This window comes from Zea mays, chromosome 6, assembly GCF_902167145.1.
Source record: "Zea mays cultivar B73 chromosome 6, Zm-B73-REFERENCE-NAM-5.0, whole genome shotgun sequence".
Classification (NCBI taxonomy): Eukaryota; Viridiplantae; Streptophyta; class Magnoliopsida; order Poales; family Poaceae; genus Zea; species Zea mays.
The window spans coordinates 143840877-143912965 of NC_050101.1; the positions used below are offsets into that span (position 1 = coordinate 143840877).

The 72089-nt window shown below is 46.2% G+C and overlaps 1 protein-coding gene and 1 pseudogene across 1 annotated transcript; one reads left to right on the forward strand and one right to left on the reverse strand.

The window, feature by feature from the left end:
- Positions 1-23066: 23066 nt before the first annotated feature.
- On the forward strand, positions 23067-52586 carry LOC100381974 (uncharacterized). The gene is made up of 12 exons (NM_001361565.1): positions 23067-23224; positions 25619-25746; positions 25844-25906; positions 31979-32100; positions 32213-32328; positions 32403-33207; positions 33862-34593; positions 34690-34911; positions 35167-35262; positions 35341-35535; positions 48758-48871; positions 51954-52586. Exons 1-12 carry the CDS (start codon positions 23109-23111, stop codon positions 52209-52211), a joined length of 2967 nt encoding a protein of 988 aa, NP_001348494.1. The 5' UTR covers positions 23067-23108; the 3' UTR covers positions 52212-52586.
- On the reverse strand, positions 29502-30800 carry LOC109940213 (uncharacterized; annotated as a pseudogene).
- Positions 52587-72089: the final 19503 nt, after the last annotated feature.

Here is a 72089-nt window from a genome sequence, read left to right on the forward strand (position 1 = left end):
GCAGAGTTTTCCTATAACAACAGTTATCAGGCCAGTTTGAAGATGTCACCGTTTCAAGCGCTGTATGGAAGGAGTTGCAGAACTCCGTTGCAATGGGATCAGCCTGGAGAGAAGCAGGTGTTTGGGCCAGATATTTTGCTTGAAGCCGAAGAGAACATCAAGATGGTCCGAGAGAATCTGAAGATAGCGCAATCAAGGCAGCGAAGCTATGCAGACACAAGAAGAAGAGAGCTGAGTTTCGAAGTCGGAGACTTTGTTTATCTGAAAGTGTCACCGATCAGAGGAGTCAGAAGGTTCGGAGTGAAAGGCAAGCTAGCACCCCGCTACATTGGTCCGTATCAGATTCTTGCAAGACGAGGAGAAGTGGCTTATCAGCTCAGTTTGCCAGAGAATTTGTCTGCTGTGCATAATGTCTTTCATGTGTCTCAGTTGAAGAAGTGCTTGCGTGTGCCGGAAGAGCAGTTGCCAGTGGAAGGTCTGGAAGTCCAGGAGGACTTGACCTATGTTGAGAAGCCAGCTCAGATCCTTGAGGTTGCAGATAGAGTCACCCGAAGGAAGACCGTCAGAATGTGCAAAGTCAGATGGAGTCACCACTCTGAGGAAGAAGCAACCTGGGAGCGTGAAGATGATCTGATGGCCAAGTACCCGGAGCTCTTTGCTAGCCAGCCCTGAATCTCGAGGGCGAGATTCTTTTAAGGGGGATAGGTTTGTAACGCCCCGAATTTTGCAGTTGAATTTTTTCTTTTCTTTACTCGCCAAAATTCGGGCGTTACCTTTTCTTTTTCTTTTTCCCTTCGCTAAACCTTGACCTTTTCCAAAGTTCTAAGCGGGATTTGGTTTGGAATTCCCGTGTAAGGAAAAACCCTAAATACTTTATGTTGTTTGATGCACCATGCCGAACGTTGCATTTCTTTTGATTGCTTTGAAAGCGCAATTGCATTCATGTAGAAAGATCGGATTTCGAAAATGTGGAGAAGATCTTTTCTTTCTTTTTTCTCCCTCTCTTTTTCTCTCCTCTTTTTCTCTCTCTCCCGCGCCGTGGGCCGACCCCGGCCGGCCCAGGCCCCTGCGCGCCCCCCCTCTTGGGCCTGGAAGGCCCAGCCGCCCCCCCCTCTTTCCCTTATTCCCTAACCCTCTCCCTCTCCCCCCTCATTTTCTCCCTCCCCACCTAAGCCGCCGCCCCTACCCCCTACCCGCCCCCTGCCCTAGGTCGCCGCGCCGCCCCCTGCCGCCGGCCGCCCCTCGCCGTCGATCCCCGACACCGGTGAGCCCCCCCCTCCTCTCTCTCTCCCTCCTCCCTCTCTCCCCTCCCCTCCCCCCTCCCTGCCCGGCCAAGGCCCGGCCGCCCCCTGTCCGCGCCGGCCGTCCCCCGCCCCGCCGTGGCCGCTGGCCGGCCCTCGGCCGCGCCCAGCCGGCTCCCGGCCGCCCCCCAGCCCGCGCGCCTGGCCCCCCGGCCAGCCTGTGGCCGCCCGCTCGGCCGCCCAGCCCGACCCCCCCCCCCCCCCCCGCGCCCGCCTGGCCGCCGGTTCAACCGGCCGGCTCAGCGGCTCAGCCGCCCGGCCAGCCCCGGCCGCGCCCGCGCCCGCGCCCCGCCTAGGGCCGGTTCAACCGCCCTAGGGCCGGTTCAACCGCCCCCCCCCCCCCTTCTGTTTTTTTTATTTTTTTTATTTTATTTTATTTACTTTCTGTGATCATAATTACTGTATTTTAAGTAGGCTAATCACTGTTCATGCTATGGGAAAATAGGAAGTTTAATTTAAAATTCCGTTATGTTATTGATTCACGTAGTTAATTGTTTACCCTGTGCAATGTTGATCAACTAAAAGTGATTAGGTTTCCATCAGTATATATAAATATATATAACAGAATTATTTTGTTAAAAACCAATTGTGTCATTAGTGCATAAGATTTAACCCCCTGCGAGACCTTTCCCCGTTTCTTTCTAACCATAACAAACGCGTTATCGAATGTCATACTTGATGCATATTCGCTTTATTTGTTATCTTGTATGGTGTACTGTTCTTTTGTATTAAATATGTGGATGTATGTATGTATGTTTGCGCTCGCATAGAGAACGATCCGGTCGAAGAGCCCGAGGAATTCGCAGGAGAAGCCCCTGAGCAGCAGTCGGTTGGTGGAGGCAAGTGTCCTTTGACCTATCTATGTCCTATTCATTCTTTAATTCACCTCCCGCATTACACGTTTATACCTAAGGATTGACTAGCTTTTGTTATCCATGTCCTTGTTTACCTATTTGGGTCGGATTATTACTACTTAGTCTGATGCTATTGCTCAACTCTAATCAATGAACATGATGTGATTATCTATGATACGCTGTTTTCCCTTCTCTTATTATGATGTTGTACTTGTGGTATTCAAGGGGGCTCGAGCGGTTTCTCGAGTGCCTCTCCGTAAGGACCTGTTCTATGGATGACCGCCCGGGAAAACAGTGCAACCATGAGGGTGGAATGGGGTGCCCTTAGCTGAATAATTAGAGGATCCGGGGTGTAGTTCACTTAGCCGTCGTGCCGTCAATGGGGCTCGGTGTATGCGGCTCGCTCTGCCAAGTTTGGGTTCGCCCCTTGGGGAGGAGTGCGGTGCATTTAGGAAACCTAACGGGTGGCTACAGCCCCGGGGAATCTTTGTAAAGGCTACGTAGTGAAACCCTGCCTATTCACCTTGGTAGTGTTTAAGGGTTTGATCGGCCCGAGGCAAGAGGGAATCACGGCTTGTGGGTAAAGTGCACAACCTCTGCAGAGTGTTATGAAACTGATATATCAGCCGTGCTCGCGGTTATGAGCGGCCAAGGGAGCTCCAGTGATTAGTGGTACTTGATCAGAGACACTGTGGTACAGGTGGTTATGAGATTGATGGTTCTGGTTATGATTATGGTGCTGGTAAGTGGTATTCTTTCCGTTTGGAAAGGGTACATCGGGTTAATAACTTGGGTTAATGCTAAAACTTGGCTTTCTACTAGTAAATAATAATCTGACCAACTAAAAGCAACTGCTTGACTTATCCCCACATAAAGCTAGTCCACTACAGCCAAACGGGATGCTTGCTGAGTATGTTGATGTGTACTCACCCTTGCTCTACACACCAAACCCCCCCCCAGGTTGTCAGCATTGCAACCACTGCTCAGGAGAAGATGAAGCTGTGGAAGGAGACTTCCAGGAGTTCCAAGACTACGACGAGTTCTAGGTGTGGGTTAGCGGCAACCCCCAGTCGGCTGCCTGTGAAGGCCGTGTTATCTACGTTTCTTTTCCGCACTTTGATTTATTGTAAGAACCATATGGACGTCTCAGACGTATGATGTAATCGACTATTTTCCCTTATTAATACTATTTTGAGCACTGTGTGATGATGTCCATATTATGTAACTGCTGTGTACGTGAATAACTGATCCTGGCACGTACATGGTTCGCATTCGGTTTGCCTTCTAAAACCGGGTGTGACACAATGTACTAAGTCTAGAATCATACCTTTGTATTGATTTTCACTTTGTCCACCATTTGGCATAGTTTAACACATAACCATTTGTGTTGGACACTTAATCACCAAAATACTTAGAAATGGCCCAAGGGCACATTTCCCTTTCAAAGTCACCGGCTTTTCAACCAATAGGGTGATCATTCAATAGAGCTCTAATTCATATAGGTCGTTTCAGATTGCATCTTTCTCGGCCATGACCATGGATCAAATGGTATAGAATGGAGGTGCCCCCAGCCTGAATAGACAAAGGGACTATGCATGTACCATGGGTTCATCGTTGTACCATTCCACATTTGGACAGGACAATATATCGACGATGAGTAGGTGGGTGGAAAGCATCCTGGCATGACAGGACGAATAGGCGATGCTTGTTGCGTCGTCTTTCGGGCCATTTTACTTGGCCGTTTTGTTTTAGTGGGTGACCGAGGTTTCTTTATTGTTCGATCGCGTAGAACGACCTTCTTGCCAGCATATTTGGCTAGCAATTGATCGGAAGTAGGCCCAACTTTTACCAGCCGACCATGTGTGTCATGTTGGCTTTGCCCTTGTGTCTCTTTCCATGCTTTGTGTGGAGGCTGACGCTTATGGCCATGGGCGGACTGCCTGGATGAGTCAGTCAGACAGTCCGCATGAGCACCGGATCGTCCGCACCCAGGTGCCGGACAGTCTACGATGCTCGAGTCAAGGAATTTTGCTTGGCTGCTTGGTTGAGCCTGCCCCTGATGCCTCTGGACTTGTTAGTCTCTCTGTCTAGAGCTTTTCGAGCAATCTCTTCTTGTGATATATTTGACGTGCGAAGATCGCCAATGATGGTGTTTTCGTCTTTGCCTTTATTGGCCTCTTCGGGCTGAACTAAGATCCTTTTGCATGTGGGTTCTATTGTATTGACAGGAAATGGTTGTGTGTCCACTTGCATCTCCTGAAAAGCCAACCGGTCCTCATTTATGGTCGATTGTATCTGTTGACGAAAAACGTTACAATCATTGGTGGCATGAGAAAAAGAATTATGCCACTTACAATAAGCACGTCATTTTAATTCCTCCATAGGAGGAATAGTATGAGTTAATTTAATGTTACCATTTGTAAGTGACTCATCAAATATTTTATCGCATTTGGCAACATTAAAAGTAAACTTAACTTCTTCTTGCTGATTCTTTCGAATCGAATGTAAAGCAGAACATGCAGACGATTTAGCCTGTGCTGGCCAAACAAGTTTGGTGGCATATACATATGTGGATTCATCATCTGAATTATCACACCCCACTAGATGCAGCTTATGGCTAGCCGATTTTGATGCTTCTTCATTCGGCTTTCACAGGCCAAAGCCCGCTAGTGCAAGTGTACTAACGAAAAGAATTGGGTGCCATCTAATTTCTCTTTTAAGTAAGGTCGCAACCCATTGAAGGCCAGCCCTGTTAGTTGTTTTTTCGCGACATGGATCTGAAAGCATCGGTTTCTAGTGTTCCAGAACCTCCGGATATAGTCATTAACCGATTCTTCAGGCTCCTGTCGGATTGAAGCTAAATCAGCTAACTCTAACTCATGATCTCCTGAGAAGAAGTGTTCATGAAATTTCTGCTCTAATTCTTCCCAAGAGTTAATAGAGTTAGGTGGTAGAGCTGCGTACCACGCGAATGCGGTATCGGTAAGGGACAACGAGAATAAACGAACACGGTAGGCTTCCCCATCAACCAATTCTCCCAAGTGTGCTATGAATTGGCTTATATGTTCGTGCGCGCTTTTCCCACCTTCACTGGAAAATTTATAGAAGTCTGGTATCCTAGTCCCCTGTGGATACGACACGGTATCGAATCCGTGGCTATAAGGCTTCCGATACGATTGCCCTGTACCTGACACACTAACACCGAGTTTGTCCCTAAACATCCCGGCTACCTCGTCTCTAATCATCTCTGCCATGTCTGACGACCATCCATTAAGTTTATGGGTGGAAATCTCAGGTTGCCTGACATCACTTTGTCGGCTTTCCTCCCAGGGACGTCTGAGGTGTGTGTTAGGTGTCCTATTAATGTCACCAACTCCTGCCCTATACCTCTCAGTCTCTCTAGCGGACGAACAGTATTCAGCCCTGTGCCCATGAGGTGGTATGACATAGTTATAATGTGTTGCTGGTGGGACACCATAATGTTGTTGCGATGAGTGTGGGGATGGGGACTATGTATTGTGTAGCTCTTGATTCTGCATACGCATACCCGGACGGTCCGACGTAAGGGGTCGGACGGTCTGTGACCGGGTCGAACAGTCCGAAGGTATATCCGGACTGTCCAGCCGTATATGGTGCTGCCTGGGAAGTCTCGTACCCGGATCGTCTGTCGTAAAGGGCTGGACGGTCCACGATCGGGCTGAATGGTCCACGGCTATACCCATACAGTTCAGTCATATATGACACGACTTGGGCGATCTGCGCGTGGACTCGTGTAGAGTCGAACGGTCCGATGTAATACGCCGGCGGTTCATGCCATATCCGGACGGTCAGGTGTATGGTATCGAACGGTCCGCGACATATCCGGACGGTCCGATATAAGGTACCGGACGGTCCGCGACATATCCAGATGGTCCGACATAAGGTACCGGACGGTCCGCGACATATCCGGACGGTCCGGCGTAATGTACCATACGGTCTGTGACAGGGCCGAATTGCCCGAGGTTGTACCCTGATGATCCGGCCATGCATGGTGCGACCTGAGCAATCTGTGTGCGGGCTTGTGTCGGGTCGGACGGTCCGGCAAAATACGCAGGACGGTCCGTGATGTAGCTAGACTGTCTAAGATGATGCTCAGACGATCCGGCCGCGTCCAGAACCTGCCACGTGCCTGGTGGCGGTAGCTGTGATGGTGACACGAACACGTGCATCGGCATACCATATGATGGCTGGGCTAGGGGTGACCATTTGTAGCCGATGTGCTTGGTGCGGGTGGCTCTGTATTAGACTCACGCGAAGGAAAACTAGGAGCAGTTGATTTCTCATATGAACGTATATGCATTTTAATAGATTCATCTACATATTACTTTAACTGATCTCCTCGTTGATCCATGAAAGTCGTAAGAGATAGATCCGGAGCACTTATAGCAGGACCCTGAAGCGGAGGTAGGAGAGATTCCATATCGATCCCCTTGACGGATGATCTTATGGCGGTGATCCACCGTGAAGTGTGACAAGTACTTTTTCGCCGCCTCTTTGCTTCGTTCGGAGAGTTTATGCAACAGTTCTGCCTCCTCCTTGTCGCGTTGTTCGTTCCATGGTCGGCTTGATGATGTTGGTGGTGAGATCTTGGTGTGATCCTTAGAATCGGCCATCTATGGGCCGATTTTTAGCATATCTAGACAGCTAGTCCCCAGCGGAGTCGCCAAAAAGTGTGTTGGCACCGATCCGGGCGCTAAACACGGGAACAAACCGCCTGGCGGGGCTCTCTGTGGAGGCGCGGACGGTCCGCGGCACAGGGCCGGACGATCCGCGACCTGGCGCAGGAGCGGCTCCTCCTCTGCACACTTCTGGACGGTCCGCGCCTGGGGCCGGACGGTCCGCGATAGCGCATAGGGTCTTCTTCTCCGCGAAGAACCCTAGGACTCGCCCCGGGACAGATCTCGTCGAGGGGGAGAGTTCCAAGGGGTTGCTCCAGGTCGGCAGGCCGCCCGGTGCTCCTCTAATTGGTGTAGAACCGAGTAGAGATTGTTGTGGAAGACTAAAGTAAATCTAATCTTAAGGCTAAATTACTCCTACTCCTAGGAATTGAAAGTACGAAAAGGTAAAACTGATAAATAGATTTGATTTGATCGATTGTGGGCGGTTCAATCGGTCGTAGCCCTTCATCTATATAAATAGGAGGCCTGGACCCGTTACAAATCAATCTCCCGAGTTAATTCCGCGAGTTTAGCTAACAATCGTAGCAAGAAACTCGGAACCCTAACTAACTCTGTGCACGCGCGGACTATCCGCGCTACTGTCACGGACCGTTCGGCCTCACGTCTGGACCGTCCGCCCTGCCTACTTTGATGCTTAACAGTTGTCGCTGTGGTTGCGGGGCGTGCGAAAAACAGTCATAATCCGAGCAAAACATTCACGGAGCCGTAGGGAAAATAGTCATATACATGGAGTGAAGTATCGAAGCTAACTTTAACATCATTGCCATCGTACCTCGAGACTCCGACCAGAAATACCCCAACCTCCTGCCAAAAAAAAAAAATCGTAGGCTACACGCAAACAAGGGAATAATACAAAGCCACGAATAATCAAGTGCATGCACATGACAACTTTTGAACATTCCCAATTAACAGATTGTAGGTCTGTATCATCACGATGTAACAACGCCACTGATCACTCTATAATCGCCACTGTCTTTTTCAATGAGTCATACCAAGAAAGTTGGTATATATGCACGTGTTGTCAATTTATTAAATGTATCGCGAATGTCATTATTACAAATTCAGAATTAAACATATAATCACAGGCCTTTAAAATTAAGAACAAGCATAATATAAGATAATGTAAACAGGTTAAATGATTTAGGACATCAGATTTTTGTTAAGTTAGAGGAGAGAAAAAAAGAAAAAAGTGACTGCTAATTTCAGCTTGCTAATAAGAGCTGTCTATAGCATAGATTTCAAAAATATGTGGTGAGAAAATAAGAGTATCTAGATAGACGTAGTAATAATTGGTCAACATTCTCTCGGACAATAAAATATCTAACCTATTATATAGGAATAATAACTATAGAATTAATTAACGGTAAAAACATGTCAATGGCTTAGACAACCCAGCCGCTGGCTAAATCATTAGCCTTGCTCTAAGATATATATTTAGTAGAGATGTGTTGATTTTTTTTTTTTGTCAAAACCCGATTTTCTGACATTTAGCTTGTAGATTGTTTTTTATAATAGTTTTGTATTGAATTCTAAGCTTCTCAACGTACCAAAAGCTAGAAAAAGCTCATCAAAGTTTTCAGTTTTTAGTTCATTTTCTCATACGCCAAAAAAAAATTAGCTTTACAAAAGCCATCTCTACAGTCAGGCTGCTTTTAGCCCCGATCTTTCGGCTGGCAAAAGTCAGATTAAAAAACTGAAACAAACAGAACCTTTAAACTCTTGAGTTTTACACGCTTTAATCTGATCGTGTCTTTTATAGTATTTTGTCTTTATGAATTACGGCAGCTGCAGCTATAACCGAACAAATTCAAAGCTACTCGGGCACGATAAAACTTTGCAAAAAACATGAGTCCATATGCATATTAATCTGTTTAGTTATATAATACTAGTCGGTTGTCCGTGCTTTGCGACGGCTTACAACAATACTCACGTAAACTATCCATCAAAAAAATTTCAAGATTTTTTATTGATTGTCTCCGCTCTCTATATAATATATTTTTTGATTTGGCTAACTGATGTTATTGTTTACTCCATGCAAATATGTCTTGGGACAACACGACCAATGAAGTGAGCAATTAGAAGAGAGTTCACAACGATTGATTGAATGAACAGAGATTATAAAATGACATAATTCCATCATACAAATACCAAATAAGAGAAAGTTTGTGAGATCAAGTTTCTAAAATAAGTCTCATGAAGTCAAACTTATAAAAAAGATAGATCAAAATATGGAGTAATTGCTAAAGTCAGGCATCAATAAAAACTGAATGCGCTCCATATAAATTATGCTACTTCGTAGCAATTACTAACGTTTAAAACCAACAAATAACCTTTCATTTTGCTATTACTGTGACAAATCATTGCTGCTCCATCCAATTCAGCAACCTCAAACACCATGTAGTCCATTGCGCCAATGTGATCTCAGAAACGACCTAATGCTTGCAAGAGCCAAGAACGTCGTGTCGTGCTTCGGCTGTAGCCTCGGCCCGTAGTGCTGGCTCGGCCCGACACGATTATTTTTTTATTTTACAAAAAAACGTATATACTTATGTACAATTTATATTCAATATTAAAAACATCTTAGCGTGATGTTTTACTGGTTAGACAGTTTCACCCAGTACTCTCCCGTCCTTCTTCCATCAGGGCATGGGTTTAAACCCCACCTCCTACAGCGTTTTTTAACATTTTACGCTAATTTAATTAAATGGATCGACGGGCTAACGGGCTGGTCCGACATAGTTAGCAGGCCGGCATGACGTGCCTGTGCCATAGTTGTGGCCCGCGTGCATCTAGCCCATGCCGGGCGTCGTTACACTGATTTAATTAAATGGATCGACGGGCTAACGGGCTGGCCAGACATAGTTAGCAGGCCGACATGACGTGCTTGTGCCATAGTTGTGGCCCGCGTGCATTTAACCCGTGTTGGGCGTCGTTTGGCATCTATAGACGTGCAACCGATTAATTTGAAATAGCTGTAAGGGGTTATTTGTAAAAAAATGACGCATGACGACCGTTGAAACTAGTGCTTTAAGTATAGTATAGAAGTATAGAATTAATATAAGAATCTAATCAGGACTCGATACTTTGGATAACGATGAGGACGACATGAGGATGACGACGACGACTGATTTGAGGCCGGGCGCGTGATTAATGCAGGGTTGAGCTTACGCGTAATGATTTTACTTACCGGTGAAGTCAGAAGAGACACGGATCTGATGTGAAAGCAAGTGCAGGTACATGAACGAAGCAACATCTAGCTATCTGGTGTGTTTTTTCTTGTGTGTGTGTGTATGTGTAGGACGAGGGTAACGATGGATCTATAGATTGTACTTTAGGCGAAAGCCGCTTTGGCTGAAAGGACGCTCCTCGGCCGGCCCTGCTTTTTGCTCCTCGCGGCTTTTGAGATCTTGGCTTACATGAACCACACACTTGTGGCGAGAATCCATGCATAAGAACGCTGCTCATTAATTTTATTAGAACAACATTACTTATAGAGTGTTTAGTTTGAGGAATCAAACCATCCAAATTGAAGTGGTGCATCATGAGTTCATTCCTCAAATTTGGTAGAATGACTTCATTCCTCATATTAGTACTAACTAACTAACTATAAAGAATGAAGTGGTGATTGATCAACTCATTCTATTCCACAAACCAAACAAAAATAGTGAGGAGTGAGAAGATGAGAGACTAGTTCATTACTCAAACCAAACACCCCATTAACTTTTTTTACCAGATCTTCGATTTCGCTTTGTTTCTCATGCATTTGCTTCTGTAAGTAAATTAAGTTATCTCTGTATATAGAGAGAGACGTGTTGGAGTTTGCTGGGTGTGTTATATTTAATTTAAGTCTAGAATAACTTTTAATGGTCCACTCATAAATGCTGAAAGTGTAAGTGGCGAATTTAGTCCCATATGAAAAATAGTAGGAGGACGAAGCCAATTTAAATAGCTTGTCTTTTTTCATTTCTTAAAAGGAAACATGAGAAGAAGAGAGCTAAAGCCACATATTCCATAGGTATATATGCGCGCGTGTTTCATGTTTTTTCATATGATTATTCGTGTGACTTATGACTTAAATATATTGAGTATCCTAAGGGACTTGACAGAATAATGATTCTAACTAAATCTTTTACGACAATGTGATAACTATTGTCGGACGTGCAAATTGACCATATTGATGAGGTCAACCGTGGAGCCCATATTGATGAGATCAACCATGGAGGCCAAGCTTACTACATTAGTTATAACTAAATTCATTCTAGTGATCCTTATGAATTGCAATAACAAATCAGTTGTCACGAAAGTACTCTAGAGTGCCCACTATTTGATTATGTAAACCCAAACAAAAATCTAGCACATTTTATGGAAGGTCTATCTTGAAACGTGATAGATGAGACCAACTTAAGTTATAGACAGTGGCAACATAACCCTTTATGATCAGATATCCTGTGAATTAGGACTTGGGAAAACAAGCTATGAGTATAACTAGGAGAGAATATAATATGTTACCCACTCTAAGATGTAGTACTTTCTACTTCTCTAGTCTATAAGGCATGCCTTTTGTGTTAATGTATTCAGAGTCTTAATAGAGAGATATTATCCTATAGGGTATTCTTGTACACGCACACCTATATGAGATGATTGTTGATTGCAATGTATGAGTTTCAGAAATTCTCTAAGAACCACATGAAAGAGACACATGTGTATGACTTATAAGGTCCACCCTATGGGGTAGTCTAAAGGACGCAAAGTATTAGTTAGAATCTATAGTGGAACTAGTTTCCACCAAAGTGTTAATTCAAGGAAAAGTCCATTGAGTAGTCGTTTGCTAGTATAACTCTTGAGTCTAGGTGGATGTTCAACTTAATTATTGTCTCCACCATAAAACTGATATATAAGCATCGTTCGAGGACATCTCGAGAGTCAATTATGTTGTGCCTTCAAGATTTGGTTTAGGATTCTTGGAGTTTATTTGGCTTGGTCCTATACTTAATAGTAAAATACAAAATAAATCTTAAAGGCTCACTCATGCATAGTGGGAGTGTAAACTATGAATTTTAGTCACACAAGAAGTGGAAGGGGATGAACCAAGTTAAATGGGTTGTCTCTTGTCATTCTTTGAAAGGAAGCATGAGTCAAATGACGATAAAGTCACATGCACATGCATAAGCACGTGTGTTTCACGTTTTTTATGTGATCATTCGTGTTAATTGTGACTTGTGATGTGGCAACTATACTTTGCTTTGCCCGGCATGTTTAGAATTGAATGCATTAGATCATGTAGGTTGTAACCAAGTCAGTTTCTTTTTTGTATGGTTATCTTGAGCATAATCATCTATATAATAGAGATGGCATTCTTTCTGAAAGGCATAAGAAATAACCAATCTACTATGGGTTACAGTTCTAGACAAGGGACTCCTTATTGTTGCATGATCATAAGCTTCTTCATCCCACATACCGGCATAACAACGACATCAGGATAGTAGTGTCACCGAAACTACACTTTACTTAAAAACCTACATGGGTTGGGGCGGATAAGGGTTTTGTGTAGCGAACACGTGACTACACATCGAGTTGATCTACACGACAACATCTACTAACACTGATAACATGAAATCATCTGCGACTAGGCTAGAGCAATCCTTGTTATGAGTAATAATGAATTCCTCGCTCATGTTTCTATTAGATGTGTTCAAGGTAGATTTAATATGCTACATGGATATGCTTTTATTTCTATGTGTGGTTTATCCATTGTCCATTTAGTGATTGCTTTATGAGTTAATTTAATCTTAAAGGTACAATCTTCTAACGACCTAAAAACCTAATAGGTATTTTAAGTTGGGTAATAGCTTTGCTGATGTGATGAAACCAGAGAAGTTCATTGGACTAAACTTTAAGAGATAGTCCATGAAACTTGATTTAGTAGAAAACAAGAAGAGTTTGAAAAGGATAATATGATAACAATAGGTTATATATTGAGTGTGCTCTCTAAAAATCTCTATCATATGTACATGAACATAAAGAGTGCAAGAGAGTTCATAAAGACTTTTAAACATAAGTATTGTGCCTCAGATGTTGGACGTGAGTTATTGGTTGTATGTCATTGAGCACTATCATAACTATAAGATGGTTGGTAATCGCTCTCTGATTGAGTAATCTCATAAGATACAACTAAATGTTGGTGAGCTCTAGCAACTAGGATGTATCTTTCCTGTTGCATTTGTGGTAGGGCATCATTGTCAAATATTTGCCTCTCTATAGGTTGAAGAAAAGGCCTAGACAAAGGATGGTGCATCCAAGGCATGGGAGGCATAATCTAATACTAATGTCATGCAACATTAGGCTAGAAAAATAAAGGGAAGTCAAAGATCACTCATACCACCAACTTCAAGAAAAAAGAAGATAAACATGAGGAGATTAAATAGTGGAGCACTTTGCTAAGAAATGCCACAACAAGAAGGGCAAGAAAATTCATCAATAGCAGAATAAGTCTATAAACATGGTTGTGAGTGAGTGTTGTTCTAGCTTATACCTAGTCTTGTTCCACCTTACGGACCATTGACAATATGCTAACTCACAACATCTATTGTTTGGGACACATTGGAGTTATCACATACAAAATGGTTGGAAGAAATTTGACAAATGACAAGCATCAGACCTCAATTGATAGAGGTGTCAGACTACAATAGTGTTAATCGAACGACAAACCCTAGTGTGCAAACAGAGAGATCATTGGACTGTGCACTATGGTTTGACGGTCGGCGTTGTACCAGTTCATTGGTTGTAGTTGCTCTCTAGTTCACCTCTAGAATGCGTTGAACCATTGTTTTATGGTCAGATCATTGAGAAAATAAAAGTGTTAAACTAGACAGGTGCACTATTCACTAAGGGCGTCCCATTATCAAGCAATTTGTGTGACTATGAAAAAGGGTGTCAGACTATGTGCCTTTTGTCTCATGGTGGTCATCGGACCAGTTCGAGGGGTAGTGATTGTTCTCGAGTTTTTTTAGGAATGTCAGGCATCTGAATATGTTAGCAGATAGTCATTAGATCAAAACAGTAAACATTTAAATGCTAGTACATGTGGCAACATCTAAGAGCATTAGATCGAGGCTACATGTTCCATAGTTTAATTCAAAACCACTATGAACAAACTTAGATGTGCTCTTCCTATGCTAAGATGATCATGGCATCAATTGTACCTTTAAGAAAGTTTATACAACATATCACCATCATACCTTCTCCCATGTTTTTCATATTCCATCCTTACCACCATATTGCCACCATTTATGGAAATTTATGGCAAAGGGGGTGAACTATGTTTACAAATATAAAGGGGAGAATCATTAACTTGAGGAAGACCATGGTTAAAAGAAGAAACAATAGAATAATCATGAAAATAGGGGTAGTAATATAATAAATAGTCTTGTTTTCATTGACATGTTATATTGTTGATTTAATCAAGGTTTCAAGTCCTTCATGATGCTAAAGGAATTCCTTAATGGGCATCAAATAAAACATGCTTCAAAGGTATATTCTTTACACTTTAGCATCATATTGTGGTTATGCTTTCTTCACAATTTATGAATTCAATATTTTTCAAACATATTATTCATATACCTAACACACATGTAGGGTGGGCTAATACTACCTAAATAGATTTCTAAAACTTGACCATACTTACAAATGGTTAAAATTGCTTCGACATGCAACACAAATCTAAACCAAGTTACTAAGTCATACTCATGTGAGACACTAACATGGAAACCAAAAAAGAAAAGACTATCTTTATGTGGTTGTCATAAATTATCAAAAAAGGGGGAGAATGAATGCTCCATATATGGTTTTATAATGAATACATCTACTGGATTAATGTTATCTATAAGTGTTTTTATGCGATACATTCAAGTCCACATCCAAAGGTTGATCAAGGTAGGCTACAATAAAAAAGATGATGATGATGATGACCAAAAGGTGAACAAGTGCTCAACATGGATGGATACAAATGGCAAGGGATCAACAAAAATGTATAAGTTAAGACATGTTTGGATTACCTATAAAAGATGCAATAGAGTGTGTCATCATATTTATGATAAGTAGCCATACTATAAAGAGATGGACTCAAGGTTTGAGATGATTACTATGTGACACTAGGTGAGATGATTGATCATGCAAAGGCAAAGGGACACATGGATGCCTATTTTGGTATGACGCATATGATGTCAAAGAGAGATAAACAAATGCATTTGCATTATACCTAATTTTGTTCCACTTTAGACGCCATTGGTAATATGCTAACTAATTGATTCTAGTTTTGGGACACGTTGGGGTTAGCACATGTGAAAAGTTGAAATAAATAGGACAAATAGCAGGCGTCAGACCCTAACTAACAGAGGCGTTAGTACACAATGGTATTAGTCTAGTGACTGACCCTAGTGCACTGTTAGAGAGATTGTCAGACCCTACACTATGGTCCAATAGAGGGCATTAGACCAATACGACGATCCTAGTTGCTCTCTAGACTAGATGAATGGGCGCACTATTCAACAGGGGGTCCCACTGTTAGACAACATGTATGACTAGGAACATTAGCATCAGACTGTGTGCTTTGGTCCAATAGTGGTCGTTGAACTAGTCTGACAGGTAGTGGCTATTGTTAGGTTTGTTTACAAAGGTCATCATACCTTGAGTTATTTGGTACGATGATCATCAGACTTAGGGCATCAGACCATACTGTTATAGGTGGTAGAATCTAAGTGCATCAGACCTGAGCTCTATGTTCCAACGCTAGGGCATCAGATGGTCCAACGACCCATAGACTACACCGACTTAGTTCCGATCTCTAGTTGACCCTTGGACATTAAATGAATCCGTAAGATCATGGATATCATAACCGAGTCCATTTCCTTCATTTTTGTGTGCCAAATTCTCTAAATAATAGAAAGAGAGTGTGTGTTCTCCCTGAAAGGCATGAGAAACAACCAATCTACTATGGGTTAGAGTTTTAGACTCGTATGGTGAGACATTTGGCTCCTCCATCCCTGACACCCACATGATGATGATGGTCGAAGTCTAGTATTTCTGAAAGCTTGATGTGCTGCATGGGTTAGGGTGAATCGGTTTTTGGATAGCGATCACATGACTGCTTATCGAGTTGGTCTGCATTGTGAGATCTACTGACTTCAACAACACCGCAAACTTATCTTTTACCATGATGCTAGAGTGATTCTCATTGTGACTAATAATGAGTTCCTTGCTCATGCTTATGTTAGATGTGTTCAAGATAGATTCAATCCGCTACGTAGATATACTTTTTATTTTCATACGTGTGGTTTATCTATTATTTATGTAACTATTGCTTTATGAATTAATTTAATGTTAAAAGTTTGCTATCTTCTGACAATAGAATGCAAGCGTTTTCTAGTAGATAGTTAATCTTTTTGTTACCTTGTAGTTTTATAAACTCTCTAGCAGGTGGTACACAGCTTGCCCGAGAGGAACTTCGTCTATGTACTAATCATTCAACGCACATTAACACATAAGTAGCTAGGTACCTAGATAATGCTAAATCTTTGTATTTATTTATATAATCATAGTGGCTCTCTGAGACTGTTAAGATATTAAGTGGCCAGAGACGTGGAGTACTCGGAACTTACATCAATAACCTTTTGGTCAGAGCATTTCTATGGGGGAATATGCATGCGTCTCTTTGTCGACTAACATAAATTATACTCCTCCTCGATCTTAAGTATTCTCCGCTTTAAACAAATTAAATCACCATTTTGTGGAAGGCAACATCTCCGGAGCGTCGGCTCTCGATCGAGGGCCAGCACGATTTCGCTCAAACTAACCATGTATTGCCAGATAAAGTGGAAACGAGCAGCAAACAAGCTCGACCATCCTTCCGGGATCTTGTTGTTGTGCTTCCAAACATTCTTGCATGCATCGATCTGTGTAGTAAGCAAAAGAAAAGCAAACAGGTTTTGATAGATGTATAGTAGTCTGCCTAGAACGTAGAGCCGTTGATGTGACGCCCGTAATTGGGCTGCTTCGGATGAGTTAACCTTTTTAGAAAAAAAATAGCTCTGTATATAAAATTTGATAAGCTTATTAAAAAATGCTATCAAACAAGCTCTCAGTGGCGGTGCCGGCCCATCATTTGTTCATATCATATATATGGGCTTACTGTAAAGCATGCATATATATACCGTACAAAACATGGTTGGTCACTAGGCGTATCATAATAGTAGATAAGTATATTTGGGACGCCGAGTGCGCCGTACGCTGGTGCCTGCGAAATCTTTGTCGGGATGAGGGGCCTTTTCCAATGAAAGTTGGACCGTACCGGGCCAATCCGGCTCGGCACAATTATATTTTAGCCTAACTTTTATTGAACTAGCACGACACCAAGTACTACATATCGATGATCGTGTCCTACCGGATCAAGCACGACACGAACAAAAAAACTTATATATATATCTAAAAGAATATATCCTTAAAATATTTATAACTTTGTTATAGACTAAAAAATCATGAGAAAGAGAAACAGATGTTTTCTATAACTTTTGTGAGGAGATAAAAAATATTGAAGCATGAAATCTCTACACTATACTTAAAACACTAGTTTCAACGGTCGTCCTGCGTCACCTTTTTACAAAAAAAAGTCCCTACATTTCTTCCAAATCAACTCAGTGTTAGATGTTTAAAACGGTGACAAAAAAGTTCCTACATTTTTCCAAATCAACTCGGTGTAAAATATTAAAAAACAGTGCAAGAGGTGAGGTTTGAACCCACACCCTGATAGAAGAAGGGTGAGAGATACTAGGTGAAGCTATCTAACCAGTAGAACATTATACTCATGTGTTTATAATATTGAATATAAATTGTACATATGTATATATGATTTTTTGTAAAATGAAAAAATAATCGTGTTGGGCCGGGCCAGCACTACGGACCGAGGCTATGGGCCAAGCACCGCACGACGCTCGTGATGGGTTGGCCCAGGCACTATTAAATGGGTCGTGCCTCGAACCGACTCGCCAGACACGACCCATTTGGTTATCTATATCTCTGCACGATAATGATGGTTCTCGACTCAGTTGCCACCAACTCGTTCACCATTCTACTTCTTTTCTCTCTCCTGCTTGAAACTGTAGTGGGTGCTCTCATGTTAGTGGAACTTTGGAAAGACCTCGTAGTGAGCCCTTGCCTACTCATCTTGGTAGTGTTTAAGGGTCTGCGCAACCTGAAGCAAATAAGGGATCACGACTTGTGGGTAAAGATGTGCAACTTGTACAGAGTGTAAAACTAGTATATTAGTCGTGCTCACGGTCATGAGCGGCTCGGACCCTCGCATGAGTAACTTATGGAATTAAACTTAATCTGTCGTTTGAATTGCATCGTGAGATTTATTATTAATTGTGATCTATTATTTAATTGGGATGGTATATACTTATACTTAGTGATTGCTAATAAAATTTTGACCAACTATTTAAAAGCAATGCTCAGTCTTAACTAATCTCTTTGGTAAGCCTTACACTTCACATGAGCCCCACCATAAGTGAAATCATGCAAATTATTCTCCACACTTGTTGAGCGATGAACGTATGTGGCTCACTCTTGCTATAATCACATTAGGTCAATAACAGGTACCACAAGATGAGGATTATTTGTGGATCATGAAGGATGCTACGATGATTTTGGAGAGGTCTAGTTCATCGTCTCATAGTCAACTATGGTTGCGGAGGATCGTGCCATCATATGATATATTTATTTAGCTATTTTGTACAGAATCCATATTATATAATAAAGATGTTACATTGATTTCTATACCATGAGTCATCATATGTGTGAGACTTGATCCTAGCGCACATTTGAGACGCACTTGGATTTGCCCTTAAATCCGGGTGTGACATCTTAGGGTTATGCAAATGCAGTTAAGTTTACATGCTGATAATAGCACACATCTATGCTGTGTTTGCGTGTGACATCCATACAATAATATCAAATATTGCTTTCATATCGACCAAACAAACATTTTCATAGCTTCCACGTGTACACAATAAATTCATCACTAGTCACTACCAGCTCAAAGACTTAGGACAACTTATTCGGCATCACTCAATCCCACATCCAAGAATAAACAGTGCATAAAGTTCACTACAAATGTGCACAATTTATAAGATTGCAATTGTATAACTCATAGCAGACTTGTGGAACAAACACAAGATGTTTCATGCTTCTAACACTGTAATAGTCCAAAAACTTCCTACGACAGCACGTTGGTTCCAATATCTAAATCTTCACCGTCACTCAAAGGTTCACCAATCGAATCATCGTCGCCGTCAACAACCACATGTGTGACCAAAAGATACTTACTATCTTCCCATCTTTATCAAGCTGGAAGCCACAAAGAATTGTGGATTTGTTTCTTGCATGTTGTAAAGAATGATAGGAGTTTAGCTACGTCATCAGCGCAGTTCTCTCGTCTCCTTGCTGCCCGCCTGCATAATTTTCATAACCAAAAATATATTAAACTCAACAAAACCAATTCTGAAATATTAATATATTTGTTACTATAAACAAACAAAACAAAAATCCTTACATGTTCTTCAGATCTTGCGCCATAGATGGAATGTTTTCAAGCCCATCATGCATGTCTAAAATAAAACCACAATGCAATATTGTGGCACTCGGCTATCATGCATTGCACCAACAAAATCCATGAACTCTGGATCATGATTCTTGTTACAATGTAGGTGTTGTTTCTCTACTTCTTCCGTAATGAATTCATGATTATGCTCCAAATTCACCAAAACAATATTTGCAGCTACCACATTATTTTATCATCATCATATATTTTCTTGGTTTTATTCCAGCCTTTCGCTGAGTTTGTCCAGTTAGCTTATTCCTCATCCAAGGTGTGTCATTGGGCTGAGGTCCACATTTTCCTTCACGCGAACAATTTAGCCACTTATCGTATGTCATCTCTCTGTATTTCTTCAATGGGAACCAACTTCATATGCATATCTTTTATAAAATTTATATGCACCATCAATATTTTTGAACATCATCCCTGTTGTAGGAACTATAATCGGATCAATGGACGCTGGCTGCAATTTCTCAACAAACATTCAACAATTATGTACATAAATTACTAATGAGATACCTACAATATCCACAATAGGGTATCACATTATTATATGCAGGGCTGGAAATAGATGCATGGAACACGTCGAAGCTTTGATCACTTACATGAGACCGAGCAATTGGGGTGTATCCATCTCCCGGGAACTAATACTTGTCATGGGAGGTCGAATCTGATTTTGCCCTCCTTCCCCATCCCTAACCTCGTCGCATCTAGGACCTCTCAGAACCAACGGAGGTATATCCATTAAGGATGCAATAGACCTAGGCACGATCTCTTGAAGCATTAGACCGCCTTCACCACCGCCCACTAGTGATGTACCGGACCCAACCATGACTCCGACCAATGACGACGACTGCAGGGTTCCCTCTGGTGTGGGGATGCCAGCAATGGCGACAAGTCTAGGGAAATGTGTAACCGACCGACCACTTTTTTGTGTCTACACTTTTTTGGCCGCTGTTCTATATGGGTTGCAGTTAACCAATAAGCATATCTAGCACACGCCCCACATACACGCATGGAAGATACAGTACCAGTCACATTCAAATCCATTATCCTACTTTTATTTTTATTCTTTTTCAACATAAAGATTAAGTATTAAATTGTTATAAATCATTATCCTATGCTATATTGTTCTTATGCAATGTTTACCCTATACACCATCAACATTATATTATTACACCTCTTGCTTCTATGTTTTATGCCATTATTACATAATATTTTTACAACAATATGTAACATTTATATATTATGCCATTCACATAAAAGCTTTTATGCCATCATGTGCTCAAAAATGACCCGTTCATGTCCCAATCCCATTCCATAATCTACGTGCCCAATCCCATTTTTACGTGCATGCCTTCATTATTACACACTGTTTTGATGAGGAAACTAATCCTTATAATCACGACCACCTCCTTTTTATGCCCCTGTTGTTTTGACCCAGTTGGTTATGCCTTCCACCATGTCGTGGGCCCGTGTACGCGCGTCACGGCGTCATCCAGGCCGCATGTGGTCTCGCGCCTGATCGCTCAATCATCCGGTCGGCTATAACGGGGGGCGGGGGAATACCGACTCAGGCTTCCTATACCATCCAAAGCCCAGGGCTTCCAATATAGGACGGGGGAATACCGACCCGGGCTTCCTATATCATCCAAAGCCCAGGGTTTCTAATATACCAACCACACACACACACACACACATATATATATATATATATATATATATATATATATATATATATATATATATATATATATATATATATATATATATATATATATATATATATATAGGGTTACTATGCCTCATATACGTTAATTAACACATTTTTATCCTAATTAAACCCCATGACATGATAATAATATGTATTGTGGTACTACAATGATTTTTTAAAATTTCTAAAATGGTAAATACGTGTTAATTAACTTATGCTGTCTCCGATAATTCCCTCTATACATCTTTCCTTATATGTACTTTTAATATATTTTACTATCTTCCACTAAAAATTCTTCTCCATATACAATTTATCTTATATAATTTCTCCTACACACTATAACTCAGTTAATTAACACATATTTATCATTTTTAAAATTTTTAGAAAATCATACAATGTATGTAGTGTTATAATACATATTATTATCATGCCACTAGGCTTAATTAAGGTTAAAAACATGTTAATTAACGTATAATAGGAGCACGATGCTTCTTTATACACATGAAGAACTATAAATTGTTAAAGATGAAATCGTGAGCTTTTCATTGAGAGCTTGCTCGGTTAGGAGTGTATTAAAAAGAATTAGAGATGATTAAATCTTTTGCTAGTAAAAAAAAATAAAAGGAGATTTCATTTTTCTAGTCTCCTTTGATCTATATGCAATCGAAATAAAAGTTTTACGGGTAGGGTCTAAGTTAATGGTCGTGCAAAATACTGTTTTGCATTATATATTGAACTGTTTGCAGAGTGAAGTTTGAAATAGTAAGATAAAGAGTGGGATAAGTAGTCATCTTAGGCTCTGTTTGGGAGGGCTTCGACTCCTTCAAAAGAGTACCTCTTCCACAGGAGCTGGTGCCTTTGACAGATTGTTTCACAAAACACGTATTTTTTGATTCGGTGTTGTGGCAAAAAAATACGATGAAATCTGAACACTGTCAACTTCAGGCAAAGCATCAAACGCAAAACAAGATATTAACATGTGAAACATCTAGCATTGTCATTACAATGTTTAGCAAAACTGCTATCTACTATCTGAAATTTGCTACTTGATACAAGAAGCTAATTGGTAATTGAAACTTCCTTACCAGATCACTAGCAAACGAAGTTGCTTTCTTATGAATGCTTTCTTATGACAACTTAACACAAACTTCCTTATCAGATCACTTGTCAAACTGCTTCAGCTCGACACAAACTGCTTCCTTATCAGATCAGCATCATAAGATATAAGTAACATGATTTTTTGAACTTCCTTATGACTGTCAGTATATGAGCATCTGGCGGCGCGGCGTTGCGACACGGCGATGGCTCGGGAAGAGATACTGCTCGAGGAGAGATTGCGCTGCGGCGATGGGGAGAGAGGCAGCGTGGATCTACGCATACGTGGAGCCGTGCAGAGCTAAAATTTAAGCTCCGGCTCTCAGCCTAGGACATGACGTTTGGGAGGGAACCGGCAAAGAGCCAGAGCCGGAGCCCGGAGCCCTTCCAAATAGCCTCTTAGGCTATCTCCCGCAGACGGTGTAAACGGTCGTGTAAAGTACTATTTGTATTGTAGATTATTCGTGGAATAAAGTTTGAACTATGGAGCGAGTACGGTGATATCTGTTGAGAGAGCAATCCAAACACGCCCTTCGTGTCAAGACAGCTGACACACGATTGGTGCGTATCGAAAGTACTCGTTAATATCTCCGGCATCGTCACGGCGGCAGCCGGGATCCCCCCCGGTACGAGTTGGTCGAGCCGTCACGTGGGGCCGCTCTGGCACTGCCCCATGGCCCCCATCAAACACTCGCCCCAACCTCAAACAGTGAACGGCGCCACCTCTCCGCCGCCGTCAGATCGGAGCTCGACTCCGAACCCCGCTTTTCAGCCGCCATGGCGGCGCCACCGCGCCGCTCGCTCCTTGTCCTCCTCGCGGGGATCCTAGTTTTCGGCTCCCTCACCACCCTCGCCACAGCCATCTACGAGGACCAAGTCGGTCTCGCGGACTGGTACGTGGACTCGCTCCCCTAGATCCGATCCTCCTTTAGCTTAGGCCGGCGCGACGTAATGGAACTTCGAGCTCCTAGTTCAGATCACGACTAGGATTGTGTTGTGAGCAGCTGTGCGCGGTGTCAGTACAGGTTTGCTAGGTTTCGGCGAATCAGGGTGTGGATTACGAGCTTCCAACTGAATTCTGTAGTAGTAGCGGTGAATGTTGCGGATTAGTCCTGTCGGGTTAGTAGAGAAGTTTCTTTAGCTATATAGCGATTATACAGTGATTGCATCCTAGCGGAGCTAGAATTAATTGGAAGCCTGGGCAACTTAAAAAGACTACATAATATAAAAAATCATAAATATACTGCAAAGTACTTAAAAATTTGCTTGCATGTATATAATATGCTAATCTCATATAACATGAGGTAGACTCATTTTCCAGTCTTTATGCTATGACGTTGTGTCATCATATAATTATCAAATGCTTTAAATAATTTCCACTTAATGTAACACTAACACACCACCAAGTGATTGAACCATTTATCTGAAATTCTGTTGCGTGGTTTGCCCTTAATTATTTTCATTGTGTAGAATAAAATTTGTACGACTCGAAATACCTGACACCGTGATCTTGGATATGAAGCAGAAAAAAATTAATGATTCAAGCTAATTATCGCTTGGGTCGGCATCGACAGCATTGCTGTTATCGTGGAGATGAGCCAAATGAGATGACTGTTGACATTATCATTGCTTTTATCTGGTGCAAACAAAAGATGTGCATGAGTGTGGGTGGAGTCTGCTCTCGTACAACCCATATGAAAAGAAAATGAAGTTAGGCCATACAACCTTTGGTGATGTAGAATCTGTTTGTAGGCATGGCATCCAGCAAGCAGCGGCAGCGGATACACATGACCATGCGACCAGATGAGAAATTATGGGCGGCTGCCTGGAAAAAAATGAAAAAAATTACCTAGATATAATAGGCTTTTGCTGGAGATTAAGCCCGAGCAAGAGCCCACCCTGCCCGGGCCTTAGCTCCGCCCATGTCCTAGCCTGAAATTCTCTGTTTTTAGCTATTTAACGAGTATACAGAGAATCTTGTTCTTGGGCTAGATTCATGGATGGGCATGGGCTTCATCATTTGAATAAAGTGCAGTCTGCATGAGCCTGAGTTGGTTTGCGTTTTGTGGATGAGGTTTGCGTTTTTTTAGATGCTTGATGTTCCCTGGTGCACTTTGCATGGTTTACATGGAAGGTTCAGTTTTGTACCATGGATATTGGCTGAGTATCGCAACATGGTTGACCTATGTATGCATGCAGCGCAGCCAGTCAATTCTTGGTTACCGCATTGCCTTGCTTATGATAATTAATGCTACCTTTGTTCTCGAATATTTGTCGCCCGCTAGTTCATTTTTGAGCTAAACCGCGATAAATAAAAAAGAACGGAGAGAGTATTAAATTAGGACTTAAGCTTAACCTTTAGTTATTGTATTACCTCTGTATATTTTCTTCTAAATATATTTGGTGTATCGGATTTAAGTTTCTTCCTATAGAGGTAAAGTTTCTTAATAGTTATCACGATGGAAGAATGAATTTGTCTTTCTCCCTAAATGTTACTATTCCTCTCAATTCATGGTCTCCCTCATCCTTCCTCGAGTCCTCAAACTCCTTAAAGCCTCTAGTATTTAGCCTGTGCCATCCTGTTCCTCGCCATACAGTAGTTATCCTTTTATATCCACCTGATGTCTGAGTATACATCACAATACATCATTATCAGATTGTAAGCACTGCTTGATCTAGTGCTATGGATCCTGAAGGGGTTTACCCGGTAGAGGGGATTAGTGGAGGATTATGGGCCTCATTAATGGGCCGGTATTCATTTGTAATAGTATAAATACTACCTCTTGTACTGGAACAATCATCTATGAAAATAACAGAATACCAAAATCCCCAACTCTTACCTGTTTTCCCTTACCTGGGATACGACACTCGAGGAAGAACTCACCGGAGTTCTTCTGGTTGCTGCTCACGACGCGGAGGCGGGCGCCCTTCGTCCAAGGGCAGTGACGCAGATTTGCTGAATTGCTTCAGTATCCATGATTTCTCCTCTCTCTTAATCAGGTTTATGGGGGACTTGACATCTACTTCTCTTGAATTGCTCACAGGCTGTGCTAACCCATTGAGAAGTCTATGTTTCATGATGTGCCCTGTGGTGCTGTGTTAGTTCTATATATGATAAAATAATTCTGTGGTAAAACTGCTGTAGAGTTCACTATTTGATGTGGAATCATGTAATCAGTTATTGCTAGTTGCTTCACCTGTTAACATCATTTAATTTGTAGCTACCTACATGCAGTCTTTTGGAGTAATACAACAACACCATTTTAATATGTTGATGTCCTTCACAGGCACCAGAAGTACATTGGCAAAGTAAAGCAAGCAGTTTACCACAGCCAAAAGAGTGGAAGGAGGCGTGTTGTAGTCTTGACAGAGGAAAATGTGATCTCATCTCTTGATCTACGTTCTGGAGATATATGTGAGCCTTCATGTTCACAGATTAGCAAATCTAAAGTGCAGTCTCATATTTTGCTCACACATTTGTCCTTAATATCTGTGTGTTTTATGTGGTGCAGTCTGGCGACATGTCATTGACAAGAACGACCCCTTGGATCAGCTTAGTCTTTCACTTGGAAAATGTTAGTCTAATATTTTATTCCCTTATTAGATGCCCTTGAGAAAATTGCTCTATTGCTGCTCTCTGTTTATTTCATTCTATTATGTTTCTTCCACTTCTGATGGGATTTCTTATTGCTTGGCATCCAGTCTTGCTAACTTTATCCTCCAAACAACTTGTTTTTTATGCATTCGAAACTATATTTTTTTGTACCCATTTCTTACCTGTAAGGCCAATGATTCAAGACACCCCCTCGATTTTGTTCGAACAAAGTTTGTGGCAGCCTTTGACTCTTTCTGGACTGAAGGGGGTGGGTGGGGTGTTCATCAACCCCCGCCTTCAGTGGTCTAACCCATGAGGGATTAGCTAGGACTTGTACTACCTAGACTGCTAAACATTTCAACATTAATAAATAACTAGCATTGTAGAACATGCAATGTTCTTCTGGGTAACATCCTGAAAATCCGTTTCATGAGCCACATGTTAGCGTGCTTTCAAAACTCAAATCTAAAAAAAATTACTTGCTGTGCAACGATAGAAAAAATGTATTTCTTAAGGTAAGGCACTAAGGCTTAGTGGATTAAGATCTCACTAGGCTGATTGATTACTGACAGTTTCTCCTGAAATTAATTTGAAACCTTGGTATTACAATCTATAGACTAAAACGAGATACCACTAGCATAAGTATGCAACAATAATAGTTGCATAGTGAATTAGTGACAGGAAACATGAATTGTCAATTGTGGTCTTGGTATCAATTACCACAAGATATATGAGAGATACTTGCAAGTTTGATATGTACAGGATGTCACTCTATTATCCATGCTTTTAGTAGCTTACGAAGCAATAGCTACGATTTAGGCCTTAGTGGTTCAAGGTTATTCTATTCCTTTCTTTTTTTGTTATGTGAGAATAACCTTTATTTAGCGAAAGGACCTCTAGCCGAGTTGGTTAGGTGGTTTAAGTAGCACTCCTTAGGTCCTGAGTTCGAATCCCAGTGGGAGCGAATTTCAGGCCGAGGTTAAAAAAGGTCACTCGCTGGTTCCCCTGGTCGTGTGCACACGAGATGGAGTGACCTATAGGGGGTGGATCCTCGTGTAGGGGCTGGTAGGGCTTAAAGCACGAGTAAAGATCTGACCTATAGGGGGCGGACCCTCATGTTGCATGGGGGACCAGCTTTTGTGACCTTTCTCGGTTGGGGCTCCGATTGAACTTCTTCTTAATATAATACCGTGGGGCGGTCTTTCCCTTACCGACCGATAATAACCTTTATTTATGGTACATACATATTATAAACATGATTGATATGGAGTAATGAGAACTAAAACTCTATTCATCCACTGTTGGGTACTGGCTGATTACTTAATTATTTGTATGAACAACCAATATATTATCATATACACATGATTCTTTTACTAACAACACTAATTATGAAAGGGGTTATGACTTTTAAGATTTTTTATGGGAGATAATTCATCCAACCTATTGGGAACTGGATGTTGGCCATATAATCAAAGCATGGTGGATGATGTGGCGTCAAGCATCTAGCGTTCTATGTGACAAAAGGGTACCATAGAAGCTAGAAGACGAGTCTTATAGGATGGCGATTAGACCTGCTATCTTGTATGTTGCAGAACGTTGGCCTACAAAAAAATGACTTGTTCAGAAGATAAGTGTTGCGAAAATGCGTACGTTGCATTGGATTTGTGGCCATATAAGAAGGGATCAAGTCCCAAATGATGATATACGTGATAGGCTAGGGTTAACACCAACTGAAGAAAAGCTTGTCCAATACCAGGTGAGATGGTTTTGATATTTCTAATAGAGACCTCCAGAGGCACCAACATGTAGTAGAATTCTAAGACGCGTTAGTAATGGGAAGAGAGGCAGGGGAAGGCCGAAGTTGACATGAGAAGAGACAGTATTAGGAGATTTGAAAGGATGGAATATACCCAAAGATTTAGCCTTAAATAGGAGTGCATGGGAAAACAACTAACCACATGCCTGAATTTTTTTCTCTCTCTCGAACACGCAGGAGAACTGTGTATCATTATATTAAGAAGAAAGAAAGGTCTAATATAGACCGATTACAATGCGCCTCAAAAAGCAGCCACACATAACCATACTTCCTCATGAATGTTCCAGAAATACCCATAAGATAGCATCCTCATGAATGTTCTGCAAAAGAGCGATGATGTTAGGGGAGGCTGCATCAAACACACAAGCATTCCTATGTTTCCAAATCCTCCAGGCTACCAGAATGACAATGGAATTAAACCCTTCTGTGGTCTCTGCACCCTACATTCAGCATCAGTCCACCAGTCTTGTAACACCATACCATCAATTCTAGGCGCCAGGTGCTGCAAACCTATTCTGCTCAGAACCCGAAACCAGATGTCCCTCGCAAAAAACAACTGATTAGAATGTGTTGAACAGTTTCCTGTTCCTGGTCACATAGCAGACAACGCACTGGATGATCCATTCCTCGTCGCGCTAGACGATCAGCAGTCCATTTATTGAGAGAGGCCAGCCAAATGAAAAATTTGCAACGAGATGGTGCCTAGCTTTTCCAAATCCTAGCAGCAGGCTCAAAAGTTGTTGAACCAACAAGGAAACGCTCATAAGCGGATTGCAGAGTAATCTTTAGAGGATGTTGGCATCCAACAGTGGTGATCAGGGACCCCTGGCTGGATTTGAATCTCCTGTAATAAATCCCAGACCAAAAGTAATTCAAGAATAACCTGAGTTGGATGACTACCAGAGATGTCTTCCACCCATCTATTGTCTACCAATGCCTGCTGGACGGTTCTCCTATTTCTACTTCAAATATGGCTTGTCAGGGTGTCAAGGGCCTTAGTGTCTAGGGTAGGTGGCCCTCGGCTACGGAGATCGTAGCCACGGTCCGTCGTCTTCTCCGGCGAGGTTATGCCCCTCTGCCGTTGGCTTAGTTGAGAGAGAGAGAGAGATTAGGATAATGATCTTTCTTAATTCCAACTCAGGTCTGGTTACAGGAATATATATAGGCCCCTAGGCCTAACTGCATGGAGGTAACTGCTCCCTAATTCTAGGCATGCAAACAAACCCTTAATGCTAGGCATGCAAACAAACTTATCTAGTTTCTATCCTTAATTCTAGGCATGCAAACAAACTTATCTACTTTCTATCCTATCCACTAGAGCCGGCGGCTGTTGCCTCTTGGGTGCGCTCACGCGCACAACACAACCCGGGCGCCGTACATGACACAGGGCTAAAGCTATTTGTCGCAGGGACATCCGCTGGAGCCAATGATCAGTCTAAAACAAAGTAGTAGCCCCATCACCAACAATAGAACAAATTGAGGTTGCAAATAAGGCTGCAACACTACTACACTAGGGTGTGTCTTTGTTATGGGCTGCGATGGGATCGGGGAATTGGAGAGGGAGTTGTAGTTGCAGGATTGTCGGTCGGGGGCCTCTGTCCACGGCCAGACAAGAAGAAGGCTTGCTTCTAATTCTTGCTTACCATTAAATGATACAATCATGACTCTTTTATAGAGACGACTGACTTATCTCTATCCAACTAACCGAATCTGATCTAATCCTTATCTCTTCCCTAACTAATCTGATCCAAACCAAATCTGATCTAATCTCGGTACTGTTCACGTGCTGCAACCTAACGATGACTCCACTAGACACAAACCTAACACCTAAAAATAAGCCTTTTACATCTCGGCTTATTTTATTATTTCGAATCTGAATTAGACTGTGACTCTTTATTTTTTTGAGCCCTTAAGATAAGGCAAACACCCTCCGCGCATTGGACCTGCACGTGTGCAGCCACTTGGGACGCTATCTGGACGAAAGGGGAGTACGTGGATGACCACCTGGAATGGGTCGCAACAATGACCAGCGGAGGTGCCCTCAAGGCGGTAGGTAGTGGAATGTGGTGGTGCTAGGCAGTGCGCCCTCGCCGATGACAAGGAGGGGACCACCTTTCCTACTGCCTCTGCCGTAGAGTTGGAGTTCGTGGCCCGCGGGACACGCACCATGCTCACGCTTGGAGACACGGGCCAGCTCGGTTGCTGATGGCCATCCGACAGGGCGAGGTCGCATCCCCATGTGCCAAAGTCGACCGCCACCAAGGTTGCTTCGAGCATCTACCGGCGCACTAGGAGGCCACGCGCCGCAGCCTGCAGCCGCCCCGCCGCAGACACATTGCAGGCACTCGCCCGCGCAATCGCCTTCCTCTCCGCGAACTGTTGCAAGGTTGCTGGGAGGACTGGGCGCTGCCGCTTGAAGATGGGGCGTTGTCCTTGCCGGCGCGCTAGGAGGCAGCGTGCCACCGCCTGTAGCTGCGTCGTCGATGCCCAGATGCCATCCACGCCCCCGTAGAAGACGTCATCGCAGTGCTGCTATGGTGGCACAGGCATGGGGGCGGTGAACGACGGGGCCGGTGAAGGAGACGGGGCCATCGTGAATTCTGGTGTCGTCGTTGATGAGAGGGCGTATGATGAAATTGGTGATGGTGATGGTGACATGGAGATGAGGTAAAGGGGCAGCCCCGTTGGTGCGAGGGCACTGGCACCGATTGGGCGATGTGACGACGCCAGTGGTGGCAGGGGTGGTACCGCGGTCGCTGGTGGGTGCTTTATCGCCGACGACTGTGGCGCCGGCGGGTGTTGGGAGGGAAACACCATGCGCGCCATGAAGGCTTCAATGGTTGCCACAGAGCGCGCGAGGGTGGCAAAGTTGTTGGTGATGGCGATAAGACTGGCGTCGAGCTTGGCGTTGAAGCCCTCGAGGGTCATCGACATCGGATCGCCTGATATATCCGATACCAGATTGTTATGGACTGTGATGGGATTGGGGAATTGGAGAGGGAGTTGTAGTTGCAGGAATGCCGGCCGGGGGCCTCTGCCCACGGCCGGGCAAGAAGAAGGCTTGCTTCTAATTATTGCTTACCCTTAACTGATACAATGTTGTCTCTTTTATAGAGACGACTGACTTATCTCTATCCAACTAACCAAATCTGATATAATCTTTATCTCTTCCTTAACTAATCTAATCCTTATCTCTTCCCTAACTAATCTGATCCAAACCAAACCAAATCTGATCTAATCTCGGCACTGTTTGGTTGAGTCTATTTGGTGCCTCCCTGACATCCTTAATATCAAAACTTGCCCATGGTCTATTTGGTTTAGTCTTCATAAGCCAAAGCCACCTCATATTCAATGCCTAGCCCATTATTTCCAGATTATGAAAGCCCACTCCACCTTGAGAAAGTGGTCTGCAGACCCTAGCCCATCCAGCAGAGCAATGTCCACCTTTGATATCCGTTCTTCCTTTCCATAAGAATCCTCTCCTAATTTTATCAATTGACTTGACAACCCATTTAGGACATGCCTGAATCTTGACTTGTGACTTCTATTGGATTTTAACTCTAGCCTACGCGGCTACGCCTACCCCAACTTGCTTGGGACTAAAATACTTTGTTGTTGTTGTTATTGGGTACTGGATGATTCAAGCTTATTAAAACGATAAAAAGTTGGAACGCTCATGGGTGAAATTTTGACTTTTAAACGTTTAAACTTTGTTTAAACGTAGTTTTAAACAACATAGTTAAAATACCAATATATCATAATTTCAGACAATAATATGAAATTAAATACCAAAACAGAGAGGTTAGTGGCTTACCAAAACTTCACCCATGAGCTGGATTGAACCCCAAAAGTAACTAATAGACCGGGCCTAAAAATAGCTAATGGTCCAAAATGCATAAAACACTGCGTTTTACAGTTTAGAACGCCAAAACGCTAAAACATGATTTCAATCTCTAATTAGAGTTTTGACGTTTAAACGTAGTTTAAACATCGTTTAAACGTAGTTTTAATAACACTGGGATGATTACTTAACTGTCGGTATGAACAACGATTACGTCGTTAACATATATGCTTGATTTTGTTACTAACTAACAACACTGATTATGAAAGTAGTTATGATTTTAAGGTTTGCTTGTATGGGAGATAGTGAGTTAGTGACACCTTTTTGTTGTTTTTTCTTTTTTATTTTTGTGCTTATGTTTATGACAATCTAATTTTTAGCTTGTTTTCTCTCAGATGTTCTAACCCTTTCTTTGGGAGGAACTATATTAAGGGCATGGAATCTTCCAGATGGACATATGATCTGGGAAACTAACCTTCGGATCTCTACAGCATCAAATCCACAGTTGCATGTTATGGTCTGTGCGCACAATGCATTTTCTATTTTCTGAGAAATCATAAGTTGATAAATAATGCAATTGATGTTTCCTATAGCACTTCTCCTGAGTGACGTGCCTTTATTCTTTGCAGTCAAACAATAAAGTGGCCAATGACAACTTGGTTTTAGTTTCAGCTGGGCGATGGATTTATGCTGTATCAAGCACTGATGGGGCAATTTTATGGGAAAAGGAGTTTTCTCTTGATGGGTATGTATTATTCTGCTCTGTTGTGTTGTTCAGGGCATTGGGAATATGAAACCCTAACTCTAACAACCTTGCAGCTTAGAAATTAAGCGGATTCTCCAATCACCTGAAAATGGTATTGTATATGCTTTAGGACTTGCTGGTTCCTCAAAGCTAGCTTTGTATCACTTGAGTGCTAAAACTGGAGAGATACTAAAAGATATCCAAGAGTCACTCCCTGGTGGATTATTGGGTGAAACAGTACTTGTTTCTGATAATGTGTTGGTAGCATTAGATAAGGCCAGATCAAGTCTGTTAGTTATTGAATTCAAGGGTGAGAGAATTAGCTACAACAAGGTGCATGTTTCAGATCTTGTTCAAGACTTATCAGGATCACTTGAGCTTCAATCTTTGTCCAATGGTGTCATATCTTTGCAAACATCATCTTCTATTTCCCTCCTAAAGCTCAAAGGTACTGATGGATTGGAAGTACTTCAGAGATTTGACCAGCCAGCTGCTGTCAGTGATTCCCTGACAATCACAGAAAAAGAAGCAGCTTTTGCTGTCGTGCAACATTTGGGTTCTGAAATTGAGTTTATCGTAAAATCTACAAGTGATCTAAGCAGTGAAATTATTAAAGAAAAGCTTGTTATAGACCAAAATAGGGGCAATGTTGAGAAGGTCTTCTTGAATAGTTATATTCGAACCGACAGATCTCATGGTTTTCGAGCTTTGGTTGTAATGGAGGATCATTCACTCTTGTTAATTCAACAAGGTGAGGTTGTTTGGAGCAGAGAGGATGGGCTGGCTTCAATTGTTGATGTAACAACATCAGAATTGCCTGTTGAGAAGGATGGTGTATCAGTTGCCGATGTGGAACACAATCTCTTTGAGTGGCTTAAGGTAACCCACATAAACTGCTATTTATTTAGTTATTCACTATTGGGAAATGCTTTAGATAAATGTTAAATCTATTATGCTGTTTGGATGTTGATATTGGAGAGGATGGAATTGAATTGGGTTGAATACCAAATCAAGCATTGTATTGAAATGTGATGTAATTCCAATTCTATTGTTTGGATGCCACTGGATTGGAGTTTGGAATTATGCGGTCTAATTCCATGCAATACCAAGGGGTGAGACTTTGTATTGGGAGAGGGGGTTTCTAGTTATAGTCCAATTTCAGAGAATTGGGCCTCTGATTCCAAATCTCAATTCCATGTGCAACCAAACAACAGAATTTAAGAAAGCTGATTCCAATTCCCAATTCTGAGCTCCAATATCTACATCCAAACGGGATATATTAGATAATTTGAAGGCTCCAACATTATGGTGAATTTATTATCTTTCTTAAATTCTTTTCAATCTAATGGCTTGCTTATATGTTTGGTGCACAAGTTACTTGTAGCTAATGTGTTAGAATGTGCTAAGAAATTGATCAATGTTGATCTATGATTTTTTTATTGTTACCATAAGGTGATACAAAGTTATTCATTCATAAAACCGGTGACAACATTAGCATATGATCCCCACTTGTGGAGTTTGGTTCTTACATAGGGACACATGCTGAAACTCAAAGGAAGTCTAATGCTTGCTAATGCTGATGAAGTTGCTGCAATCCAAGCAATGAGACTAAAAAGCTCTGAGAAAAATAAGATGACAAGAGACCATAATGGATTTCGCAAACTCCTTGTTGTATTGACAAAAGCGGGCAAAGTGATGGCTCTGCACACTGGAGATGGACGTGTTATCTGGTCGAAATTGGTGCCATCTCTTCGTGCCTCCAGATGTGGTGGAGTCCCTTCTGCATTAAGGATATACCAATGGCAGGTCCCGCATCACAGTGTCATGCGTGAAAATCCATCTGTACTTGTTGTTGGCAAATTTGGAGCAGAACCTTCAATTCCTGGTGTATTCTCTATTCTTGATTCATATTCTGGAGAAGAACTGAACTCTATGAAACTTGACCATTCTGTTGTCCAAATTATTCCCTTGACACTGAAGGATTCATCAGAGCAACAACTTCATCTGTTTGTTGATTCCGATTCCAATGCACATTTATATCCGAAATCTCCAGATGCTCTCAATGTATTTCTTCATGAAATGTCAAACCTGTATTTCTACTCTGTAGATATTCAGGCAAATGTTATTAAAGGGTATTCATTACAGAAGTCATGTAATCTCAATGTGGGTGATGAGTACTGCTTTAGTACGAAGGAGTTATGGTTCATCATCTTTCCTTCTGATTCTGAAAGGATTACTATCTCTGAAACACGAAAGATGAATGAGGTCTGTTCATTATCTACTGCTTTATTCATGGAATATATTGTAACTTGAAACTAATTACAAAATAATATTTTCTTGATCTCCTTTTCTTATTTGAAGGTTGTTCATACCCAAGCTAAGATAAGCGGTGACCATGATGTGATGTACAAGTACTTGTCAAAGAATTTAGTTTTTGTTGCTACTTTGTCTCCTAAAGCTGCTGTTGATATTGGATCTGCACTACCTGAAGAAGCTTCACTTGTTGCATATCTTATTGATGCAGTCACTGGACGCATACTCCATCGTGTGACTCATCATGGTGCACAAGGCCCTGTACATGCAGTAAGTATACCTGTATCTTCTAGTCTTTTGCCACTTGCAGTTCCTGTCCCTGTTTCCTGTGATGGCCCATTTGGTCCTTAATATATGCATACAAACTTGCTTGCATGACATACTGGAGTTTTGAAACATGCATGATCATATGCTGTTAATATGTTGGTTCAGAATAAATTTATCTCAACAAAGCTATGAATCCAAAATGGTCTTGTGCATTTCATCAGTTCCGATTGTAAAAGGTTCTATGCTTAATGCTTCTAGGTTTTGAGCGAGAACTGGGTTGTCTATCATTATTTTAATCTTCGAGCTCACAGATTTGAAATGGCGGTGATCGAGATATATGATCAATCTAGGGCGGTATGGCTTATGCTGTCTTAATTATGCACACTTGTTTTTTGTTATGATGGTGGTAGTAATATTAAGTGCACTATGTAGGGCAATAAAGATGTCACGAAGCTCATACTAGGGAAGCATAATCTTTTGGCACCAATTACATCTTATGCCCGCCCTGAGGTGGCAGTAAAATCCCAGTCATACTTTTTCACCCATTCAGTAAAAGCAATGGCAGTTACACAAACGGCTAAGGGGATCACTTCCAAGCAGCTTCTGTTGGGTACTATTGGTGACCAGGTCTGTTGTATTTATTTCTTACTTTTCCAGTGTACAATAGAGCAGTATAATGTATTAATGTGTGCTACTATTTCTACTTTTATTTGCTTATTAGTCACTATTCAGTGTCTCCTTCCTTTTTTATAAAAAATGTGTAAGGTAAACTGATAGCATTTTTAGGATAGACTAAAGGCATTCAAGTTACCAATGCAAGCAGGTTTAATTTTGTTTGGTATTTTTATTAGTATCTAAGTCAACAAAACTCACGTTTTGTTATACTCCCTCCGTCCCAAAATAGTAGTCATTTTAGGGAATTAGTAGGTCCATACAATTCTTGATGCATGTGTTTTTCATATATCTAGATTCATCATCATCCATTTGAATGTAGACATAAAAATAAAGAGCTAAAACGATTACTATTTTTGGACGGGGGAGTATTACTGTAGGCTTGAAATTCTTAGGAATTTCCTAGTCTACTGTTCCATGACAATACAATCAGCATTTTAACATGTCTATACAGCTCGACCTTAAGTTCTCATTCAGTGGCACTAGAATATAATTTATTCTCCCCAGTTCTGTAAGGTTGAACCTTTTTCCAAACTGCTGCTGCTTAGCTGGATTTAGAATTTTAGATCAACATATCTGAATGCTAACACAAATGCATTAGTGAAATGGATATTTTGCTGTTGACAACTTGCGTGGTGATTATGTACTGAGTACCATTCGTACAACCTGGAGGTAGCACTGACATGGGAATCAGGATTGGTTCCAACATAGCTCCACTTCTTTGGTCAATCTTATTATCAGTTGACCATAGATTTAAAATGTAAGGGGACCTGTCACCTGTGCATCATAGGTCAAGCCATTTAAAACCAGTGGGGCCTGTTTGTGTGGTCTAACATTGTAACAGAAACGCCCAATTTATAAGGGCTCTAGTATGATGGCTACCGCTAAGGATGTTGGCATGCTCATACAAACCTATGTGAACATGGTAGTCTGTCGAGTGTCACGAAGGACCTCGATAAAGCCACGTTACAACCAAGATCATACTTGATTAAGCAAATACATATCACGTACAGGAGTTCATAGTGGAAATAATGTTACAAACTGAGTTAAAAAAATTAAAGTATCAAGATTCAAATCTTGATAAACTAAAACAAAGTAGATCTGAAATGATTACAATATCATAAGTTTGAAATACACTGCTAGCTGAAATGACATCCTGCAACAAAATCACAGAAGAGAAACATATACAGATCAGCCAAGCCCACCGGCACCTAAATTATCACCCACAATAGGACCGAGACAACAAGCACAACACCAAGATACATCGTTCCTGCAACAAGTTGGGAATAGAACCCTGAATGCTTGAATGTACTCGGCTAGATTTACCCGGAGGTCTTTGGTGATCTTAGGAGCTTGGAGTGTTTGGCGCCACCGGAATGAGTGTGTGTTCAATGGGTCGCAGCCTAGTATCTCTAAGACATTGGCCTTAGCCGGGGATGAGTATAGTCTAGGGCTATGGTGTATTGCTGGGGCTAAAGGGCTTTCGATGTTGTCAGGTTTTGTCCATGACCCAGGTTGAGGCTGTTAGACTACCCGTCTAGGGTTTGGGGTGTTCCCCTTGTAATTACCGTCTCACCCTCACTGTAATGGGCCTGGCCCATTTACTAAGTCTATTAATACTACTCCCAACCCTGTTTAGGGTCATGGGTTCACATTCCAACATAAGGTCGGCGGTGGATGCCGTGAGCACAATGTCGTCGACGTAGAGCAGGAGGTAGACGGTGTCGTCGCCGCGCCGGTAGATGAACAGGGACGTGTTCGACTTGACCTCGACGCCGACCTCATCGCCGCTCTCCATGCTCAAGCCGCCGGACTGCACAACATCCGGGCCCTCGTGTCCGTGGTGCTGGATCCGGCGTCTTCCCACTACCCCCGTTGGCGAGGACAGGTCCTTCTCACGCTGCGGCGGTTCGTCCTCGTCGACCACGACGCTCCGCCACCTCGCTCCTGGTGCCTCATGGACAGCGTTGTCCTCTCGTGGCTCCACGACACCATCACCGTTGAGCTACAGGACATCATCCGCGACCAGGCGGACACTGCGCGCCAGGCGTGGCTCGCTCTCGAGGACCAGTTCCTCGGGAATCGGGATGCTCGGGCGGTCCACCTCGACGCCCAGTTCCACCTGTTCTCTCAGGGGGACCTCTCCGTGGGAGAATACCGCCGCCAGATGAAGGGCCTGGCTGACTCTCTCCGCGACCTCGGCGAGCTAGTCGCCGATCGTACCTTGGTGCTGAACCTCCTGCGTGGCCTCAGCCCCCGCTACGGCCACCTGAAGGCTCTCATCAAGAGGAGCGTGCCCTTCCCCACCTTCCACGCCGCGCGGAACGAGCTTCTCCTCGAGGAGCTCACCATGGCGAATGAGGCGCCCACTCCTGCCTCGGCTCTCTACAGCGCTCCTACCAGCGGTCAGCCGCATTCGGGGGGCTCGGCCACCTGCCCTCCGTCGACCGGGGCTCCTAACCGCCCTCCACCCGCCGTCCCGGCGGCCACTCGTCCGGCTTCCTCGACCGACGGAGGTCGACGCTCCCGCAAGGGCGACCGTGGGGGTGGCGGACCCTCTCGTGGTGGTCCTTCCGGCCGGGGTGGCGGCCACGCGTGGCCGTCCTTCTACAACCCCTGGACCGGGACCATCGCCATGTGGCCGGGCCAGGCACCGAGTGCCTCCCGTCCCTCAGCGCCGGCCCTCCTGACTGCACCTCACTACGGCATGCCCCCGACGCCTCCTTACGGCGTGCCCGTCGTGCCCCAGGCTCTGCCCGCGCTCCTGCCCCCGGGGACCCCCACCTCGACGACTTGGTCCCCGCTGGCTGGCGGTTGGGACAACGCCTCTCTCGCCGCTGCTTTCAGCACCATGGCGATGACCCCTCCCTCCTCCGACTGGGTGATCGACTCCGGTGCCTCATACCACACCACTCCCACTGCAGGCACGCTCTCTCGCTCTCATCCTCCCCTTCCCTCTCACCCATCCTCGATCATCGTTGGCAACCGTTCCACTCTGCCAGTCACCTCAGTAGGTGCCTCGGTTCTCCCTGGGCCGTTTTACCTCAACGATGTTCTCGTAGCTCCCCACATCACTCACAATCTTCTTTCTGTCCGTCGATTCACCACTGACAACTCTTGTTCCATTGAGTTTGACCCCTCTGGTTTTTCTGTGAAGGATCTGGCCACCAGGACCCCTCTCGCCCGCTGTGACAGCTCGGGGCCGCTCTACACGCTCCAGCCCTCCACCGCCGGCGTGTCTCCACCTCCTGTCCTAGTCTCCACCACCTCCTCCACCACTTGGCATCGTCGTCTCGGCCATCCAGGACCCGACGTCATGACCAAGATTACCAGTAGTCTAGATCCTTCATGTAGTAGGGGACATTTTGAGGGTCTCTGTCATGCTTGTCAGTTAGGCCGACATACTCGTCTCCCATTTACTACTTCCTCTCGGGCTGAGCAGGCTTTTGACCTGGTTCACTGTGATCTTTGGACCTCCCCTGTACTCAGTCTTTCTGGTTATAAATACTATTTGGTGATGATTTTTCCCATTTTCTCTGGACTTTCCCACTTCGGTTGAAGTCCGACACATTCCCCACCCTCACACATTTCTTCGCTTGGGTATCCACTCAGTTTCGTCGCCCGGTCCATGCTCTGCAGTGTGACAATGGTCGCGAGTTCAACAACAACGCCCCCCGTTCTTTCTTCCTCACTCATGGCGTCCAGTTGCGTCTCTCGTGCCCCTACACCTCTGCACAGAACGGCCGAGCCGAACGCATGATCCGCACCACCACCAATATGCTCCGCTGCCTTCTCTTCCAGGCGTCTCTCCCTGCCAGCTACTGGGCAGAGGCCCTGCACACTGCCACCCATCTCCTCAACCGCCTTCCCTCGAAGGCGGTGCACCACCCTACCCCCCACTTCGCCCTATACGACACAACCCCTTCCTATGACCACCTTCGCGTGTTCGGCTGTGCCTGCTACCCTAACACTTCCGCTACCGCCCCTCATAAGCTTTCTCCTCGCTCCACCCACTGCCTATTCCTTGGCTACTCTCCTGACCATAAGGGGTACCGGTGTCTGGACCTCACCTCCCACCGCATCATCATCTCTCGTCACGTCGTCTTCGACGAAGATGTGTTTCCCCTTGCTGGCTCCACCCCACCCACCGATCTTGACTCCCTCCTCGAGTCCGATCCGATTCCCCTCCCACCCCCGGCGCCTCGTCTTGCGCCGTTACCTGCTCCTCGTGTGGCCACGACGCCACCGCGCACGACCTCTTCCGCGCCACGCGCGGCCCCGTCGACCCTGCCTGCGCCTCGCGCGGCCACGTCGATCATGCCTACGCCACGCGCGGCCTCGTCGATCCTGCCTGCGCCACGCGCGGCCCCGTCGACCCCGCCTGCGCCACGCGCGGCCCCGTTGACCCCGGCTCGCTTCGCCAACCCCGCACTCGTCTACCATCGCCGCGGCCATGCCACTGCCTCGGCGCCCCCCGACTCGGGCCCGTCGACGAGCGCGGCCCGCTTCGTCGACCCCGCCGTCGTCTATCACCGCCGCGAGCCGGCCATACCCGCCGCTCTCGACGTCCCGGCGGTTCGCTCCGAGTCATCCGTATACCACCCGGTCGCCATCCACCGCGACCCCGGGCACGTCCACCCGATGGTGACTCGGCGCGCCGCTGGCGTTCTCCGCCCCGTCGACCGGCTGATCCTGGCAGCTGCTACGTCCAGCACTCCACCCGACGCTTCCCCGGTGCCCTCCTCCGTTCGCACTGCCCTCGCCGACCCATATTGGCGTCGTGCTATGGTGGAGGAGTACGCGGCCCTCTTGGCCAACCACACCTGGGACCTGGTGCCGCGTCCACAAGGCACCAACGTGGTCACCGACAAGTGGCTATTTCGCCACAAGCTAACCTCGGACGGCTCCCTCAACCGCTACAAGGCCCGTTGGGTCCTTCGGGGCTTCACCCAGCGCCCCGGAGTGGACTACAACGAGACCTTCAGCCCCGTCGTCAAGTTCGCCACTGTTCGCGCCGTCCTCTCCCTCGCCCTCTCCCGCGACTAGGCGATCCATCAGCTCGACGTCAAGAATGCCTTCCTCCATGGCACTCTGACGGAGACTGTCTACTGCAGCTAGCCCACCGGCTTCGTCGACGCTGACCGTCCAGATCTGGTTTGCCGACTGAATCGGTCCCTGTGCGGCCTTAAGCAGGCGCCACGGGCATGGTACAGTCGCTTCGCCTCCTACCTGGCCTCCATCGGCTTCGTCGAGGCCAAGTCGGACACGTCCCTGTTCATCTACCGGCGCGGCGACGACACCGTCTACCTCCTGCTCTACGTCGACGACATTGTGCTCGCGGCATCCACCGCCGACCTTCTACACCGCACGATCGTCGCCCTTCAGCGGGAGTTCGCGATGAAGGACCTGGGGCCCCTACACCACTTCCTCGGCATCACCACCGAGCGCCGGCCTCAGGGTCTCTTCCTCCACCAGCGCCAATACGCCATCGACATCCTGGAGCGGGCTGGCATGTCTGACTGCAAGCCCTGCTCCACGCCCGTCGACACTCAGGCGAAGCTCTCTGAGGACGACGGGCCTCCGGTCACCGACGTGACGTCATACCGGAGCCTCACCGGCGCGCTCCAGTACCTCACGTTCTCCAGGCCCGACATCGCTTACGCCGTCCAACAGGTGTGCCTGCATATGCACACTCCGCGGGAGCCCCATCTCACTGCGCTCAAGCGAATTCTGCGCTACCTCCGCGGCTCCCTCGACTACGGCCTCCTACTCCGCCCACCCCCGACGTCGGAGCTCGTGGTCTACACCGACGCTGACTGGGCTGGCTGTCCCGACACGCGCCGGTCCACCTCCGGTTACGCCGTGTTCCTGGGCGCCAACCTCGTCTCTTGGGCCGCCAAGCGGCAGCCCGTCGTCTCTCGCTCCAGCGCTGAGGCCGAGTACCGTGCCGTGGCCAACGGTGTGGCAGAGGCCTCCTGGCTGCGCCAGCTCCTCCACGAGCTCCACAGTCCCCTCCAGCGCGCCACTCTCGTCTACTGCGACAACGTCAGTGCGGTCTACCTCTCCACCAACCCCGTGTAGCATCAGCGCACGAAGCACGTAGAGATCGACCTGCACTTCGTCCGCGAGCGTGTCGCTGCCGGTGACATTCGGGTTCTCAGCGTCCCCACCACACTGCAGTTCGCCGACATCTTCACCAAGGGGTTACCGTCGAGTGTATTTTTAGACTTTCGATCCAGTCTCAACATCTGTACAGGATAGAGTTGTGACTGCGGGGAGGTGTTAGACTACCCGTCTAGGGTTTGGGGTGTTCCCCTTGTAATTACCGTCTCACCCTCATTGTAATGGGCCTGACCCATTTACTAAGTCTATTAATACTACTTCCAACCCTGTTTAGGGTCATGGGTTCACATTCCAACAGAGGCACTGTGGTGCTTCCTTGGTGTCTAGTGTGGGTGACTGGGTGGTGGGGTTGGTTCTGGCAGTGAGTGTGTTGTGGGCATGTGTTGTTTCTTGTAACTTTGTTTTCTCCTTTCTATTTAATGGAATGATGCGCAGTTCTCCTGCGCGTTCAAGAAAAAAGATTTACCCGGAGGAGAAAAATAAAATGACTATGTGCAAGGCTTATATAATGGAGTAAGCTGGATATCGTAAATTTTGAAAAGAGCTTACTAACATAAGTCCATACTTTCAACATTTTAGCTGCAAGTTAAAATTTGGTTATTTAGTACTATATTTGCACTATTTTGCAACAAATACTTGATTAGAGAGAACAATAGTAGAACCAATTATATTCCACCTATCAACATTATATTTTATGTAGTTACTGCGATTGCCAGACTGTGACCAAGTTTCTCACTAATAGAGAGAGACGACGATTCGAATTGATTGCATCCAGCTGGGAACAAAGTTTTTGGTGGGCCAAAACAGCACTGCATCCAAACTTATGGTCACTGTTTGGTCTTGTTAAAGACTGATTTAGGCTTGGGTCTGAAAACAAAGTTAGTCATGCCTCATGACTGGAATAGAAGCCACAGTTATATGTTTGAAAATGTAAACAGTAACATCAAATCACAAAACTACATGAAAGTTGGCCCTTTATTGTGGGAATTTACCCATAAGGGTGATGCACAGAGGAAGAGAACAAACTTCATATATCCCTTTTTTACTCAATCAAGAAACAAGATCTGACATGATTCCGGTTCACCTCCATTTTAGTGACACTCTTCCTCAAGCAGGTAGCTGATAAGGTCAAAACGGCATCAAGAAAAAAAAGTGACAACTAAGGCTAGGAACACTTAGAAGCTTTTTCAAGTCACCAACATAAACCCTACTTCATTTGTGACCCTAAGTAGTTATAAGGTTGTTTAGGTGCCAGGTGGTCAAGCAACACTTGGTTACATTTGTACTCACAAACACAAGAGGTTGCATAGAAGACAAAGCATCACATGATCAAACAAATGCATCAACTTAAGGTTATGCTCATGCTTATGTGATGCACACGAAAGAGACATGATTAAACACTATTTATGCATGTTTTTGGAAAAAAAGGTTAACATCAAGCTGTCAAGGGCGTTAACCCCTCGAGCAGCTGGACCGCGGCTACGTAACTCGTACCCGCTGTCCGTCTTCTCCGGCGAGGTATTCCTCTGCCGTAGGCTTTAGAGAGAGTGCAGGGAGATGGAGATTAAGCTGATGTATTTCTTATCCCTTCACTGCCTCATGGTTCCATATAAATAGGCCACTGGCCCGACCAACTAGGTAACTTCTAATTTAGGAAATGACTTATTTGGAAACCCTAATTTAGGAAATGACTTATTTGGAAACCAACTCCCCTCTAATTAAGGCCTATCAATTTGGCCACTAATCTAGCCACTTTCCTTGGATGGACCTTCCTTGGTGGTGCTGCTGCTGGCGCCTCCCTTAAACGCCCTAGCCTCAGCCCTCCTGGCGTCGCGGGCCCGCGTGTAGGTGCGGCCCCACATGACATCTCTCCCCCCCTCGAGGTCCAGCTCGTCCTCGAGCTGAAAATCTGGGTATGTAGCGCGAAACTTGTCGAGGTCCTCCCAGGTCGCCGAAGTATCTGGTTCGCCCCTCCACTGGACCAGCACCTGTTGAACACCCCGTGCCAGGCGAGCGCGTTCCACCCGAGCTGGCTCTGGAACAATCGCCCCATGATGGATGTCGGGTAGGGGCGGTGGGGCGGATGGAGGTGCCCCTACAAACTTCTTCAGGGTGCCCACGTGGAAGACGTCATGAATGCGGGCCTGTGGTGGGAGCTCCAGGCGAACGGCGACATTGTTGATGAGCTCGATGACGCGGTATGGCCCGAGGAAGCGGGGCTTCAGTTTGCCCGATGTCTGTTGTGGCAGGGAGGACGGAGCTCGCTGGCGAAGTCGAAGGAGTGCCCAGTCGCCGACTGCATATGTCACTAGCCGGTGTTGCTTGTCGTAGTGTCGTTTCTGCACCGCTTGGGCCTGCTCGAGGCGATAGCGCACATCGGCAAGGAATGCCTCGCGTTCCTCCATGTTGCGTGCGACCGCATCCACCCTTGTTTCACCAGGCTCATAAGAGCGGATGGAGGGCGGGTCACGACCATACACCACCCGGAATGGCGTCTCCCAGAGCGAGGACTGGTATGCCGTGTTGTACACGTATTCGGCCCACGGCAGCCAGCGAAGCCATTGTCGAGGACGGTCGCCTGTGAAACAGCGTAGGTACATAATGATGACGCGGTTGGCCGCCTCCGTCTGGCCGTCGGACTGTGGGTGGAAGGCGGACGACATGTGCAGCTTAGTGCCCATGAGCCGCATGAGCTCACGCCAGAACGTCGAGGTGAACACCGGGTCGCGGTCGGACACCATGGATTGCGGCACACCATGGAGGCGTACAATGTCGGCGAAGAAGGCCTGTGCCACCGACTCGGCGGTGTATGGGTGGCCGAGGGCGATGAAGTGGCAATACTTGCTGAAGCGGTCGACGACGGAGAGGATCACCGACTTCCCGTTGACACGGGGAAGTGCTTCAATGAAGTCGAGGCCGATGTCTGCCCAAACGACGGTGGGAATCGGTAGGGGCAGGAGGAGACCTGCCGGGTGAAGATGCTCTGACTTGTACCGCTGACAAGTGGGACATGCCCGTACGAAGTCCTGCACCATACTCCGCATGTTGGGAAAATGGAAGTCACAACGGAGGCGGTGTAGTGTGCGCTGGACGCCCTCATGTCCATCATTATGGACAGCCGCCACAATCTCCTGCAGAAGTGGCGAGGCCGGTGGGATGTATAGGCGCCTGTCATAGAGAACCATGTCGTCGACCACCGCCCATGGATCAGTGCGTGTGCCTGCCCTGACTTCGTCGTGGATGGCAACCAGAGCGGGCTCAGTAGCCTGGGCGTGTCGGAGGCGGCTGATGAAATCGAAGCGGGGAGCTGAGATTGCCTGGAGAGTCCCCGTGCCGTCCTCGTCGGTGTCGCGGCGTGAGAGCGCGTCGGCCACCGTGTTCGTTGCTCCTGACTTGTACTCGACGGAGAAGTCGAACCCGAGGAGCTTACCGACCCAATGATGCTGTGGAATGGTCGCCAGGCGCTGATCGAGGAGGTACTTGAGGCTGTAGTGGTCTGTCTTGACGACGAAGCGTCGCCCCCATAGGTACGGCCTCCAATGCCGTACGACAAGCACAAGCCCGATGAGTTCGCGCTCATAGGCCGCTAGGGAGCGATGGCGGGGCGCCACCGGTCGACTGAAGAAGGCGAGCGGATGAGCCTCCTGTATGAGCACCGCCCCGAAGCCATAGGTGGACGCGTCGCACTCCACGATGAAGGGCTTGGTGAAGTCCGGTAATGTCAACACCGGTGCTGTCGTCACTGCCCTTTTGAGGGCACTAAAAGCGGCGCTTGCCTCGTCGGACCACACGAACCCCTCTTTCTTCAGGAGTGCCGTGAGGGGTGCTGCAATGGCGCCGTAGTTGTGGACGAATTTGCGATAGTAGCCTGCCAGACCGAGGAAGCCACGCACGGCGCGCGCCGAACGAGGTTGGGGCCAGTCGTGGATGGCCTGGACCTTCGCGGGGTCCATAGCGACACCAGCCGCTGAAATGACGTGGCCGAGGTAGGCGACGGAGTCAACCCCAAAGGAGCACTTGGACCTCTTGACAAAGAGTCGGTGCTGGCGCAGGGTGTTGAGGACGACGCGGAGGTGCCGGAGGTGGTCCGCCCATGAGGTGTTGTATATCAAGATGTCGTCAAAGAAGACAAGCACAAACCGGCGGAGGTAGGTGCGCAGGACGTCATTCATCAAAGCCTGGAATGTGGCTGGGGCGTTGCACAGCCCGAACGGCATCACCAGGAACTCGTAGAGGCCGTCGTGGGTGCGGAACGCCGTTTTATGGACGTCCTCCTGCCGCATCCGCACCTGGTGATACCCCGACCGCAGGTCCAGCTTGGTGAAGAGGCGTGCACCATGGAGCTCGTCGACGACCGGGATCGGAAACGCGTCTTTGACAGTGAGCGCGTTCAACGCGCGGTAGTCGACGCAGAAGCGCCACGACCCGTCCAGCTTCTTGACGAGGATGACCGGGGAAGAGAACGCCGAGTCACTGCGGCGGACGATGCCCTGGTCGATCATGGCGGCGCACTGCCGCTCAAGTTCGTCCTTGTGCGCCGCAGGGTACCTGTACGGTCGTACCGCCACCGGGGAGGAGCCTGGCTTGAGGACTATGTGGTGCTCGCGGCCGCGTGCTGGAGGTAGTCCGCTCGGCTCGGTGAAGACATCGGCGAAGGCGTGTAGCAGCCCGTCGATGAGGGTGTCGTCGGTTGTGGCGGCTAGGAGAGTCGGCGTGGATGGAGGTGCTACGCCGCGCCAGCAGACGTCCCGCCCCTCCCACTGGAATGCCATGGTTCGGGCGGTGAAGTCCCATACAATGGGCCCGAGCGTGGCCATCCAGTGCGTGCCGAGGACGACGTCGTACCCGGCTAAGGGCATTACGAAGAGGTCGACGCCGAATACCATGCCGCCCACGTCGATCGGAGCGTTGCGAAGAACGCCCGGGCAGGCCACACGCTCCCCATTGGCCACCGTTGCCGTGAGTCGAGGCCGCGGCTCGATGGTCAGCCCGGAGCGTCGCGCAGCCGCTTCCCCGATGAAGCTGTGTGTGGAGCCCGTGTCGATGAGCGCGACGAAAGTAGCGGCGCCAACGATCACCTGCAGTTGTACCGTATTGCCGACGAGTACCCCTGCGACGGCGTGAAGGGAGAACACCGGTGTCTCCGTGTCGGGGTCCTCCCCTGTGGCGGACTCGTCGGCGGTGTCCAACTCGACGCCGTTGATGTAGAAGATCCGCGTACAGACGCGGTTGTGCCCCCGTGTGTAGCGCTCGTTGCAGTTGAAGCAGAGGCCTTGCCGACGGCGCTCCTCTTGCTCCTGCATGGATAGGCGTTTGCGCCCATCTGCCATGACCGCGGGCGTGGCTGCCTTCTCAGCCGGCGGGGCAGGCAGAGCTAGTCGCGGTGCAGGGGTTGGCAGCAGACCACGGGTGGCGCCCTTGGGAGGCGGCGATGTATATTGTTCCCGAAGCTCCAGCTGGCGCGCCAGGCTCATGACAGCCGCTAAGGATTGCGGGTTGTGTACCTGGACGTCAAGGCTGAGTGGGGGACGGAGACCCCCCGTGAATAGTTGGACCCGTTGTGCCTCGTCGAGGGGTCCTGCACGTGGAAGGAGCGCCTGGAAGCGGTCCTGATAGTCCGCGACAGACCCCGTGCGGCGGCAACCAGCCAGCTCGAAGAGAGGCGCGGCGCGGAGAGGAGGACCGTAGCGCAGATTGAGCAACTCCTTGAACCTGCGCCACGATGGAGTACCCTCGTCCGTCTGGACCTGGATATACCACATCTGCGCCCCGTGCTCCAAATTGTAGGATGCTATCCAGACCTTCTCCTCCTCCATGATGCGCTGCTGATGGAAGTAGGATTCGCAGCGGTTGATGAAGATGAGAGGATCGGTTTTGCCATCGTACCGGGGAAAGTCCAGCTTTTGGAACCTCGGTGGCCGGTCCCCATGGTGCTCTCCGTAGCCGATCTTGTGGCCTGAGGCGGACGCGCGGTCGGCTGTGAGGCTGGCGATGGCCTGGGCGTTGGCCGCGACGGACGCCTGCAGGGACTTGAGAGCCTCGGCAAAGGCCTTGAAGTCGTTGGAATCGCCCATGGCTGGAACGCAAGACGCCACAGAGGACGTCGGTGATGTTGGTGCTGCGGCGGGCGTAGTGGTGGACTGGGAAGAGGATCGCCGGGATCGTGATACCAGGTTGTCAAGGGCGTTAACCCCTCGAGCAGCTGGACCGCGGCTACGTAACTCGTACCCGCTGTCCGTCTTCTCCGGCGAGGTATTCCTCTGCCGTAGGCTTTAGAGAGAGTGTAGGGAGATGGAGATTAAGCTGATGTATTTCTTATCCCTTCACTGCCTCATGGTTCTATATAAATAGGCCACTGGCCCGACCAACTAGGTAACTTCTAATTTAGGAAATGACTTATTTGGAAACCCTAATTTAGGAAATGACTTATTTGGAAACCAACTCCCCTCTAATTAAGGCCTATCAATTTGGCCACTAATCTAGCCACTTTCCTTGGATGGACCTTCCTTGGTGGTGCTGCTGCTGGCGCCTCCCTTAAACGCCCTAGCCTGAGCCCTCCTGGCGTCGCGGGCCCGCGTGTAGGTGTGGCCCCACATGACACAAGCAAAGAGTTTTGTCTTTGCCTTCAAAAGTTTAAGGTGGGTCTCTACTTTAAAGAGTTCAACTCAACACCTTCGTCACCACGTTGCAATGTTTTAAACTAAAACTCATATCATCAGTTGACATATCTTGTTTAAGTCCAAAGTCACTAAGCTTGCGACTGACACCTTGGGTGTCACAAACATTTTTTTTCTCTCGAATACGCAGGAGGGCTGCGTATCATTATATTAAAGGAGAGGGGAAAATGCCTGAGGCCTAGAACAAACAGGACACAACACACAAAAACACACACCAGACTCAAACAACAAACACACACCGAGGTGTCACAAACATTATATTGTATATAATTGGGCTGCACTGTTTTAGATTAATTGATTAATTAATGTGGAGGGCTAATTGTCATTTATATGGGTAAAATAATTCTAGTTTGACATTCTTCTCAAACATATGGCAGGTTTTGGCACTTGATAAGCGCTATCTTGATCCACGCCGTTCAGTGAACCCGACACAGCAAGAAAAAGAAGAGGGCATTATACCATTAACAGATTCTTTGCCTATAATACCCCAGGTATTTGTTTCGGTCTTGATGATGCATACACCTCCCTTGTACAATATTTAATTGTGGACATTTTTGCCATGGTCTTGTGTTGCAAAAAGGAAAAAATGTGAATAGGTGTTGAATTCTGTTCATTATTGCTAATATGATTAAAGTGGCAGCATATGTTTTTAACATTCAAGGAAGTATGATGCAAGCTGCAGATCTGACCTATGATACTTGTTTGAAATACAGGAATAATTTCTTATTTTTTCTAACTCATATTGCTTGAAGTACAGGAATGCTTAATGTTATGACCGACATCACCTGTAGGTGCTAGGGCTGCGCCAGGGGTTAGGCCACGTCAATAGTTAGGGGCGAACGACTCAGTATTTTCTTCTCTTAGATATTTTGCATTGTTTCCATAAAAATAGGATCATGGTCGATTTTTGTTAGGAGAGGATAAATACCTCTAAACGCTTTAGGAATGAAGCAAGCAAGGTAATTATCTTCCCTGGCCTAAATGACCATCTTCCACGTCTCTCCCTCTCGCCCGCCCGCTCCCTATGTGTGACCACGACTCTTGTGCACTGCCGGGGTACAAGCCCCGACGGTTGATCTCCTACCTGTACAACCTGCGCGGCCGTGGTAGAATATCAGAATCTACGGGCGGTCTTTCGAAACACATCCGGCCATGAGAGGACACATGAGAACCTCTAGCGAGTATGCGTGGATCTCTACATCCTCAACAACCGTGCGCTCGTCCAAAACTACGTTTGCGCGTGCGTCACGTGCCAACGCAATAAGACGCTCGCCCTACAGTCGACTGATCTCCTTCAGCCGCTCGACATGCCCTCCTAGGTCTGGGCCGACATCTCGATGGACTTCATCGAGAGCCTCATCATTCTCACCGTCGGCGTTCGCTTCTCCATGTACGCACACTTCATCACCCTTAGCCACCCGTACATGGCTGCCTTGGTCGCCTATGCCTTTTTCGAGGGTGTTGTTCGTGTACATGGCTTCCCCACCGCCACTGTTAGTGACTGCGACCCGACCTTCACCAATCATGTGGCATGACCTCTTCAAGATGTCTGGCGTAAAGCTCCGCTTGAGCACGAGCTTTCCACCTCGATACACAACCGGAGGTTGTCAACAAGGTGATCACCGTGTACCTCTGTTGCACCACGATGGGGTTGACTGACTTCCTTGGGGGGAATATTGCTGTAAGTGTAATACTTCGTTCCACATGGCCCTCTACATCATGCCCTTCCAGTGATGTATGACTGATCCCCACTCTGCCTCTATTTCTGCACGTCACAGGGGTAGCTCAGGCGGAGACAGTGGACACCCTCCTGTGCAACCGTGATGTCTTTCTCGTGGACATTCACAGTTGTCTTCTCTAGGCTCAGCAGTATGCCAAGCCTACAACAGCCACCATCGTGAGTTTGAGTTCACAATGGGTGATTGGGTGTGACTCTGTCTACCAACTGATGCACTCGCTGGAGTCTCAACCCAAGGGCAAGCTCGGGCCAAGCTATGCCGACCCCTTCTAGGTGTTGGAGCGCGTTGGGCATGTTGCCTATCACCTTGCCTTTAGCTTCTAGAGGGCGCTCGTCTCCATGACGTCTTCCACATAGGGCTTCTCAAGCCGTTCCAAGGGGACCCTCACAACTACTGCCCGCGCCACAGCGTGTGTTGCGCGCTCAACTATGCCGAGGCACATGGCATGTTCTTGTTTAATGGCGTGGCCTGCCCAGCGGCGACACCACTTGGAGCCGTTTCAGCAATTCAAGGACTTCTACCCTCACATTCAGCTCGAGGGCAAGATGTTCGAAGAGGCCGGAAGAGATGTTATGACCAATATTACCTGTAGACCGGGTCCGTGCCAGTGGCTAGGCCACGCCGGCAGTTAGGGTGAAATGTCCAGGATTTTCCTTAGATATTTTGCGTTGTTTCCATAAATATAAGATCGTGGTTAATTTCTGTTAGGAGAGGATAAATACCTCTAAACAGTTTTAGAATAAAGCAAGGCAATTATCTTGCTTGGCCTCAAGGGCCAATTTTCATGTCTCTCCCCCCCCCCTCTCGCTCGCCCATGCTCGGTGCACGATCCTGGCTCCTGTGTGCCGCCAAGGGTGCATCGATCTCCTACCTGTACACCCTATGCAGCTGCGGTAGGATCTTGGATGTATCACTTAAACATGTGTATACTGTGGTATTTTTGTGGTGTTTTCATTCTGTAATTTAATAGAGATACCGTCACTAGCTTCAACAGAACATTCTAGTTTGCACATTCTTTGGTGATGGATCTGGCTTTAGTAAAATTAGGAACATATTGTTTGTGGTAAGTTCCATAACTTGCATTTTTTTTAACTACTACACAGATATCTAGCATTAGTAGCTGATGGTGTGAAAATGCTTATGGAAAGTGCAGCACATGCATATTTTTTTTTGGTGAAACTTAACTTACAATGGTTATCCATAAAATCTAGAAGCACATCTTGAAGATTTGGACGTTGGGAGGAGAGTGCAAGGAAAATGTTGGGATGGGATATTTTTTAGAGAGGATGTAGTAATTGTTTGTGTGACTCATTATGGATACAAGGCTGCCCCTTTCAATAGGGATGACACAGATATCATCAATGAAATATTTTCTGAACTACAAATACACCTAAGGGAACTAAGTAATGGACCCTTGCCATGTCAAATTCAACTAACAGTTAGACGTCTATGAAATGTATAAAATGGAATAATGAACAACTTATATTTTGATTTGTGTGATGGATACAAGACTGCCCCTTTAAATAGGGTTGACAAACCATCGTCAGTGAAATAACATAGACCATCATCAAAGAAATAATTTCTGAACTACAATTACCTCAAACACACCTAAGGGAACCAAGTAATGAACCTTTGATGTGTCAAATTCACAACTAATAGTTAGACGTCTACGAAAGGTATAACATGGAATAATAAACAAGTTTTAGTTTGATTTGTGTGGTGGTTTGCTGATACCAGTAAATATTCATGAGACGGCATTCATTGTATTTTCATTTGTTTGATTTAACTTACGCTAATAGCTGATTCACACTTTTTCTCTTTGTTTCTCCTTCAGTCCTTTGTGACGCACTCTCATCAAGTGGAGGCCCTGCGAGCCATTGTTTCTATTCCTGCAAAGTTGGAGTCCACTATTGTTTTCACATATGGTGTCGATCTATTCTACACCCAGCTTGCCCCGTCAAGAACCTATGATTCCCTAACCGACGAATTCAGCTATGCGCTGCTTCTAATCACGATCGCAGTCCTGGTTGCCGCCATTATTGGTACATGGATTTGGTCTGAGAAAAAGGAGTTGAGAGACAAGTGGAGGTGAGCAAGGTCTCAGTGTTCTGACGCTGAGGAAATTTTGGGCCCTAGTCAGCTACCTTCTCCTCCTCTCCCCTTTTCATTGTAGTGCTAGAGTTCGTTTCACTTTTTGACTAGGACTTTATTTATGTAACCGTTTGACAACAAAGCCTATCTGCCGTGAATTGTCACACTGCGGAGGCCTTATAGAAAGCCACTTACGCAATTAAAGATTCAGGAAATGACATCGAAGGGTTAGCAGAGCGCAGATGGCGTGAATCTGTACCACTGCAGCCAAACACTTCACAGCAGATTTTGTAGCTATTGTTGTTGGTAGAGGGTTTCCGCTTCTCTTGTGTAACTGAAAGCTCGTCTTTATTTCAATCACTATACCTTTCTTGACAGAAACTGTATATCTCTTCCAATGCACTGTCATTACTTCTGCTGTTAGCCTGTGATAGGGTGGGCTACAAGATGCTCTACGTTGGTGCGGTTTGCGCAACCTCAGTCCTCCAGGGCATATCTTTATTCTGAAGGTGATGTAACAACTACATCATTGAACCAATGATGGTTATTGCTACTTCCTGATCGGATCGTTCATGTGTTAATGATGGCAGTGATCAAGTCAGGTACCATTTAAAGATTTGTAGCATCTTTTGTCAAGGTTATCTTTCTTTTGGAATCTTGATGCTCGTTTTTTTGTGTGTGTGCATATTATTGGTTGCTATGCTCAGATCTTTAAACTTCAATATAGTACTTCCTGCTCCTGGGTCTGTCAGCGTGGCATGCAAGGCCGTCTAGCTTGTCTCAGGTTCTTTCATGTCACGCCCCATCGCCCTTTTGCAACGGACCTAAGGTGGTAGTGGGGCTTTCAGGTCGCCCATGCAGAAATTCCAGGTATGGGTTCTCTTTTTTCTGTGGTGGTAAACTGGCAGGGGTCGCGAGCTTCAATCATGGTAATGTTGGGTATGCTCGCAACGATGGAGCGCTCTCACCGGAGTAGCCCAGCCCTGGCACATGGCGGCAGGGGACGAGATGTGAGATGTCTGCCATGATCGCGAGAGGTGAGATCAGGTAAAGCGGTGGCTTTTGCTGTACGAAGCAATTGCGAGTAGTAGTAGATGATGAAGCCGAGTTTTCAGCTGAGGCAGCAGGAGGAGGGGTCGTGTCCATCCGTTGGGGGGCCTTCGCTTTTCTGTGCCTTTTTATTTTCTTCCTTCTTCCGGTGCTTGGTTCCTTTGCTCCCTCCCATGCTAAAACTTCCAAGCAATGCTTTGTGGTTTTGGCAAGGCCGATTTGATCCACTTGTGCGCTGTGTGCAGTGCACCGGTAAACCCGTCAAATCCTCAGCGTCTTTTGCAGGTAGACGGCCTTAGTGCCTGAAGCGTTGTGCATCAGCTAGCTGTGGTGCCGCTTTACCAGGGGGGTTCCTTTTCCGAGTTGCAAGTACCCCAGGTGCTGCTGGATGCAGCAGCCAAAGTGGTGATGGTTTACGATGTGAGGCCTCCTTTTTACCCTGATGGAACGGGGCTCTGGACAAGCACTGTGGTGCGGCCCGCGCGGCGAACGCGCCGTGGCGGGCGGCTTGCCTCAGCCCGAAATGTGTCAACCGCTGGCACACGCAAGGAGACGGCCAGGGCCTAGCAGCTAAACCGACCGATGAGAGCCACAAGCCACCAGACGCGACGCATTTTCTATCCCTGTGTGTGTGAGAGAGATGGGAATGAATGTGACACGGCGAAAATGCGTGCGTGCTCATCGTTCCGGACACGCCGCACGAGGTTGGCCGGGTGGTGGTGGACTGGTGGCGAGTCCAGGGCGGCGGTTCCCGTGAACGTGCCAGGCCGGAGTGAGCCGCTCTGAAATCGTGCTGTGCCCGGACACTGGTATGGCATGGGGGTGACGACGGCGACGGGGATTGGTGTGGTGGTGGCCAGCCAGCTCGCGTCTTGGTCATTATGGTCAGATTTTTCTCCGGGAACAGGTTTTCGCCGGAGGGTCCATGGCCTCGCTGTCTGCTTGTGTCGGCGGTCACTGCACTCTGGTAGAAGCGGTAGGAGGAGGATCTTCTCAGCTGAGCCCCTCGCGCTCCCATGGGCCGGCCATTCATTGATTGAGAAGTACATGCGCTTGTTGCGTGACTCGCAGTGCTGTTTTGGCCAGCGGACGTCATTAAGGACACATCACAAGGCAGATGCCGCTTTGCCCCTTCTTGGTATCTAGCCCTTCGAAAATCAAGTCTTAAGACTTAACACTTGGCCGCTAAAATTAGATGCACACTTCCACAAAACGTCCCAGTTAGCCACCTTTTCCACCTATCTTTTTCACTCGGTAAGAAGAATTAACAACTCAGACACAATAGGATCAAACTATGCGAGAAGATTCTAAAGGATAGTCTTATCTGTCTTAGCTAATGACTCGGCCAAATAAGCCTCAAGGGCAACCGTTAAAGATAGGTCATGACAGCTGGATCTATGTGCTCAGCGACGAGTCCAGAGACTCGGCCCACATGATCAGGGACATACCCTATTCACAAGGAAGTTCAGGAAGATAAATATGGTAAAGATCCTATTAGATTAGAAGATTAGTTTGGCATCCATGCAAATATGGCAAAACCCATTTGATAAGGATAAAACCCATGTACCAATAGAGATAAGCAACCATGCAGATGCAGTACAATATAGATTTAGCTAGACTTGGTAACTATCCATATTATGCAACCAACCCAGATACATATTCTATAAGACTAGCTCCAACAAGGAGTTCTAAAGGGTCCTGTACCCTAAATTTAGAGGACTTGGACGTCCTCTACTCCCTCCAGCAACGTCCTCTAAATGGTCCTCTAAATTTAGAGAACGCTGCTGGATCTTCTATATGTAGAGTTTCTCTAAACGGCTCTCTATCTATTTGAATATTTTAAACAACCGGTTTAATAAAACTAAAATATGTAAAATACATTTGAGAGTATGACAAATACGTATGTACAAAAATTTAAAAATTAAAAATGTCTTTAATATAGGTATTTACATATAGAGGACGTGATTTAGAGGACGTTGTTGGAGAGAGTAGATATAGGAGATGGAATCTTTTAGAGAAGACTGTAAAGGACGGATATAGAGGATGTATATAGAGGACGTTGCTGGAGACAGTCTAAATATTGTCTCTCCTTGGACTATAAAAGTACGATCGAGACGTCACAAGAGAATCATCCGATCATATTGCATAGGCAATAGACATCACTATAAACAGGACGTAGGGCATTATCTCACAATGATTCTAATGATTGAATAAGAGCACACAACTGTTTATCATACATAGAAAATAGTTAAGAATAGGCACATTTAATTTCACACCGAAGTAAGCGATTGTTTTACCTTTTTTGCATCAAAATGCCACAATGCCAACTCTAGTAGCATCAAATTCAAGCCCAAGGGTCCTACCAAAATTAGGAAGTTGCAACAACGGTGTGTTAGTAAGCTTGTCTGTCAATTGAGCAAAGGTCACCTCTTGTTATTCTCCCCAATGGAACACAACATACTTCTTTGAAAACTTGTTCAATGGGGTTACAATGGTGCTAAAATCCTTCACATAATGGTGATAAAATTCTACAAGCCATGAAATCTCCACATTTATGTCATTGTTGTGCGTGCTGGTTAGCTCTATATTGCATGCACCTTAGATTTATCTTCCTTAGTTTCCTATGAGGTCAGAAACAATACCCATTTGATGCATAAAGTGCACTTCCCAAGGTTACCAAATAAATGTGTAACACAAAAAGTAGAAAAACAACACGTAGATGATTAATACATTTACTTAAAGACTAGTCGCATACCAAGATATCATCAAAGTAGATCACCACAACTATGCCAAGAAAAAGACAAAACCTTGTTTGTTAATCTCATGAAATTGCTACGTGCATTAGTTAAACCAAATGGCATTACTAACCACTCATACAAGCCAAACTTGGTTTTAAAAAGTAGTTTTCCATTCATCTAGCGTAAATATTCCACAGAAATAGCGTAAATAGTTCACAGAGATAGCATAAAACTCCCACCGAGTCACTGGATCACGTGCACATGTGAAGGATCATGCGTGCAGATCCTATTTTTATGGTAGATCCAATAATTATGGCAAGTCGTGGGAGATTTCATTGCATGTACACAAATTTTGGATGATATTTTCGTTTCTATTGCATAGGGCGCAAAAATTGGACGGCTCCATAAATATAGGATCGCTCCAACAACCATGTAACTAGGCTAGTTAGAACCATTTTATGATATTTGCTGATACTAATTTTGCTACACGGTGTAGGTATTTATGCAATTCGGTATACTGTTTAAAAATCTGTTTTCTACTACATGCACATAAATTTAGGATGATAGGAATGTGCGATGAATGGAAATTGATTGGCATGCATAAAAACAATAAAATCTTATTTTAAATGTTGTATTTTCTTCATAAATATAGAATGGCTCTAACAGACATGCAGCTAGGCTCGTTACAACCAGTTTATGATATATACTGGTACTAATTATGCTACACGATCTTGATATTTATGCAATACGGAACGTTGCATAAAAAACTACCACGTGGTACACTACAAGATGCATCTCCAGATTCGAGCGTAAAAACCTTAAGTTTTGAGCGTAAAGGCCCTCAGTTATGTGCGTAAATATAGAGGAGGTTGATAACTCGGGTGCGTTGTATTCACGATTCTATTTTTATGGTCAATCCAAAATTTATGGGAGTCGAATGCATACAATTTCTATTTTATGCAAATCAAAAAATTATGGCAGATCGTGTGAGTTCCAATGGCATGCACGCAAATTTTGGATGATATTTCCGTTTTCACTGCACGCATGCAAAAAAATAGAATGACATGGTTCACATAGAGCATAAATTCTTATACAAAGTTGCATAAATACATACACCTTGTAGCATAATTGATAAAAAACCTATTATCAGTTCAGCCCCCGCGGAAATTAGGGATTGTTTTATGACAAACGTAAAATTGTATTCATCATCGTAAAAATCATCACTGGAATGCATAAATAGTGTAAGTAGCAGATATAAAACATAACCATCGATGGCATAAACATGGATCGGATAGTTCGTCGCCGGAGGACAAACCCGAGGCCGCTAAATCGGAGGAGTTGGTCATCGAAGGACGCCAGAGCCACCCACGCCTCGTGTGGCCGCCATCGCTAGAGACGATCGCGCCTTGCGCGATCGCCGGAGCGACCCGCGTCTCCTGTGGCCACCACCGCTGCTGTCAAAGCCTACCGCGCCTCACGCAACCGTCATTGCCATCGGGACTACGGTGCGTCGTCGCCGCTCGTCCGCTTCGGGAGCGCCGTCGTCGCTTGCCCGCCCGCCTTAGGAGCGTTGTCGTCGCTCAATCCTGGTGGAGCGCCGCCGTTGATCGCCCGCCTCGGGGCGGCACCGCCATTGGACCTTGGGATCACCACCGCTCGGACACTCGAGGAAACCGTCGCCACCGCTAAAACATAATCCCTGGCGGTCTTGGGTGTTTTTATTGTCGTCCAAACCTAGTGCGGCTGAACCGGATGGCATGGGCCAGGACTTTCTCTAGTTACTGAAACCAGATTGCTTATATATATATATATATATATATAGTCAAGTGCCCGTGCATTGCGACGGCACACAAATTATTCGTGGACAATGATTACATTAAAAACAAGTAACACATATTATCGATCACAATCTTATAAATTCTCTGGTGTGAAGAATTAAACTAATACAAATCAATTTACAATACAATGTGAAAATCACAAAAACAACGTCTAAGAAGTGAGTACAATGTTTGTGCATTGTGAGGATTGTAGTGGTAATGAAGTGAATATACATTAAAATTCATACCAAAAGGACGGGAATAACAAGTGAGAGAAAAAATTCCGAATCTTTGTTTATTATCTTAAACTCGAGTATTTGCAAATAACATCACATATATTGTATATAAACTGAAAATTAAAACTGAAGATAAACTGAGAAGCAACCCAATTAAGCCACCTTTCCAGAAATGAGCTGGAAATCCAACCATGAAATGAACATGTACAATAGACAAAAATATAGACCATAATAGAACTAACTACTACTCTAGACCCGTAGGGAATGCAACAATTCAGAATTAAAAATGAAGATGAAGTCGAAAACCTATACTATGAATCTTTATAGGAACCTCGGTTTTAGTAGGCTACATTTAAATGAATGGACATTTCAGAACAACTGACTTAAGTTCACGGATCATAGCACTTTGTTAATGAATTTCTAAACACGATCAGTATATAGCTTCTTAACAGAACAACTGATTTAAGTATAGGGAAACACTATGCACAGGCAAACATAAAAGAAAAAACAACAATACACAAAATTTCAAGGTGAAAACTAAATTAACAACCATAGAATGGATTCAATAAAATAAAGTTTTGCAGATTCAAGGTCAGTAGTCAAGGAGAAACCTCACGAAGGTCAGTAGTGGAGGAGAAACCATCAAATTCAAGGTCTTTAACTGACTTGGGGTTGGTAGTCTTGTTTGGATATAGAACTGAGATCTTCCCTTTCCTGAAGGAACGCTACATCAGAATGGTGGTGACATTTAACAATGAAGAGAAGGGAAAAAGCACAAGTGGCATGTCCTAGCTAAAGATAGAAATATGACTAATGCTAAATGATTGATTAGTGCAGAACATTAGTCTTAATTTTGTAGTTGCTTGTTGCTTGTGTTGTCAATACAGAAAGAAAAGCAGTACTGATTAATTGTTGCAGCAATGAAGCGGTACTAATTCATGACATAACAAGGCATGTTAAATCTTTATTAGGAAAACAGTCTAGTCAAATATATTTAATTATGACGGATTAATAAACCACATGCAATAATATATAACAATAGAGGATGACTGACCTCACTGATCGGAAGACAAAATGTTGTTCTAGAAAATGCAGCTCCAAATATTTAGTAAATCATACAAGAGTAAATCAAACAAGAGGAGAATATAGATAAGTAGATAGAAACAACAAAACTAACCTATATCAGTTGCTATTATTGACAATAAAAAATTCAAAGTAGATAGAAACAGTCGAACCCATAGTAACTCTCAAAGATCTAATTTGTTCTTAAACATATTATGATAAAACCCATTTTCTCAGGTTAAGAGATAAAAACAAAAATAAGAAATATACACACCATATCAGAATAACAAGTAATTGCATATAAACACCAGAACACACCATATCAGAACTGACCACTACTATAGACCAATAGGGAATGCAACAATTCAGAATTACAGTTCACATATCGGAATAATTGAAGCTTGGACCACACTATTATTCTAGCTAACTGAAAGTCTCCTAGAGGGGGGGGGGGTGAATAGGGCGAATCTGAATTTTACAAACTTAATCACAACTATAAGCCGAGTTAGCGTTAGAAATATGAACGAGTCCGAGAGAGGGCGCAAAACAAATCGCAAGCGAATAAGGAGTGTGACACACGGATTTGTTTTACCGAGGTTCGGTTCTCTCAAACCTACTCCCCGTTGAGGTGGTCACAAAGACCGGGTCTCTTTCAACCCTTTCCCTCTCTCAAACGGTCCCTCGGACCGAGTGAGCTTCTTCTTCTCAATCAAACGGGAACAAACTTCCCCGCAAGGACCACCACACAATTGGTGTCTCTTGCCTCGGTTACAATTGAGTTGTTTGCAAGAAAGAACGAAAGAAAGAAGCAATCCAAGCGCAAGAGCTCGAAAGAACACAAGCAAATCTCTCACTAATCACTAAAGCTTTTTGTGGAACTGGGAGAGGATTTGATCAATTGGGTGTGTCTAGAATTGAATGCTAGAGCTCTTGTCTGTAGTTGGAAGATGGAAAACTTGGATGACTTGAATGTGGGGGTGGTTGGGGTATTTATAGCCCCAACCACCAAACTAGCCGTTTGGTGGAGGCTGCTGTCGCATGGCGCACCGGATAGTCCGGTGCGCCACCGGACACTGTCCGGTGCGCCAGCCACGTCACCAGGCCGTTGGGTTCTGACCGTTGGAGCTCTGTCTTGTGGGCCCGCCTGGCTGTCCAGTGGCGCACCGGACAAGTCCTGTAGACTATCCGGTGTGCCACCCGCGCGTGCTCTGTCCTCTGCGCGCGCAGGCGCGCATTTAATGCGTTGCAGTCGACCGTTGCGCGCGAAGTAGCCGTTGCTCCGCTGGTTCACCGGACAGTCCGGTGTGCACCGGTCATGTCCGGTGAATTATAGCGGAGCGGATTCCCGAAGCTGGCGAGTTCAGAGCCGCTCTTCCTTGGGGCACCGGACACTGTCCGGTGGTGCACTGGACAGTCCAGTGAATTATAGCGAAGCGCCTCTGAGAATTCCCGAAGGTAATGAGTTCAGCTTGGAGTTCCCTGGTGCACCGGACACTATCCGGTGGCACACCGGACAGTCCGGTGCGCCAGACCAGGGCACACTTCGGTTGTCCCTTGCTCACTTTGTTTGAACCCTTTTCTTGGTCTTTTTATTGGCTTATTGTGAACCTTTGGCACCTGTAGAACTTATAGACTAGAGCAAACTAGTTAGTCCAATTATTTGTGTTGGGCAATTCAACCACCAAAATCAATTAGGAAATAGGTGTAAGCCTAATTCCCTTTCAATCTCCCCCTTTTTGGTGATTGATGCCAACACAAACCAAAGCAAGTATAGAAGTGCATAATTGAACTAGTTTGCATAATGTAAGTGCAAAGGTTACTTAGAATTTGAGCCAATATAAATACTTATAAGATACACATGGATTGTTTCTTTATTTTTAACATTTTGGACCACGCTTGCACCACATGTTTTGTTTTTGCAAATTCTTTTGTAAATTCTTTTCAAAGTCCTTTTGCAAACAGTCAAAGGTAAATGAATAAGATTTTGCGAAGCATTTTCAAGATTTGAAATTTTCTCCCCCTGTTTCAAATGCTTTTTCTTTGACTAAACAAAACTCCCCCTCAATGAAATCCTCCTCTTAGTGTTCAAGAGGGTTTTAAGATATCAATTTTGAAAATTCTCCCCCTTTTGAACACAATAGGATACCAATTTGAAAATCATTAGTTTTAAAATTAGGTGGTGGTGCGGTCCTTTTGCTTTGGACTAATACTTTCTCCCCCTTTGGCATGAATCGCCAAAAACGGATACTTTGAGTGAAATATAAGCCCTTACATAACTATTTTCTCCCCTTGGGCAAATAAAACATATGAGTGAAGATTATACCAAAGACGGAGAGGTGCTCGGAGCGACGGCGAAGGATGAGTTATGGAGTGGAGTGGAAGCCTTTGTCTTCACCGAAGACTCCAATTTCCTTTTAATACACCTATGACTTGGTTTGAAATAGACTTGAAAACACATTAGTCATAGCATATATAAAAGAGACATGATCAAAGCTATACTTATGAGCTATATGTGGAAGACATCAAAAGAAATTCCTAGAATCAAGAATATTTAGCTCATGCCTAAGTTTGTTAAAGGTTTGTTCATCTAGTGGCTTGGTAAAGATATCGGCTAATTGTTCCTTGGTGTTAATATATGCAATCTCGATATCTCCCTTTTGTTGGCAATCCCTTAAGAAGTGATACCGAATGACTATGTGTTTAGTGTGGCTATGCTCAACGGGATTATCCGCCATGCGGATTGCACTCTCATTATCACATAGAAGAGGAACTTTGGTTAATTTGTAACCGTAGTCCCTAAGGGTTTACCTCATCCAAAGTAATTGCGCGCAACAATGTCCTGCGACAATGTACTCGGCTTCAGCGGTAGAAAGAGCTACGGAATTTTGCTTCTTTGAAGCCCAAGACACCAAGGATCTTCCCAAGAACTGGCAAGTCCCCGATGTGCTCTTTCTATTAATCTTACACCCCGCCCAATCGACATCCGAATAACCAATTAAATCAAAAGTGGATCCCCTAGGATACCAAAGCCCAAACTTAGGAGTATAAACTAAATATCTCAAGATTTGTTTTACGGCCGTAAGGTGAGCTTCCTTAGGGTCGGCTTGGAATCTTGCACACATGCATACGGAAAGCATAATATCCGGTCGAGATGCACATAAATAGAGTAAAGAGCCTATCATCGACCGGTATACCTTTTGATCGATGGATTTACCTTCCGTGTCGAGGTCGAGATGCCCATTGGTTCCCATGGGTGTCTTGATGGGTTTGGCATCCTTCATCCCAAACTTGCTTAGAATATCTTGAGTATACTTCGTTTGGCTTAGGAAGGTGCCCTCTTGGAGTTGCTTCACTTGAAATCCCAAGAAGTACTTCAACTCCCCCATCATTGACATCTCGAATTTCTGTGTCATGATCCTACTAAACTCTTCACATGTAGATTCGTTAGTAGACCCAAATATAATATCATCAACATAAATTTGGCATACAAACAAATCATTTTCAAGTGTTTTGGTAAAGAGTGTAGGATCGGCCTTTCCGACTTTGAAACCATTAGTGATAAGGAAATCTCTTAGGCATTCATACCATGCTCTTGGGGCTTGCTTGAGCCCATAAAGCGCCTTAGAGAGTTTATACACATGGTTAGGGTACTCACTATCTTCAAAGCCGGGAGGTTGCTCAAGACCTCTTCTTTGATTGGTCCGTTGAGGAAGGCACTCTTCACGTCCATTTGATAAAGCTTGAAGCCATGGTAAGTAGCATAGGCTAATAATATACGAATTGACTCAAGCCTAGCTACGGGTGCATAGGTTTCACCGAAATCCAAACCTTCGACTTGGGAGTATCCCTTGGCCACAAGTCGAGCTTTGTTCCTTGTCACCACACCATGCTCATCTTGCTTGTTGCGGAACACCCACTTGGTTCCTACAACATTTTGATTAGGACGTGGAACTAAATGCCATACCTCATTCCTAATGAAGTTGTTGAGCTCCTCTTGCATCGCCACCACCCAATCCGAATCTTAAAGAGCTTCCTCTACCCTGTGTGGCTCAAAAGAGGAAACAAAAGAGTAATGCTCACAAAAATGTGTAACACGAGATCTAGTGGTTACCCCCTTATGAATGTCGCCGAGGATGGTGTCGACGGGGTGATCTCGTTGGATTGCTTGGTGGACTCTTGGGTGTGGCGGCCTTGGTTCTTCATCCTCCTTGTCTTGATCATTTGCGTCTCCCCCTTGATCATTGCCGTCATCTTGAGGTGACTCAATTTGTTTATCTTGTCCTTCATCAACTTGAGCCTCATCCTTATTTTGAGTTGGTGGAGATGCTTGCGTGGAGGAGGATGGTTGATCTTGTGCATTTGGAGGCTCTTCGGATTCCTTAGGACACACATCCCCAATGGACATGTTCCTTAGCGCGATGCACGGAGCCTCTTCATCACCTATCTCATCAAGATCAACTTGCTCTACTTGAGAGCCGTTAGTCTCATCAAACACAACGTCACAAGAAACTTCAACTTGTCCAGAGGACTTGTTAAAGACTCTATATGCCCTTGTGTTTGAATCATATCCTAGTAAAAAGCCTTCTACAGTCTTAGGAGCAAATTTAGATTTTCTACCTCTTTTAACAAGTATAAAGCATTTGCTACCAAAGACTCTAAAATATGAAATATTGGGCTTTTTACCGGTTAGGAGTTCATATGATGTATTCTTGAGGATTCGGTGTAGATATAATCGGTTGATGGCGTAGCAAGCGGTGTTGACCGCCTCGGCTCAAAACCGATTTGAAGTCTTGTACTCATCAAGCATGGTTCTTGCCATGTCCAATAGAGTTCTATTCTTCCTCTCCACTACACCATTTTGTTGTGGGGTGTAGGAAGAAGAGAACTCATGCTTGATGCCCTCCTCCTCAAGAAAGCCTTCAATTTGAGAGTTCTTGAACTCTGTCCCATTGTCGCTTCTAATTTTCTTGATCCTTAAGCCGAACTCGTTTTGAGCTCGTCTCAAGAATCCCTTTAAAGTATCTTGGGTATGAGATTTTTCCTGCAAAAAGAACACCCAAGTGAAGCGAGAATAATCATCCACAATAACTAGACAGTACTTACTCCCGCCGATGCTTATGTAAGCTATCGGGCCGAATAGATCCATGTGTAGGAGCTCCAGTGGCCTGTCAGTCGTCATGATGTTCTTGTGTGGATGATGAGCACCAACTTGCTTCCCTGCCTGGCATGCGCTACAAATCCCGTCTTTCTCAAAATGAACATTTGTTAATCCTAAAATGTGCTCTCCCTTTAGAAGCTTATGAAGATTCTTCATCCCAACATGTGCTAGTCGGCGATGCTAGAGCCAGCCCATGTTAGTCTTAGCAATTAAGCAAGTGTCGAGTTCAACTCTATCAAAATTTACTAAGTATAGCTGACCCTCTAACACTCCCTTAAATGCTATTGAATCATCACTTCTTCTAAAGACAGTGACACCTACATCAGTAAATAGACAGTTGTAGCCCATTTTGCATAATTGAGAAACGGAAAGCAAATTGTAATCTAAAGAGTCTACAAGAAAAACATTGGAAATGGAATGGTCAGGTGAAATAGCAATTTTACCCAGTCCTTTGACCAAACCTTGATTTCCATCCCCGAATGTGATAGCTCGTTGGGGATCTTGGATTTTCTCGTAGGAGGAGAACATCTTCTTCTCCCCTGTCATATGGTTTGTGCACTCGCTATCGATTACCCAACTTGATCCCCCGGATGCATAAACCTACAAAACAAGTTTAGTTCTTGGTTTTAGGTACCCAAACTGTTTTGGGTCCTTTGGCATTAGAAACAAGAACTTTGGGTACCCAAACACAAGTTTTTGAACCCTTGTGTTTGCCCCCAATAAACTTGGCAACTACCTTGCCGGATTTGTTAGTTAAGACATAAGAGGCATCAAAAGTTTTAAATGAAATACTATGGTCATTTGATGCACTAGGAGTTTTCTTCTTAGGCAACTTAGCACGGGTTGGTTGCCTAGAGCTAGATGTCTCACCCTTATACATAAAAGCATGGTTAGGGCCAGAGTGAGACTTCCTAGAATGAATTCTCCTAATTTTGCTCTCAGGATAACCGGCAGGGTACAAAATGTAACCCTCGTTATCCTGAGGCATGGGAGCCTTGCCCTTAACAAAGTTGGACAATTTCTTAGGAGGCGCATTAAGTTTGACATTGTCTCCCTGTTGGAAGCCAATGCCATTCTTAATGCCAGGGCGTCTCCCATTATAAAGCATACTACGAGCAAACTTAAATTTTTCATTTTCTAGTTCATGCTCGGCAATTTTAGCATTTAATTTAGCTATATGATCATTTTTGTTGCTTAATTATGGAAAGGTGATCATGTATAGCATTAATATCAACATCTCTACATCTAGTGCAAATAGTGACATGCTCAGTGGTAGATGTAGAGGGTTTGCAAGAATTAAGTTCAACGATCTTAGCACACAATATATCATTCTTATCTCTAAGATCAGAAATTGTAACATTGCAAACATCTAGTTCTTTAGCCTTAGCAATTAATTTCTCATTTTCAATCTTAAGGCTACCAAGGGAAACATTCAATTCTTCAATCTTAGCAAGTGAATCAACATTATCGTCTCTAAGATTGGGAATTGAAACATTACAAGTATTTGAATCAACCTTAGCAATTAAACTAGCATTTTCATTTCTAAGGTTGTTGATAACATCATGGCATGTGCTTAGCTCACTAGTTAATTTCTCACATTTTTCAACCTCTAGAGCATAAGCATTTTTAACCTTAACATGCCTTTTGTTTTCCTTGATTAGGAAGTCCTCTTGGGTATCCAAGAGTTCATCCTTTTCATGGATGGCACTAATTAGTTCATTTAGTTTTTCTTTTTGTTGCATGTTGAGGTTGGCAAAAAGAATGCGTAAGTTATCCTCCTCATCCCTAGCATTTTCCTCATCACTAGAGGTTTCATATTTAGTGGAGGATCTTGATTTTACCTTTTTCCTTTTGCCGTCCTTTGCCATGAGGCATTTGTGGCCGACGTTGGGGAAGAGAAGACCCTTGGTGACGGCGATGTTTGTGACGTCCTCGTCATCGGAGGAGTCGGTGGAGCTCTCGTCGGAGTCCCACTCCCGACAAACATGGGCATCGCCGCCCTTCTTCTTGTAGTACCTCTTCTTCTCCTTTCTTCTCCCCTTCTTGTCGTCGCCCCTGTCACTGTCACTAGATAGTGGACATTTTGCAATAAAATGACCCGGCTTACCACATTTGTAGCACACTTTCTTGGAGCGGGGCTTGTAATCTTTCCCCCTCCTTTGCTTGAGGATTTGACGGAAGCTCTTAATGACGAGCGCCATTTCCTCGTTGTCGAGCTTGGAGGCGTCGATGGGTGTTCTACTTGATGTAGACTCCTCCTTCTTCTCCTCCGTCGCCTTAAATACGACCGGTTGTGCTTCGGACGTGAAGGGGCCATCAAGCTCGTTGATCTTCTTTGAGCCTTTGATCATCAATTCAAAGCTCACAAAATGGCCTATTACTTCCTCGGGAGACATTAGTGTGTATCTAGGATTACCACGAATTAATTGCACTTGTGTAGGGTTAAGGAAAACAAGTGATCTAAGGATAACCTTAACCATTTCGTGGTCATCCCATTTCTTGCTCCCGAGGTTGCGCACTTGGTTCACCAAGGGTTTGAGCCGGTTGTACATGTCTTGTGGCTCCTCCCCTTGGCGAAGTCGGAAGCGACCAAGCTCCCCCTCGATCGTTTCCCGCTTGGTGATTTTGGTCACCTCGTCTCCTTTGTGCGCGGTCTTTAGCGTGTCCCAAATCTCCTTAGCATTTTTCAACCCTTGCACCTTATTATACTCCTCTCGACTTAGAGAAGCGAGGAGTATAGTTGAGGCTTGGGAGTTGAAGTGTTGGATTTGGGCCACTTTGTCCTCATCATAATCTTCATCCCCTACGGATGGTACCTGTACACCAAACTCAACAACATCCCATATACTTTTGTGGAGTGAGGTTAGATGAAATCGCATCAAATCACTCCACCTAGCGTAATCTTCACCATCAAACGTTGGTGGTTTGCCTAATGGGACGGAAAGTAAAGGCGTATGCTTAGGAATGCGAGGATAGCGTAAGGGGATCTTACTAAACTTCTTGCGCTCATGGCGCTTAGAAGTGATGGACGACGCGTCGGAGCCAGAGGTGGATGGTGATGAGGTGTCGGTCTCGTAGTAGACCACCTTCCTCATCTTCTTCTTCTTATCACCGCTTCGACGCGACTTGTGTGAAGGGGATTCCTTTTCCTTCCCCTTCCCTTTGTTGTAGGACTCTCCCGATGGAGCCTTCCCGTGGCTTGTAGCGGGCTTCTCGCCGGTCACCATATCCTTCTTGGCATGATCTCCCGACATCACTTCGAGCGGTTAGGCTCTAATGAAGCACCGGGCTTTGATACCAATTGAAAGTCGCCTAGAGGGGGGGGGGGTGAATAGGGCGAATCTGAATTTTACAAACTTAATCACAACTATAAGCCGGGTTAGCGTTAGAAATATGAACGAGTCCGAGAGAGGGCGCAAAACAAATCGCAAGCGAATAAGGAGTGTGACACACGGATTTGTTTTACCGAGGTTCGGTTCTCTCAAACCTACTCCCCGTTGAGGTGGTCACAAAGACCGGGTCTCTTTCAACCCTTTCCCTCTCTCGAACGGTCCCTCAGACCGAGTGAGCTTCTTCTTCTCAATCAAACGGGAACAAACTTCCCCGCAAGGACCACCACACAATTGGTGTCTCTTGCCTCGGTTACAATTGAGTTGTTTGCAAGAAAGAACGAAAGAAAGAAGCAATCCAAGCGCAAGAGCTCGAAAGAACACAAGCAAATCTCTCTCACTAATCACTAAAGCTTTTTGTGGAATTGGGAGAGGATTTGATCACTTGGGTGTGTCTAGAATTGAATGCTAGAGCTCTTGTATGTAGTTGGAAGATGGAAAACTTGGATGACTTGAATGTGGGGGTGGTTGGGGTATTTATAGCCCCAACCACCAAACTAGCCGTTTGGTGGAGGCTGCTGTCGCATGGCGCACCGGACAGTCCGGTGCGCCACCGGACACTGTCCGGTGCGCCAGCCACGTCACCAGGCCGTTGGGTTTCGACCGTTGGAGCTCTGTCTTGTGGGCCCGCCTGGCTGTCCGGTGGCGCACCGGACAAGTCCTGTAGACTGTCCGGTGTGCCACCCGCACGTGCTCTGTCCTCTGCGCGCGCAGGCGCGCATTTAATGCGTTGCAGTCGACCGTTGCGCGTGAAGTAGCCGTTGCTCCGCTGGTTCACCGGATAGTCCGGTGTGCACCGGTCATGTCCGGTGAATTATAGCGGAGCGGATTCCCGAAGCTGGCGAGTTCAGAGCCGCTCTTCCTTGGGGCACCGGACACTGTCCGGTGGTGCACCGTACAGTCCGGTGAATTATAGCGAAGCGCCTCTGAGAATTCCCGAAGGTGATGAGTTCAGCTTGGAGTTCCCTGGTGCACCGGACACTGTCCGGTGGCACACCGGACAGTCCGGTGCGCCAGACCAGGGCACACTTCGGTTGTCCCTTGCTCACTTTGTTTGAACCCTTTTCTTCGTCTTTTTATTGGCTTATTGTGAACCTTTGGCACCTGTAGAACTTATAGACTAGAGAAAACTAGTTAGTCCAATTATTTGTGTTGGGCAATTCAACCACCAAAATTAATTAGGAAATAGGTGTAAGCCTAATTCCCTTTCACTAACCATGCAGGATAATAATATTCTAGAACAGGAAGCAATTCAGAATAAGCATGCATGATAATAATATTACTGTCGGGGACCATAATTAGGGGTACCCTCAAGGCTCCTAATTCTCAGCTGGTAACCCCCATCAGCACAAAGCTGCAAAGGCCTGATGGGTGCGACTAAGTCAAGGATCGGTCCATTCGAGGGACTCGATCACGCCTTGCCCGAGCCCAACCTCAGACAAGGGCAGCCGACCCCGGAGGATCTACGTCTCGCCCGAGGCCCCCTCCAGCAACGGACACACCTTCGGCTCGCCCGAGGCCCAGTCTTCGCCAAGAAGCAACCTAGGCCAAATCGCCACGCCAACCGACCAAATCGCAGGGGCATTTAATGCAAAGGTGGCCTGACACCTTTATCCTGACGCGCGCCCTCGGTAGACAGAGCCGAAGTGACCGTAGTCACTTCGTCGCTCCACTGACCGGTCTGACAAGGGGACAGCACCGCCTGTGCCGCACCGACTGCTGAGCCACTCGACAGAGTGAGGCTGACAGCAGCCAGGACCGGCCCTAGGCGCCATGGGAAACTCCGCTCCGCCCGACCCAGGGCTCGAACTCGGGCTCAGCCCCGGAAGACGACGAACTCCGCTCCGCCCGACCCAGGGCTCGGACTCGGGCTCAGCCCCGGAAGACGACGAACTCCGCTCCGCCCGACCCCAGGGCTCGGACTCGGGCTCAGCCCCGGAAGACGACGAACTCTGCTTCGCCCGACACCAGGGCTCGGACTAAGCCCTGGCCTCAGCCGACGGTCTCCGCCTCGCCCGACCCAGGGGCTCGGACTCGACCTCGGCATCGGAAGACAGACTCGACCTCGACCTCGGAGGAGCCTCCACATCGCCCAACCTAGGGCACCACGGACCGACCACGTTAACAGGAGGCACCATCATTACCCTACCCCAAGCTGACTCAAGCTACGGGGAACAAGACCGGCGTACCATCCGGCTCGCTCCGCCAGACAAGTAATGATGGCGCCCTGCACGCTCTGTGACGACGGCGGCTCTCAGCCCCCTTACGGAAGCAAGAGGACGTCAGCAAGGACTCGACAGCCCCGACAGCTGTCCTTCCGCCAGGCTCCAGCGCTCCTCCGACGGCCACGACACCACACGAACCGGGTGCCAAAACCTCTCCGGCTGCCACGATGGCATGTACTTAGGGCGCTAGCTCTCCTCCGCTAGACACGTTAGCACACTGCTACACCCCCCATTGTACACCTGGATCCTCTCCTTGCGCCTATAAAAGGAAGGACCAGGGCCCTCTTACAGAGGGTTGGCCGCGCGGGGAAACGACGGGACAGGCGCTCGCGTGAGGCCGCTCGCTCCCTCCCGCGTGGACGCTTGTAACCCCCTACTGCAAGCGCACCCGACCTGGGCGCGGGACAAACACGAAGGCCGCAGGATTTCCACCTCTCACGCCCGTCTCCCTCCGGCTGCCTCCCCCCTTCGCGCTCTGTCTCGCGCCGACCCATCTGGGCTGGGGCACGTGGCGACAATTTACTCATCGGTCCAGGGACCCCCCGGTCTCGAAACCCCGACAGTTTGCGCGCCAGGTAGGGGCCTGCTGCGTGTTGACGAACAACTTCCCGTCAAGCTCCAGATGGGCAGTCTTCAGCAACCTTTCCAGCCCGGGACGGTGCTCCGTTTCGGGAGTCTCGAGTTCATGTCCCTCGACGGCAGCTGTGACATGATACTCCTTCCCCTGCCGTGCGACAGCGACAATGGCGGCCGACAGCCCGCCCGCCGGCGGCGGAATCGACAACGTCTACCCCGCGTGGTGGAAGAACAACATTCGAGCTCGCCCCGTCCTCCCCCCCGCCGACGGAGGAGGAGGCGGGGCAACCAAGGCCAAGCAGGAGGCGGCACCTCGTCGGCTGTCGAGCGAGTCGACGGCGCCGACGCCCCAACGGGGGGCACGTCGGCATTGACCTCGCGTCTGAGACGAAGACTAGCGCCGTCTCCCCGCATCACGCCAATCCCAAGCAAACGGACGACGCCAGCACGCTCGCGAAGGACTTGCTGGGCGTCACCCTCGTACCTGAGACGATGGTGCAGTCAGTCCCTGACGTGACTTCGTCACCACCCGTCGACCAAGAGGTACCAACCGATTCCCATCTCACGCCTTTTGGATTCACCCTCGACCCGCCAAGCGACTTCGCTTTGGTGGGCACTCTCGTAGAGGCGAGCCCAAACCCTCTGGGGTATCGTATGCGGTCACCCTGGGACTGGCTGACGGACGTCTCGACCTATGGGCCCTCGGGGTCCGAGGAAGATGACGAGCTCGACTTCTGTTGAGATTTCTCCGGACTTGGTAACCCCAGAGCCATGCGGGACTTTATGACCGCGTGTGACTATTGCCTTTCCGACTGTTCTGACGGTAGCCGCAGCCTCGGCGACGAGGACTGCGGCCCAAGTCGTGAATGTTTCCACGTCGATCTAGGGGGTCCCAACGAAGGAAACCATCTTGGTATGCCGGAGAACGGTGATCTCCCTAGGCCTGTGCCTCGCGTTGACATCCTACGGGAGCTAGCTGTGGTCCCCGTTCCGGCGGGGGGTCATGACCCACAGCTCGAGCAAATCCGCGGGGTGCAGGCCAGGCTCGACGAGGGAGCAGGAACACTTGAGCCAATCCGCCGGGACATCGGGCAGGAATGGGCGGGCCAACCTCCGGCCGGAGAAGTGCGTCATCTCCCCCAGGGCTTCCAGCACCGCATCGCCGACGATGTCAGCATGAGGCCGCCACCCGCTTCCAGTGGAGTCGGCCAGAACCTGGCTGCAGCGGCAATGCTCCTCCGCGTGATGCCGGAGCCATCAACCACCGAGGGGCGGCGAATTCAAGGAGAGCTCAAGAATCTCCTGGAGGACGCCGCGGTCCGACGGGCCGAAAGCTCCGCCTCCCGAAGGCAGGGGTACCCCTCGGAACATCGCGCCGCGACTTCCCGATTCATGCGGGAAGCCTCGGTCCACACCGGGCGCACGCGCAACATAGCGCCTGCGGCCCCGGGTCGCCTCGGCAATGAGCACCATCACCGCAATCGTCGGGCCACCTCGACGAGAGGGTGCGCCGAGGCTACCACCCCAGGCGTGGGGGACGCTACGACAGCGGGGAGGATCGGAGTCCCTCGCCCGAACCACCCGGTCCGCAGGCTTTCAGCCGCGCCATACGACGGGCGCCGTTCCCG

Coding starts and splice junctions, on each gene's coding strand:
- LOC100381974 (NM_001361565.1), top strand. CDS start 23,109: ATGGCGGCGCCACCGCGCCGCTCGCTCCTTGTCCTCCTCGCGGGGATC. Junction 34,912..35,166: donor CACAAGGCCCTGTACATGCA/GTAAGTATACCT, acceptor TAATGCTTCTAG/GTTTTGAGCGAGAACTGGGT. Junction 35,536..48,757: donor TGGGTACTATTGGTGACCAG/GTCTGTTGTATT, acceptor AACATATGGCAG/GTTTTGGCACTTGATAAGCG.